At 46.7% G+C, this 72,089-nt stretch overlaps 2 protein-coding genes and 1 long non-coding RNA gene across 3 annotated transcripts; all 3 read right to left on the reverse strand.

Annotated features, from left to right (window-relative positions):
- Nucleotides 1-24,077: 24,077 nt before the first annotated feature.
- LOC140216590 (uncharacterized) lies at nt 24,078-25,644 on the reverse strand. The gene is made up of 4 exons (XM_072286962.1): nt 25,560-25,644; nt 25,396-25,473; nt 25,135-25,278; nt 24,078-25,012 (listed from the first exon to the last, which is right to left on the reverse strand). Exons 1-4 carry the CDS (start codon nt 25,642-25,644, stop codon nt 24,345-24,347), a joined length of 975 nt encoding a protein of 324 aa, XP_072143063.1. The 3' UTR covers nt 24,078-24,344.
- Nucleotides 25,645-25,721: 77 nt separating this feature from the next.
- On the reverse strand, nt 25,722-28,756 carry LOC140216483 (uncharacterized). The gene is made up of 3 exons (XR_011893169.1): nt 28,328-28,756; nt 27,404-27,564; nt 25,722-25,808 (listed from the first exon to the last, which is right to left on the reverse strand). It is a non-coding gene; the product is annotated as an uncharacterized lncRNA (long non-coding RNA).
- A 7,066-nt stretch (nt 28,757-35,822) lies between these two features.
- LOC126530255 (uncharacterized) lies at nt 35,823-39,709 on the reverse strand. The gene is made up of 3 exons (XM_050177579.2): nt 39,524-39,709; nt 37,084-37,265; nt 35,823-36,249 (listed from the first exon to the last, which is right to left on the reverse strand). The coding sequence occupies exons 1-3, from the start codon at nt 39,707-39,709 to the stop codon at nt 35,823-35,825; spliced, it is 795 nt and encodes a 264-aa protein (XP_050033536.2).
- Nucleotides 39,710-72,089: the final 32,380 nt, after the last annotated feature.

Consider the following 72,089-nt stretch of genomic DNA (forward strand, 5'->3'; position numbering starts at 1 on the left):
TACCTCCTATGAAACTCACGAGCTTCCCAAGTACAAGGTTGGTATAGAAGCACAAATGATCGAACTCATCCTGAAGAACAAAAAAGCAGCTAACGTGTATATAGCTAACGTTTATAGCTCTCCGCAAGATAGGAAAAGGGATTTTAAGACCCTCTTGGGCCGCATTTCCAGTAAGGCAGATACAGCCCCACTCGTAGTGGCTGGGGACTTCAACGCTCCCAACAAAGAATGGGGCTATGGTCATCAGAGCGTCAAGGGTACTAATTTAGCAACCACGGCAAGTGAATTAAAATTTGCTCTTATTACAGATTCTAACTTCCCCACGAGAACTGGTACCTCCACTACCAGAGATACAACCCCCGATCTTACATTCCTTCGGGGAATTGAAGGCTCATGGGACAATCTGCAGGAGAATTTAGGAAGTGATCACTACATAATTGAAGTCATCTTACAGACGCAACCACCACCACTAAGGAAATATGAATACGTGGACTGGGATCTCTTCCGTAAGCTGCGTAAGGAAACCAGCATAGATGACGAATCTTATGAGGAGCTTTTATATCAACTAAAGGCAACAGTTAAGAAAGCTACTAAAGTAGTCTCAACAGAAATCGAAGTCCCAAAAATGGACTCCAAGCTAGCTCACATGCTGGAAGCGAAAAATGCCCTTCTAACCAGATGGAAGAGTCACAGACTCAATAGAAGACTTAGAGGCAAGGTCGCCCAAGTTAATCGTGATATCGAAACATACGCAGCTCAACTTTCACGTCAACAATGGGACGAAACTTGCTTAGAAACAGACGGCAGATTGCGCAGAGGAGGCAAATGGAACCTATTGAAGAGCCTACTTAATGACAAGCTCTCCAGAGGTACTACAAACCTCGCCATAAACAGGCTCGTCAATAAACAGATAACTATAGGGCGGACAGCAACAGAGGTCGCAAACGACCTCGCACACATGTACCTGCCACTTAAAAATGAATATGAAAACGAAGAAGAAATAAGCGAACCTTACTCCGGAATATCGAAACCGGACTTGGACAGTGACTTCACTGCAGCTGAGATAAGGCATGTACTTTTTAATTTAAATGGGAGATCTGCCCCGGGTCCGGATGGCATCACAAATAAACTTTTGCGAAACCTGGACGATGATGCCATAGACATAATCAAGGTCAAAATTAATAGTCACTAGAGATCCGGCACTGTCCCACCGGAATGGAGGGAGGCCAAGGTGACGTTTATACCGAAACCCGGCAAACCACTAACAATGGAGAACCTCAGGCCCATATCACTTACATCCTGTATTGGCTAAGTAGCCGAACATGCTATTCATAATAGGATAATAGAACACATAGAAAACCAGGAGCTTTTCAGACACAATCTCATAGGCTTTCGGAAGGCATTATCCACACAGGACGCCATGCTAATGATCAAACGGGCTATTATTGACGACCCTAGCAGGGACGTAAAGGGCCTCCTGGGTCTGCATCTTAACAAAGCATTTGATACGGTTGCACATAAACATATCCTACATGAAATCTCAACCTTGAACCTGGGAAGCAATTTTTACAATTATGTGAGGTCCTTTCTAGCTAATCGGACAGCTCGGGTCAAACTCGGGATAGTCACAGGCGGTCCATACAATTTAGGCAACAACGGCACACCACAAGGTTCACTATTGTCCCCACTCCTCTTTAACATTGCCATGCACAGGCTCTCGGAGGAATTGTCCAAAATCCCGAGCTTGGGGCACGTCATATACGCTGACGATATCACAGTGTGGGTCCCAAGGGGGTCACTCACAGCACTAGAGCAGACACTACAGGCAGCGGTAGACACCACAGAATCCTTCCTTAAGGGCACCGGACTCAGGCTATCACCTAGTAAATCTGAGCTGCTGCTCTTCAGACAGGGGAGACAAGGTGTTAGAAACCTTGTGCCTTTAGAAACTCTGCCGATAAAAATCACAGACAACACAGGACGGGTCATACCCAGAGTAGAGCAAATAAAAATTCTGGGTCTTCTCATTGACGCAAGGAGCTGTAACGCTACGGCCCTAAACCGTCTCACAGGTCAGGCCAACAGTACTTTAAAGCTCCGGGGCAGGGTCTCAAACCGAAATGCAGGCCTCAAGGAGGACAATCTCATCAGAGCATATCATGCATTTTTCATCAGTCATGTGACGTACATTGCATCATACCTGAACTGGGGGAAGGGAGAGAAGGCTAAGCTAAACGCACTTAAACGCTCCGGACTCAAAAGGGTTCTGGGACTCCCGCACGGAACCAGTACCGAACTCCTCAACAAGTTAGGACTTCATAACACTATAGATGAGCTCATTGAGGCACATTCGATGTCACCAATTGCAAGACTCTCCAACACTAAGCTAGGGTGTAAAATTCTAGATGAAGTCGGAATACTGCCTCGAGGAGGAGACGTCTCTAAGTTCAAAATACCCAAGGAGGTGGAGACAATTAGTTGTAAACCCCATACCTAGAAATATTCATCCTGTGTACAACAAGGGCAGAAGGGACGCCAGGGCCAAATGCATTCTGGGTAAACTGCACCAACAACACACCTCAGCTCTTTTTGTCGATGCAACTAGTTATGGATCGGGCAACCGCTACGCTATTGCCGTGGTCGACGAGAGCGGTAAATTAATAAACGCGGCGTCACTAAGAACGACCTCCATTCATGCCGCCGAAGAAGGAAGCATAGCACTTGCAATTACAATGAGGAGAGGCTCCACGATTTTCTCTGATTCCCGTACAGCTATTAGGAATTACTCAGCCGGCTTCATCTCAGTGGAAGCACACAAGTTACTTATACACAGTATTAATACTCATAATTACGACCAACTGGATAGCTCACACATAGTCTGGTTTCCGGCTCATCAGGGCCACTCGGTCAGCCCCAGTGGCTGCAATCCTAACGAGCAAGCTCACTCTGCTGTGCGAGATCTCACATGCCGCGCATCAGATCAGGAACTGCTCCAGGATGACTGCGGCTCCTACAAAGACCCACTTACTACTTTTCACGAGATCACCTCACACTATAGGGAAGGCAGGAGGTTTTTTCCTCTTCCCCATCAGAAGCTCAACCGAGCTCAGGCACTCACATTAAGAATGATTCAAACTGAATCTTATCCCACACCTTTTGTGCTTAACAAGATTGACCGGGATTTTCCCGCGGAATGTAAAAGTTGTGGACACACTTCGTGTCTATTTGATCATATGTTCTGGCTGTGCCCCAACCAAAGGGCTTCGGATCTCAACAGTGAGGAGGACTGGAGTCGGCGCATATCCAGCGAAGTCCTCCAAGATCAATTCCTGGCCGTCCGGAGAGCTCACGACATCGGGGAAAGCCTTTGGCCTACCGGTGCCTACGTGGGCGGAGCCACCGACTTAGCCTGGGGGCTTGTGCCCTCGGACCCTAGTTTCTCTGGACGAAAATAAAGTTCTTGCCATGCCATGCCATGTCCTGCATGCGTCTGCGATGAAAACAAGAAGCAGGTATGCATGGAAAATCTAAGGTGACGACGGTAGGTGTAGCTCAGAAGTTAGCATGCCCAGCCCCTGCACGTACTTATATCTGCATTGACATGGGTTCGTGGTAGTGATCTTGTTGGGTAAGTATAGAAATGCTTACGTTATAAAGAAATCGTGGGGTTCGCGAATTTCGCGATAAAAACCAACACCAACCTACTCCCCCGCCCCCCACTGAGCGATGCCGTCTTGGTCGCCCCCTCCCCACCCCCGGGAAAAGGGACACTACGCCTCTATCTAAGTTGAAGTAACGATGATGAAACGTTAACAACGACAAGGACGCCGTATCCTTAAGCGTTCCCCCATGGCCTCCAAGATTTTCATGTGAAGCTGGCGCACGCGAATCTAGGAGGCCGTAATTGACCACTTAATCGCATAAAAAGACAAAAAATAATGCCAAGTGACACAGTAAAAAATGTAAACAAAGAACTGATCTCAGCCATACTGTTTGGGGAAAAGAAAAAAAAATTGGACAGCCGCAACCCACGCCACTAAAGCCACCACCGCCGGCATAACGTCGGCACCAACAGTTGGCAACATTGGTTCACCGCTACCGAACTGCTTCGTCTCCGCAACAGGAGCCGCCATCTTCTCGCGCCTAACGTTTTGTACGGTTTTGTTCTCTGCAAGTCCGCGCACGTAGCTCATCGGTGGATGCACGGCTGGACGGTGTCGCAATGCGGCCTGCGTCATCTTCTCGTGTTCGCATACCCGCCGTGTTTGCTCAGTGGCTATGGTGTTAGGCTGCTGAGCACGAGGTCGCGGGATCGAATCCCGGCCACGGCGGCCGCATTTCAATGGGGCGAAATGCGAAAACACCGGTGTACTTAGATTTAGGTGCACGTCAAAGAACCCCAGGTGGTCCAAATTTTCGGAGTCCTCCACTACGGCGTGCCTCATAATCAGAGAGTGGTTGTGGCACGTAAAACCCCATAATTCAATTCATTCGTGTTCGCATAATCGGTGTGAGACATGTCGCATGTGAAATGTTTGATAGAAATGCCTCCCGTCTAAGTGAAGCGGCCGTACGGGCTTCGGAAGCGTCGACGAGTTTCCGGCATGCGGATTTCAGGTACGTGCAAATGCGTTTCGCCCTCCTATTGAGTTCCGGAGCAAAGCGTGCAATATTTGACGTGAAAGATGCAGTGCCCGTCATCATGATGTGAATTTGGAGCGGCAAACGAGAACTGCGGCACTTAGCGCACACCGCGGCTGCTAAGTCAGCGTGGAAATTGTTTTTCGTTACCGTAATATGTTGCTGTCAGTCTAACCTGCCGCTTGTGGACAGCTAGCCCATTGACTTTTGCTTGTGGCTGCGATAGGTATGTAAATGGAAGCGGTGACAATTTTCGAAAGCAGACAGTTGTCTCGCTCGATGTTTGGTCGTGTTCATGGCGTTATGAAGGCTAGAAAACTGGCTTGATCGTGCTTAGTTCTAACTCCAAGAGGCGTAACGTTGGCGCTGTATGTGTTTGTTTTCCGTGCCGCGAGTACCACTTTCATGCTTTTGTTGCATGAGAGTGGTAGCTGCTACATGCCGCCTGGGCAGAATACCATAAAAGCAATTTTCTCACTTTCATACGTATGCAATGTGACGTAACAAAATGGCCAGCGTTTTATTCGGATCGTAAATATCCAGCATAGTTAAGTAGGAAACTAAAATTCTATCTTAGCTTAGTAGGGGTGAAACAAGCGAAACTCGGATTGCTTTTCGAATTGTTCGCCCAAACCGCACCGCCCGCAGATGCGTCATCGGGTATTTGACAGTAGCTTCGCTACGTGAGTTGTGTTATGCGCAAATATTACCCGGTTAAGTATCCTGTTAATATATACCGACGCTCGTTCATATTAATTTTAAGCGATTACTATCCCCGAGTACCGGACGATGCCAAACTTGTTGTGAGGTGTAGCAAACGCGGGAAATTCAAAGTGGCGGGGCTGCAAGTTCCTGTTTTTACGTTTCTTGTATTCAAAGCCAACAGACAGAGTACCACTGATTTATTTCCATTTCTGCTGTACTTGATCAATCTAATGTGACAGCTGTATTTGCTCTTTAATGCTCTCCATTTATTGTGTATTGAGCTCGGCTGCCAGATAATGCTTGAATTTTTTTTAGTACCCAAGTGACGGAATATTTCACTGACGGCCGTGTGTGAAACACACAAGATGACAAAACTGATAGCAAAATGATGAGATGCTTCTTTTATAGAGTTCGGCCTCGACTTTTGGTGAGGATGTCAATCGACCTTGGGCCTGGTGAGAGAGAGATTCTTGGTTTGGGAAGGAAAAACATGGGCTAAAGTGCAGCGCAGTAACTGTCTCTCAGATGAGGACACCTCAACCGCGCTGCACAGGTGGGAAGGGGGATAGATAGAAGAGTGAAAGAGGGGCGGCGGCGGCGGCTAGAACGCCGTGCGCGGGCAAGTCGGTGGCCTTCGCTTATGAGGCGCGATGACGCGCCTAGTCGTGACGGAGCAGTGCTTCCTGCGCGGCGAGAGCCGCGTCACACATTTGACGAACGTTGCCGTCGATGGCTGGGCACTGGACGAGCAGGGCCCGCAGTGCAGCAGCGAGAGCGGCTATTAGCGCGTCTCTGGGGTCGCTGTTCGCAGCGGTTGGAGGGCCGCATGACGGCTCAGCTGCGGCCGTCTGGTTGTTGCGGCCGCGCAGGGCGTCACTGTACGATCGGCCCTGCGGGGAGCGAGCAGACGTAGACGGAGCGGCCGTACGCGGCTCGGTCGGTGCGGTTCCGGCTAACTCAAGCGCTTTTTTGCGCGAAAGGGGCCGCTGAGACGAAGACAGCAACACGGCCGCCTTTCTCTCGCGCTGCCACTCGGGACAGCTCGGTTCCGTTGAGGGGTGACAGCCACCACAATTAACGCAGCGTGGTTTCTCGGCGGGGCAGTCTCCTGTGGCGTGCGACTCACCGCAGCGAAGACAGCGGGCGTCGCGGAAGCAGGTGGCGCCGGCGTGGCCGAAAACGCCGCAGCGGTCACACTGAAGTGGTCGGGGCAGACGGGCACGAACGGCGCGGAGCTGTTTGAAGAGCCGGACGTTCGTGGGTACGACGCTCCCGACAAAGGTAACAGTGACGCTAGCGCCACTCCTTGAGCATGACAGCACCGCGACGGGGGCTTCAATGTTTTCTTTCACTGTGCGGGCGTCGAAGGATGGGTCGACCCCATAAATGACACCCACACAGGAATTGTTGTGCAGTGCCTTCGAGCGCACCGCCACGCCACTGATGTCGCACACAGCGAGGAGGGGCGCCAAGTCGGCACCGCGGGTGAGATCAGCAGCAACAACATTGCGGCGGAAATTCACGCGAACGCGTCTCACTCCTGGAACACTGGAGAGTTGCGCCGCGATACTATCGCGCGAGAGTGCCAGGAAGGTTGCCTTGCTTCCCGAGGGACGGTATAGAACCGTGACGGAGGTATCGTGAGCGACACCGTCGTCAGCGGGTGGGGAGTGCGGCTCGAAGTCGACGAACCGTCGGAAACGGCGTCTCCTTCTTGCGGGCTTCTCCGACTGTAACGCTGCGGGCTGGCAGGGTTGGGCGTCGTCGGCTGCCTCGAGCAGCAGCGGGGGGTTGAGCTCTCCTATTGCCTCGGGTACTGCGGCAGGGGTAGGTGCTCTCGGCTGGCTCGCGTTGGACGAGGGGCCGTCAGTTGGGTCGTCATGATCGACGGAAGCGGCCACCGCCGCCGAGTGCTCGGTGTTGTTGAGCGGGGGTGACGAGCAGGCCGTCGGCGACGACAACGACGGATAGTCCGGCCGGACAGGACTTGCCTCGGGCGAGGTGGTCGCGTCCGTGCGGGAGGGCGTAGTGTCGGCACCAATCATGCTTGCGGTTGGCAAGAAGAAAGTGCCGGCACTCTCGTCGGTGCCGCCGGTCGACGGGCAGCTGGTATCGTCGTCGGTGGAGACAGCCGGTGTGGGAGCCTCTGAGGTGGTGTCCGTTGAGGTGGACGTGGCGGCGTGGTAGCCGCTTGGAGTAGTCTTCGGCGCATCAAAAGGAAACGCGCGGAACGTAGTGTCCAAGGCAGATGTAGCGCACGCGGATGGTGTCGCACTCCCCTGCGAAGGTGCGGATGACGGCGTGGAGTTTGCCGAGTCTGCCGAGAGTGCACGCAGCGTACGTGCCTTCAGCCCGCGCTTCCACCGCAAGGCAGGAGGCGATCTGCCGGTGCGCGGCTGCCGTCCACGTGGGTGGAGCTGCCGGGCACGTCGGGGCGCCGAGTCATCGAAGTCCGGAGATGGCTTCTTCGGCCCCTTTCTCTGCTGCTTCCTCGGAGGGTCACCCATGAGAAATGGGGCCTCCGTGCGGTGGCGTGGCTCAGTAGGTCGTGCCAGCTGCCATGCGAGCCCTAAAAAGGGCTGCGCTCATGAGCGCGGTCGATGGCGGAGACGTACGCGCGCGAGTAGTGGCGGGCGAGCCGTAGTCGTCGGAGCGAGGGGCGATGCGACCGCTCGCTTCGAAAGTCCGGGAGCGTCTCGGCCTGGTGACAGCATACCGGACGTGGCCTAAGTGCAGCCTGTCAGTTGAGTGCCCCCGAATGGACCATCAACATCGGAAAATGAAGCAGAGCCAGGTAGGGGCAATTTTCACTTTGTAACAGAATACTTACAGCTGCTTTTTTAAAAAGAACTAAATACCATATTCACAAAATAATCCTCTCTCTTTGTGCAGCCTACATAGAATTGTTTTTGCTTGTTATACAGATCTTCAGAAAGCAGTTCATCTGAACCCTTTTTGCATCCACAAATAAATAAAGAGTGCACTTTCTGAAAAAATTGATGCACTGCAATGTTCATTGGTAACACACAGAGATGCAAAATAACCAACAACCTTAAAGCGGCAAAAAAAAAAAAAAACAGGTTTGAAAGTTGTTCTAACATCCTAACCCAACTTGGCATACGGAACTAAATATAACAGCAACAGAGGTGCATGCAGAGAAGTGTTTGTAAATGCTTGCAAGAGATGGAGATTGTCTAAGGAATTGTTTTTATTTACTCGGAGCTTTTTGGTACCATGGCAGTGAAGGAAAAGCTAAAGACGATGTCCTGCTCCTAATGAAGCACCTTTAGATTTTAAAATTAAATTAGGGGCCTTTACATATCAAAGTCACAACCTAAAGTTTTGGGAACCTGGCCTTCTTTAATGTACACCTGAATCTAAGTCCATAAGCGTTATTGCATTTTTCCCCCATTGGAGGGTAGCTGCCATGGCCTAGATTGAAGCTGTGACCAACATGACTGAGCAGCATCGCGTCATAATAACTGGGCTATAACACCAGGTCAGAATGAGAAATACTGCTTAGAACTACCAACGTCTTGGTTCACAAGCACTTTGCACTAAGTTAAAGGAGTATGGACTACTGACAGCGACCGTTTATGTACCAATTTCTTTTTATGCTGTAGACTCCATTATTACGGTGCAAAGCTTCAATCAGTCAAAACCAGCCTAAATTACAAAACTAGCTCAAAACACGCACCACTTATAGCTGGACTTGGACATGAAAAGGGAGTCAATTCATGTCGCAGAAAATGGAGGTGGCCGTCACACTATTTCATGCATTTTGCCTAAAACATAGTCAATAATAAGTAATTAATTTCTAAAATATTCTTCTCAAAAAGTGTTTTTGTCTAGCATGAGAGAAGGAGCCAAATGGTGTTCAGGTGCACGAGTGGTTAGCTGCACAGCACTTCTTGCATGTATTCACAGGCTTCTTTCAAGCTTGAAAAAAAAATTCTATTGCACCTATTGAGCAGTAGAAATCTGGATTGGGAATTTTTCAGGATGCTCTACAATTTTCGCGCTGACACTTTTACTTTGAATATAATATTTGAGCAGGTAAATAATCGTTAATAACTAATCAATAATTAGGAAAAATGCAAGAATTTGTTTCACTTGCTCAAAACGATGGCAAACGACATTACCTTGGTTCTGTCCAGCTACGTGGCACTTGTACATATTTAAAGCTTGCACAAGTCACACAGACCACCCGGTACTTACAAGGCATATATAGAAGCGGCTAAGTTGTGTGAGCCAGCCATGTTTAGCGAATCATGGGAAAGCCATGTTTCTTTGACTTCAGGGCACGATGAGATTTACATGCTCGACACCTTGTATCAGTGTGTTCTAGGCCTGTTCGTAGTTTAGCTGCTACATAGACAATAGTTCTCCACATGTAAGCTCATATGCATTTTTCAAGTCTATTGCCTCGTGTTTCTAAAATAAACTATCCTCGCCCTTCCTTCATTATGTAATCTGTTGCTGTGCTAAATTTTTAACATGCGACTGCACCAATTTTCATCTAGTTTTCATACTTCCTCGTTGCTTGGTGGCTTTATTTCTGAACAAGTTTTCTTTAAACCCTGTTACACACGGCAGTACACATCATTGCTGTCTAGTGTGTGAATTTGTTTTTCATATTTACATTAATACACCTTGCCTGGGCAACGTAAGGCTTTCTACGTAACACGGCCCAGTAATAATGTTTTATATTGCATTCCAGCATCGTGCAAAAGCTGTTTACTTACCAGATGAGAAAATGTATAAGTGTTGGAAGTAACAGAACTGGAAGAAGCCAGCAGATAATAAGGCCAAGGAAAGCATACAGGAACATGTTCCAAGTTCCTTATATGAAGTATAGAAATGATAAATTCAAGGGAAATGAAAGTGGATGAAACGACATCCACCCGTGGGTGGGGAACGGACCCATAACCTTCACATTATGCATGGGATATACTAACCACTGTGGTACTACGGCCGCGTTCGAGCGTCGACGACAATTTGAGGGGCCATTGTGGACGGTTGAATGCTGCCTTGATAGCGCAGTGGTTAGTGCATCGCGTGCCTAATGCAAAGGTTGTAGGTTCGTTCTCCACTCATGGCTGGTTGTTTTTTTCACCATTTTCATTTGTACATTCAAATAGAATATTACAAATAGGTTTCCACGTGCCTTCCCTGGCATCTCCCAGCTGTGACTAAAAAAAATGTTGACCCTCAGTTCCCTTTCTTCTCCTTTGGAAGAAGAGGAGCTTCATTTTAAAAATGACGAATTCACCTTGTACAGCATCTCAATGAAATCTTATCACAGCATGTGTAGTACTAAGTGAATTTTTTGTTAAGATGATGATATAGCATGGGACCTAATTAGTAGCATTTGTGTACAGAGATATGACTAGTCTAATAAATAGGAGGATTTTAAGAAGCACTTCTAACATGGTCTGATCATGTGTTTAAAAAAAACTGTAATCTAACATGATTTCAGGCATAACTGTTGCCCCTGAAAAATATTTGGATCATCTGCGTTGGCATTGTTTTTAGAGAGCACCAATACTGCGTTGATTGAAGTAGCCTCGTGGAACATGAAGCATCGCTTCTTGCTGGGTCAAGGGAATATCTGCATATCTGAGGTGCATGTGTCATATGCTCGAATGCTGTTTAAAGGCTGCTAATAAGAAAATTACTTCACTAGCCTTCCAGAGATTGCTGAGATTGCTTCAGTAGTCTATGCTACTCGATCATAACCAATTTACCAAAGTGAACTTTCATCACAGTTGGCTTTGCAATGCTTATGCAAAATACCACAATTGCCTACTAGACATGTGACTGCACTAAAACTTGGAATTAATGACCAGTAAGATTTATGGCACAGCAAAATTAGTTTATTATTCCAGAACAATATGCCGGACACTTCGGTTATTTCTGCCATACAGTTTTTTACAGTAATTACTATAGGGAACTCTGGCGCTGCAGTCGTACCACCGTGGGAATGATGGGAAGCACATGGATTTGTCTGATCTTCGTGCTTGTGAATTCAGACGTTCTTGTGGCTTTGTATATTATACGCTATATAAACCTTATTTTCGTAAATTTCAGCACAGTCTATACTCTTCGTGCAGAAGACGCCGCCAACACTCATAATTGCTATTAATTGCAATGATTGAGCTTGTCCAGGTGACCAAATCGAAATGCGCCAAGCGTCTCAATGCACTGGTATGCCCGCGATAAATTCATCAGGGTGTTGCACTCGCCTGTCGTTACATGCCTCTGCGTCTTAATGGTTTCAATATCAGACTTCTGTGCTAGAGTTCCTGTGTTCGAATCCTGTCGTCGGACGATTTTAATAATGTTTATTTATTTATTACACAGTATATTGTTGAAAATGGCTAGTTTACAAAGTCACAAAGCCGTTTTGAGCCAAACAGACGATGTTTAGGCAAATCCATGTACTTCCCATAAATCCCATGCTGGTACAACCGTTCTTGTTTCATCTCCTGTAGACACTAGCGTCAGAGTTCCCTCTAGTAATTATTGTATGAAACTCTATGATTTCTGCACCTCGCTCGTGCAGAAGCGGCACCACACCTGCTGCTTAATCATGCACTACCTTTCCGCCAAGTGCAGGGAATGCTGTGAACTCGCCCTCTACAAGGCCTGCACTAAGTAAAACAAATCACAACGTGCAGTTGCTGCCATGTTGAACTGGTGGAACGAGTAGTGAAATGCAGCACCTCCTGGACTAGTTCAGAAAGGGCAGGTTAATCGAGTGGAGATATTAAAGCAACACAAGTTGAGTGATTCTGCATTACATTGACGAAATATACTTCATGAGACCTTTCCATTCATTTCTTTAGTTATTAAGAATCCCTTTTGCATTGTTGGACAAAACTACAGAAATCCAACATATTTTCTAGGATTCACTGGTAGCAAACATGTCAAAACATGTTCTAGTTTCTCGATTGCCGCTTTACCCGTTAACCCCCAAGTTAATTCCGGAAAAATGTACCAAATTTTCCGAACTTCTTTATGTACACATTATTTCGGTGTCATTCTCATTTTAAAAATATATTACTTCATTGGTCTCTGGTTAGAAATAACACAAAAATAAAAGCTGCTCTTGAGGGCAGCTTTCCCTCAATACCTACTGTAACTCATATTTAACAGTCAGAGCAGCATAACATCGGGCAGAAAGAGTGCGACTCGTCATTGGCGATATTGGTACTACCTCCAGTCACTAGTACAGCTCGGGATCAAGGGTTAAAGGTTGCGACTTCATTGCTGCCCAATTTTAGTTCTGCAGGTGTTACACTTGTGTTTAGCGTGCGTATCTAAGCGTGCATGCGTTAAAATGACTTCATGCTAGAGCAAAGCAACTGTAGCTCAGAGAGGCATCAGTCATCTTTATATATTTGCTTTATAAGATGCGCTAAGGTTATTTTTTGCAGTATAGACTTGGCGCTTTTTGACCAATGATGCCCTTGTGCTATTAAAACCTATCAATTAATCAGCATTTTGCAGTAGCAGGTGCTTATTCTTTTTTCAGGATCGGTGCGCCAGTTTTAATTTGTTTTTCTTGAACTGTGCAATTCCTACTCAATGGAATGCATGTCATCTGAGGTGTTCCTTTTTCAATAAAGAATGTTGAGTTTGTCTTTGTGAAACTGGATTTCTTGCCTCAAACGAGCTTGTACAAACTGACCAAGCTGATAATTCTACCTGCTTATATATGAAATATGTTGCGGTTATGAACACTCATAATGAATGACCCATAGTACAAAAATATTATATATTAAAACAATTTTATGAGTTTTTTTGTTTTTTGCGTTCGTGTTGTCCACTTCTTTACTCTTGTGTTCTGTCTGAACGCCTCACCTCTTTTTATGCATATTAAATATCGTCTAAATTTACCCATGCTTTCTTTACCACAACGCAGGGAGAAAAAGTTCCAGTAACGCCATGCATTCAGTATGGTGGCCCAGACGTGCATGCAAGCAACCTCCTTCATGTGGACCAAGAACTACTCTTCAGTGTCTCAGACTTCCATGCGAAGCCCTCAACATTCTCGTCTCAGTGGAATGGCTGCTCATCTGTCAGCGTGTCCATCATCAAGACTGCCAGTTGTAAAGGTTCTGAACCGCTTTAAGAAAGCTTAATGATGTTTTTATTTAATTTTCACAGTTGGCCGTGGGATCTGAACATTTTTTATGTTTCTAACATTTTTACCTGGTACAAAGCGGTGCAATAACTTTAAGCGAGTGTAATGTATTTATGTGATGCTCACTGTAATGCCTATCTGGTTTTGTTAGTGTTAAAGAAATTTGAATGTCTGATGAGGTAACAGCATTCCAATTTGTCATCGTGGCTCGTTTCAATGAGCTGCTTGGAAATAAGACGCAAAACTTACCACACGCCAGTTGTAGCATTTTTTTTCTTGACTACAGTATACACATTTCAAAAAATGAAAAGTGGGGAAAAAAGTCTAAAGAACATAATCATCCTAGGATTGTCATGTCCTTACAGCTCTGCAATAACGAATGCCTCATACATTTTGGGAGCACATTGGTTGCAATGCCTACAGATATATTTGATAAGAGAATAGCTTGCACCCAGATTTGCCACACAGTTGATGGCTGATGGCTTTATTTTTGTCCTCTTCATGTTATTACTATGTATTCAATATTCATTCAGATGTAAAGGACTCTCCAGGCACTGAAGTACCAAGTGGCACTTGCGTTTCAGGGGACAAAGTGTGCTGCACGCCTGTCACAAAACGTGTTCTAGGGGCTACCTTGCCTCTATAGGTAAATGGACACCAGATGCTCTGTGTACAATGTAATCGGTGTACTTGTCTGGAGTGCTTCAAAGATGTGCTACGGGTTGTACTGGCACTGTCTGAAGATAATGCATGGTTCTAGAAAGCCTGCAGCTGAGCATCTGCCACCGTACTGGAGGAAGTGTCTTAATTTATTTTGTTGATGTGGTTGAAATTTATGAGCTGAAATGAGTAGTTCTGACTTGTAATGCTGCCGAACTAGAGCACAAATTACACACCTCGACTCACACAATGTACTCTGAAAGTTTTGCTAGGTGGTATCTGTTTGCTGCCTGACTTTATGGCACCTTTACGAGTAGTCTCAGGTGATTGCAGCTGCTTAGGCTTTATCAACTGGCAAGGTGAAAAAAGAATGCTGTGCCACCAGTGTGGCTGCACACTCCGAGATGCAAGCTGTCTTGAACGAGGTGTTCGGTAGACGGTACCTGTGCAGCCAAAACATTGTTTGAGCCCTATAGGCAACTGCCTTCAGAACTACACACAAGTGTGCTGTCACAGCAGAAAGTTGAGAAAAAGCAGCATTTTTACCGGCGTTTCTTCGAAACATTAGTGCAAGTCATTTTTTCACCAAGGCTGGTAATCATGTATAGGTAATGAGAACAGGGCATTTGTGGCACACGAGAGGTCATGTGTGTAAAGTTTAATTTGATCAGTAATTTATGAGATGGAATTATAAAAGTATACCTTTTGTTCCTCAGTGGTCTCTTGGAGAGACATGACCATTTCCGGCAGTTTACTTTTTAATTTTTATGTCTAGATTTGGTGTGCATATTGCAACTGTAACTAACAGTCAGTGCTCTGTCCTGCCCAGTTTTTATGATATCTTTGTGATATTTGCAATATTTTGCAGTTCAGCCGAGCGAAGTATCTGTCTTTACTATTACTAGTTTTCATGTTCAACTTTTGTGCAGTGCTCACTAGTTATTACTAGCCATGTTTTGTTCACATATAATTGTAGCGCGAAGTGACACGGACACAGGCTAGAAGCAGGCAGGACGCACGCTAACTCCCAACTAAATTTTTATTGAAACGGAGAGCATATATATATATAGGTGATTGCAAAAAACCGCAGCATAAGAACATGACAAGGTATGAGGACATCAGTTAAACATATCAGGAAGTAGGGAAGTCAAGGAAGGACACAACTAGAAGACTACTTCAGATTAACACACCTGTTGTGAAGATACTGAAATTCGCATTTTAACAGTGACAGAGATGCATGGCTAACGCGAGTCTCTCCTAATCTTTTCATGTTGAATGCCTCATTATTTCCCGTGTGGTTTGGCATTTGCGTCTTGAAATAATTTTTGTGTCTTCAAACAGGTTTACAACCACAATTGAAGCAATGTGACGCTAGATATGAAGCATTAGGGTTGTTAAGTGAATGTCTGTGTTCTTTTAGTCAAATATTAATGCACCTGCCGCTCTGTCCAATGTAAGTCTTCCCGCACTTGAGAGGAATCTGATAAACTATACCAGTGTTACAAGGCACAAAAGGGGACACATGTCTAACGCTGCAATCATCTTTTCTTTTTTTGCCACCCCGTTCAAGTTTCCTATTTATCATAGGGCACATGACAGACAACTCGCGGGGGGCCAAGAAAACTGTATCGACGTCATATCCATTGGCCACGTTCCCGAAACCATGGAATAATCTATGTACATAGGGCACCACAGCAAACCTTTTTTTTTGTTTTTCTTGTTTCTTAGCGGGGCTCTTTATCCATTTTAAAAGCTTTTCGCGGGTTAGTGATAATAAATGCACAGAATAACTAGCCTTCTCGAGCCTATGTATTTGTTGTGAAAAACTTTGTTTCATATTGTGTGCACATGACTTAGTAATGGCAGACTTAAGAGCTGAGTAAGCTAGTCATGTCTACACAATATGAAACAGTTTTTCACCACAAATAGATAGGCTCGAGAAGGCTAGTTATCCTGTGGATTTATTATCACTAACCTGCGAAAAGCTTTTAAAATGGGTTGAAAGCCCCGCTAAGAAACAAGAACAAAAAAGAAAAAAGGTTAACTGTGGTGCCCTATGTACATAGATTATCCCGTGGTTTACGGAACGTAGCCAATAGATATTACGTCCATACAGTTTTCTCGGCCCCCCACAATTTGATAATCGTGCCCTATGATAAATAGGAAACCTGAGCAGAGTGGCAAAAAAGAAAAGATGATTGCGGCGTTAGACACGTGTCTCCTTTTGTGCCTTGAAACACTGGTATAGCTTATTAAATAATTCTCAAGTGCGGGAAGACTTACATTGGACAGAGCGGCAGGTGTATTAATATAAGACTAAAAGAAGACAAACATTCACTTAACAACCCTAATGCTTCACATCTAGCCTCACATATTATCAATTGCGGTTGTAAACCTTTGTTTGAAGACACAAAAATTATTTCAAGACACAAATGCCAAACCACACGGGAAATCTTCGAGGCATTCCACATTAAAGATAAGGAGAGACTTGCGTTAGCCATGCATATTTGTCTCTGTTAAAATGCGAATTTCAGTATTTTCACAACACGTGTATTAACCTGAAGTAGTCTTTTCGTTGTTTCCTTTTTGACTTCCCTACTTCCTGATATCTTTAACTGACGTCTTCATACCTTGTCATGTTCTTATGCTGTGGTTTTTTGCAATCACCTATATATATATATAGATATGTACTTCGTCTCAATAAAAATTTCGTTGAGAGTTAGCGCTCGTCTTCTCTGCTTCTAGTCTGTGTCTGTCACTTTGCGCTACAATTCAAGATCATGTTACCGTACCAACTCGCCCAACTTTCTACCCTTTTGTTCACATAGACACACTCAGACTTGTTCTTTCTTATGTGGCCGGTTATTTTAGTACTTTGTGATAAGATGCAGTGCTTTTCGAATGAAAACATGTCATAGTTCGTGGTGAGGTTACTTAAAAAAAAGCTTTTCTGCTTAAAATTTCATTGAACAAGCCTGTGCTATTATTCAGTGCTTATTTCTTTGTATTGGTATGGTTTTACTCCTTATTTTACTTTTTACTTTTAAAATGTGCAAACATTTTTATGTAACTATTTCTCGTTAATGAAATAATAAATACTTTTCTTCTGACATTTCGTCCCAAATTTTACGATGATTTTGTTCAATTAGGTAACCTTAGACTAGGTGATTATTATTCTGGTAGTTTAACTTACAATGCCTGTGGGATATTCAGTGCAAGCATATGGTGAAAAATAAACTAAATTATTGGGTATAAGCAGGTCACTGGAGCATGCATAAATTTCAGGAAATAGTGCATGCTTACATATTAAAGAGCACACACAGCTACCCATGCATTTTTGTTTGCAAATGATGAAGCATTATTCTAAGTGGAAGCGCTTTGTTGCACTTTGTTCTTTGGCTTTCAGTGCTACCTTTAGGTCAATATATATGTGAAGGTACTAGTAGATTAATCCCGTAGAGATAAATGACAACTTTGCTGAATAGAGGTATCAAATATGTGCTTAAAACAGCAAAAAACTGCTTGACAGGCAAACGTATGCTTCTGTAGTACTGCAGTGGTTACCGTCGCCAATCCATGCATTGCTTGCGCTCTATTGTATTCAGTATGAGCTGCAAGAACGAGCTGTGGTGGCTTTCCCCCCTCGTCAAGCTGGTGTTGCTGCGAAAATTTTTGACAAAGAAAAGTAGAGGTTTTTAATTATATCAGAAATGCATGTAACATCATGCTTTTGGTTGTGTGCTGTTTCCATGGAGTGATAAGTACTGGTGCACCAAGGTGCGGGAGATCCTGTGTCCGTTGTGCAGCATGCGTTGCTATTGCGCTCTGCAACCTACCGGCAGTGTACTACCACTGCAGAGGAAGATGACGAAAAGCATAGGGTGTGTGCGTTGCTGCGATCGTGAAACCTAATTTTCTTTCCTGAAAGGGTCACACGTTATATATGCTACCACATGACAGTCCAGAACCGCGATATGACGACGCCTCAAACATTCTGGCTCATACTGAACAAGGTAGTATCATAGCTAAGGCTAGGCAGCATTCACAACAGCCAGTCTGTCCATTAACTACATGGCTGTAGTGAACGCTAAATTGCAGGGATAACACCCTTTTGGAAGGGTGTTGTCCATGCTACACTCATATTGAAAGGGTGGTGTCTGTGTTACACCCACATAGGAAGGGTGTTTGTTTTACACCCATAGGCAAGGTGACGTCATATTAACACCTTTTCCTTGGTGGGGTGTTAATTTACACCCCTCTGCTTGGGGTGTAGCAATACACCCAAAAAGGGTGGCACCCATGGGACAAGTCATTTACGCTCTTAAGGGTGTTAAAATGTTTAGAGTGTAGGGCCCAAATACGGTCGCCCCTTGCGCCATCTCTTACGTAGGAACGCTAGCGACCGCTGAGTCTGTTGTTCCGCGTATGGGCGCAGCGTGTAGGCCTCGTCACACTAAAGCTATGGCGTGATTAGTGTGCCTAAATTTTTTAACGCGGTAGCGGTAGAGCGCACGCTCGTAGTAAAACCCTTGCGCGTCGTAAGAAATACTGCTTTCTTCACCAATTTGTTTCAGAAAAAGCTTCGTTAAATCGGGTTTAATCTATGCTAGTTTTGTAAATTCGGGTTGATAAAAACATGGAACCTGATTGGATAAATTCGGGTTTCGTTTGATTTAATTTTAACTTACGCGTAGATAAATACACATATCTGCTTATTTTATCGAAGGCGATAAATGTGCTACATCATGCCCCATTCAGTTTGAAAGGGATGAAATTATGGTGAGACTATTCAAAAGTTTTCCTTGCCTGAATCGGGTTAGCACATTTTTACAGGCTGCCCTCTAACGGGGCCTTTATATTTATGGACGGCTAGCGATGTGTTACGCAGAAGTTATCACACCCCATCCATTATTTCGCCAAGAAACTGTTGAGCTCTGGGCAACAGCCGTGAATCGTCAGCAGCAGTATGACTGCGGAGAGTCCTCACTTTCATCGGACACACCCTCTAGAACTAAAAGTGCAGTTATGCCTTATATTCGAACAGAAACGAGTACTCGATCATGTATAATAGTGAATTCAGGCATCGCCTACGATCTGAAAATCAAATGTCTTTCGATAAGAGTTGTGTGATTCTATTTAATTTTCTATTCTAGCAGATTGATGAAGGTTGCCAGACGAGCCATGGAGATAACATTTGTCTTTACTTCCCAGTTGCTCCGATTCAGTCCAAGTATGCGTAGGGAGTACCGTTTGTCTTAAACTGTTGTTCATATCAGCATCTAATGATTGCCTTTATTCCTTCAGTTGTAAAGCCATGGATGAACTTGGGGTTGGTTCCATCTAGAGTGCACTAGAATTGTTCTGCGCTTTAGTTCCAACCGTGATAACGCTCCAGCCACCGACCTACGGTCTAAGATAGCGTGCACCTTCCAGTAAACAGCGCACAACCGTAAAGAAACGTACGGTGGTGCAGAGATTGTCATTGCAAACCCCCTTACTGAGTGTAGTTATTGGATTTAGAGTATCCGATAACTTTTCTATTCTCCATATCTCGTGAATATGTCTATGCACCATTTGCTTTGCCGAGAGGCTAGTCATCCGCTTCATTTCTTCGCGCCACGCACGGAACATCCTAGTTTATTTATTATAATATTGTTTCCTTGCATTATTATCTGTGCTCTTTAACACGTCACCAACAAGACGAGAGCCTCAAACAACACAGCGCAAGCTGAAATTTAAAAAAATTGAAAAAAATGAAAAACAGCACCATAGACACCGATGAGATCGGTGGCTGTTGTGCCGAAATTATGTCCTACTTTAGAAATATTAGTTCACCGGGCTCAGATTACACTGTTAACACCCGAAAAGAGCCATGGGAGCACCAAGGCAAATAAAGACATGTAAATAAAGTGCTGCGCTTGTAATGACAGCTACATTGAAAGCGTCTAGTTTTATAATTCATGCCTCAAATATCTAAGTTTGGCTAAATGAAATAAAATAATGTTTACGGCTAAAATAAAGCGTCACTTTAAGAGGAAGCTTTAGCTCGGGCCCAACTCCGACGCGGCCTATTCAAATACATGTAAAACGCAAAAACGTTTTTATGAGATAAGCCCTGGACCGATTTTGATGAAATTTGTTGCATTTGAAAGAGAAAGTTAAATTCTAGTGACTGTTGGAAGCGGAATTTCGATTTAGGGCTTGAATTTTCTTAAAACGATTTTCAAATATTTGACCGTTTGAAAAGAATAGAAGCACGAAGTTTACAAATTCATAGCTCTGCATCAAAAACTGATATCGCGGTTCTGTAAACGGCATCCATTCGATCATTCAAAGCGGACAAAATCAATGTGTCATTTTGCATCTTACGTGAATTTGTTACGTTGGTTACAACGGTTTTGCAAAAGTTGTATTTCCCTAAGATTAAATTTTTTTATTTTCATGTGTCACATATCAATTTTGTCCGCTTTAGATGTACTATTAGATGCAATTCACAGAATTGTATTATCATTTTTAGTTGTTTAGTTACGGAGTTGTAAACTTGATAGTTTCGTTTTTTGAAAATTTTCGATTTTTGCCAATTTTTAATAAAAAATTGACGACCTAACTAAAAAATTCGAAACCAACAGTCACTAGATTTTAAGTTTGTCTTTTAAATGCAACAAACATTGTCAAATTTGGTGCAGTGGTTGCCGAGAAAAACGAATTCTCCTTTTACATGTATTTAGATAGGGGCACTCGAGCTAAAGCTTCCTCTTAAGAGCGTGCGATTTGGAGTGGGCCTCGGTGCCTGCAGCTAAAGTGCTGTGAATGTGCCGCTCAGCGGGTCTGCGCGTTAATCCAGGGCCGCTATCTTGTACACGCTCGAAAAGCCGATGCTCGATTTCGCCTCGCGCGATTGTCCAGGTGGCGCCGATATCGCGGCCTAGGCCAATCTAGTCCAATCGTGGCAGGCAATATCGAACGTTGGCTTCTTGAGCGTGTACAAGATAGCGGCCAACTTCGATCGCGGTGCCCTCGCACAATTTTAAAGCGAAAGCTTTACTGGCTGCCAACTCGCCGTTTCACCAAGGTAGATGTACTGGTAGCGAAGGCTCCATAGACGCCCATTGATCCAAAAAATGGCGGCCCGTGGGCACTCCAGCGTCCCCTGGATTTTGGGGGGCAAACTACGCAAACGTGACGTAGAATGACGTCACGCATACGTATGCTTTTGGCGCGAATTATAAAGCGGTCTTTCTGTAGAATCCGCGTTTTCGAGCCCGTACCTCTCGAAGGTTGCTGCCTTTCAGCGCGCCCCAACCTTTGCCAGTCAAATGTGCTCGAGTTCCTGCTAGTTATGGCCTTGTTATTGTGCTATTGGGAACGCAATGAAAGTGACTGGTAAAGGAGGGGCAGCATAGAAAGGCAGCAACACTTCCAGACACTGGCGAAGCATGCACGATTCGTAGTGCAAATACTGGTGCTAGTACTTTTGAGAGCTTTTGAGTACAGCAAGGTATGATGCACAAAGCACTGGCTCAAGTGCACAGTTCGCAATAGAGTGTACGGCAAGTATGGTTTTCATAGTTTCATATTCATTGTTTATTGCAGCAACCAAACAAATACAGTCACAAAGCACACCCTTGGCGCACAAACAAAAAATACATGTCACAGGCAGCACAAGCAGTATTGTTTAAGTTGGCTAATCATCTGAATAGTCACAGTGCAGATAGGAAAAAGCCCTGAAGTGCCACGAACGTTGTCAGTTAGGAAATTGAAAAGTATAGAAAACAATGCTACGACAGCTTCAATTGAAGCAAACATAACATGACATAAGTAGGCGGATCAACACAGACTATAGAGGACACTGGGATTATTCTTCACATTTAATTTCTTCAGCTGAAAGAATATAGCAGGTGCGTTTACATCTGCAAGGCAATGTTAAAGCCAGCTTTAGCACCCTCAAACGTGCTCAACGTAGGAGCAAATACCATACATTGAGCCGGCGTACCATCTCCAGAGTACTTCTAGTCGTTAGCTGGATCAATTTGAAGTAATTTTACGTCAACAAAAGTACACATGAAGTACAGCGTACAGTGAAATGCAAGGACATTCGCGGGGCAGTAAAGCATGTAATCTGTGTACTGTACGCTACAATATAGCCAGATAAAAGTCCAGCGCTGTTCTGTTTGTTGCGCTGACAAAGATCCTACTAAAAACTCTGAGATGCAACTAGCCTGCTAAAAGGTGGCCTGGTAGCCAGTGGTGCCGAGTGGTAGTTATGATGACAATGGTTGATTTCATTATACCTGCCAGCACGGAACTGCAGGGGGGGCGAGCAGGTGGAAAAATTAATCCCAGCACCAGGGAAACTAGGTTAATCCATTGCCTAGAAAGTCTCCTTTCAGAGGCATTCGCTTTATCGGTATGGCGTTTTATCTGACAATATTGCACAAGTACATAGGTGACACTTGAACAGGCTGTACATGGCATAAAAGTACCCTAAAAGAGTGACATAGTGGAATGAACGATGAAAGATGCTACATTGTTAAACCATTGCCCCTGTGAGCAACCACGTCACATCCTAGCAAATCAAAATACACAAGTAAAAAATAAAAGAATAAAACCAGGCTGTGAACCAGAAAAAAAACCCTTTGCAACCGTTAAACCAGACTAAGCTGATTTGTTGAACAGGCTGCATAATAGCCTGCAACTTCACAAAATATTCAGCCAACAGCTCGGGAATTGCATCCTTTTCATTTGCTTAGCCTCAGTGCTTGCTTCGTGGCTTTCCGTTTAGTAGTTTGACTGTGCAGTTCAAGATTTTTTCTGCGTGCAAGCCAATGCAGCCTCACCCTGACGAACAGGGCAAACAAACCATCATAAACGTCATCACCACACACAGTCAGCGATTTTTCTAGCTTGGCATGAAGCAACATGCACAGATGATGCCCTACTTGTTCTTTTCCCACAATATTGGAACTAGATGCGACGAAAACCTGCTCGCAAGCATTGATGAAAGCTACAAACGAGGGTGTAGGAACTGACAGGCTCCCAAAGTCACCTTCTCCAGGATTTTTGACACTTAAGTACAAGAGAACTTGGCTCTGATCGGCAAAGGCGGTATTTTCTAGCCTCACCTCGCAAGTATGTGGCCCTGTAACACACCTGTGATCATTCATAAACTTGTAGGCAAGCCAGCCAGCAAAATAGACAATGTTGTTCTCTAGTATTGGAGACTGATAATCATATGGCAAAACTTCTACTGCAACTGGTAAAGATGTGGCAGCTGTACAGAGAGAAGGAGCAGACTTAGATAAACAAACTGGGAGAGTGGCTAGAAGGCTAGACATGTCTTCAGCACAGTTGCTGCTTTCCGACAGTTTGAAAAGGTTGCTAACTAAAAGATGCCTAAATGCTGCTTGAAACTGCCGGCAAGACGAGTTGCTGTTCGATCCAGATTTCGACCTAACAATAGCAAAGTTGTTTTCAAGTGCATCCTGGTTCAGGTGCTGGTAAGGAGGTATGTCAAACCATAGCGAGAGGCCAGGTGGTTCCATAACAGCAGCACAGCCCTCATAGTTTGGCAGAAGCCACGGATGCAAAGAGGCTGCCGCGCACAGCCTAGAACTTCGATGTTTTCGAAAACTGCAATACACTCTTCCAAAAACTCTTCATGCACAGATCCTGCACAAATTGCAGATGCATACGGAGACTTTCCCCGCTTCTGTGAAGTATTTAGACTGTCAAAGAGTCTATCGATCCTCTCAACAAATCTGGCTGTGTGGATAGCCTCTGATGGCAACTGTTGGAATGTTACCAATGTGCACAATGCAGCAGCGCAATGATTGCTGAATACCTGTGCTGCGAGTTTCACACACATCTTCGAAGCAAAAGTTAAATTAAAGTGCCGTGCACTCAACTTTGGGATGGACCGAATTTGCATTTCTCGATCCTTCTCATAAGCCTGTCGTATGTACGAGCTTTTAATTGTGTCACTGCCTACCCTGAAGTCATACTTGAAGAGCATATTGCGCAAGCACTTGAGCAAATGCGGTGGATCAAAAATAAAGAAAAGCGGTTCACCATTCACACTTAAGTACGGCTTTTCAGGGGTCACAAGTTTCGAAAACAGAGAAACATTTTGGTTCCCCTGATCACAAACCACAGCCACAGGCTGCAATTCAGCTCCAACCAACATTTTGTGTCATTTGAAGAGAAGGTCATGCAGAACAGTTGCAGGCGCTGCCTTATCTGCAAAGAAGTAGCCAAGAGGCTGCTTCCACGGCGTACATATTCCTTTGGCCATGAACACAAGCGCCTTGTTTGCAAGATTTGGACCTTGTGCTGCACTGTACTCTTCAAGGCCTTCAAATCTGTCCGACACTGGATTGTACGACAGCTCCTTTGAAACATGCATTTCGTCAAAAATTATGGTGCAAGCCCTGCCTTGCCGTGGAAAAGACGCTGCCCGTTTCTCGATCAAATCAAAAACTTCAGGATAAAAGCCAACCCTCAATGGTACGCGTGCAAGCCACAGCTGCAGTGACCTAACAGATGGAAGTTTCAGGAGTTTGCTGCAATATCTGTAACCTTTTGGGCTGTGGAAGTATAAACCTAAAGCAAAGGTTTTGTTTTGGCTGCACCATCGACGGCCAAACCTGCTGACATTGTGCATCTTTAACTGAGCTTCAACAAAAGCAACAGCTGGTGTTAAATGCTCACGCAGACTATCTACCAATTCGGCAGTGGTCTTCATGCGACGGCGCTGAAGCAGCAGTCCTTGCAGCCTCTTTTTGCGGTTACGCAGCTGCCTGAGCTTGGCTCGAAATTTCTGCAGTGGCCGCCTTTCATTGATGGGGCTGGTGAAAGATCCTGCAACGTACAGAGTCGACGGAAGAGCAATAAGTTGCTACGTCGGGTTTAGTCGTAGCTGCATGTAGTCCTGTAGCACCAAAAAGTGCGCAATATTGCGAAAGCGTTGTAAAATTGCTAACCTTCATAAGAAAGAGGCGAACTGCTGAACGGAGCTCCTGGTGACAGATCAGCACTCGCTGACAGTGTTGCGGCCACCCCTGCCGTGCCAGGTTCCAGAGATGAAGCACTTGCTTCAGTGCTTGGTCCTGCATATGTGTGGTCAGCTGCGCCCACAGAATATAAAGAACAAAATATAGTGACAGCACAGTTCCGACAGCGAAGCCAGCAACCCAACAATGCACAAATAATAACTAAGCACCACAGGCGGAATTAACACTTACACTGAACCATTATGAAGCCACTGGCGTGGGAACAAGCTTGGTTCAGCGTAGAACCAGTAGGGCTGGCACCATCTGCATCTGCACAGCGCACAGACAAGGAATCGTAGCATATTTCTGAGCCATACCTCCTCAGGCTGTTCGAGCAGATACGAAATGACAATCACCTTCTTGGAAGAGTAGCAGCGACTGGGACGGCCGACTCTGGACGTACCCCTTGGAAACAGGTTCACCGGAGACAGCAGCTATCATAGGAAGCAGTCCAATGAGCTTTCAGTCGTCACCATTTTCAAAAGATTTATGTCAGTTATGCATACAACCCTGCTCACCTGGTTCTCCAGCCCGGCTCACTGATGCCGAAGTTTCGCTCAGAGATTGTGAACAGTCCATGTCGCTGCTGCATTCGCTTGAGGTGTCTGAAATGGCAACATTATTGCGGAGAGAAAAGAGAATTCAGTACCTTTATAGTAAATAATTTCCAAAGAACTATAGCTTCCACAGCATGCGGTTCACATTGTCATCACTCTAGAAAGAAAAATGCTTATCCAATGAAATAAAAATCTGTTTACCACCCTTAATCGTTAGGCACATTAGTTTGATGTCATCAGCAGCTGTGGAGCACCAGTAAATCATTTGCAACTTTCATATGCTATGTTTTACTTTGAAGAGTGCGAAATTCGCCTATCACACAAACAACGATAGCTCGCAAATCAAGTAACGTGCCCCATGTTGTTTACAGATTTATGCAGGTCAGCCTATGGCCTACGCAATGAGATGCAACAAGAATGAATTCGTAAGCAATTATCGCAAAAAATAAAAACCTGTACAAACATTGGCTTTCGCTAGCATGAATATTGAGGTAAAAGGCAACAACACAAACAATTATTAGTGCATTTCTATAATCGTTCAGTGCGTGCTTTGATACATAACACATGAGCACACAATATCTCGAGAAGCTTTTCACCAAGCGTACCTTGCCCAAGTCGGCATAAGATTGCATCCTGATAAGACTGAAGGTGAAAAAAGAAGCTCTGCATACAAGAAAGCAAAGTTCTGGAGTACTAAAATTCATCAAATATTTAGGAAGGCTCACCCCTTTTTTCCCCCTCACTTCTTTTGAGCTATCAAAGGAAGGACGAGAATGCCCTCTGGACACGACAGGGACCGTTCATGAGACAAGGTTTCACGGTGAATATGAAAGATTCAACTCCCACTTGCTGCAAAACATGTAGAGTCGCCTGGTTTCCGTTGCTGAAGTGGCTAGCGGCATCAAACAGCCTGAACCGGAAGACTGACAGACTCACGTTAAGATCCTTTGGAGCCCTTTGCCATACCAGACTACGAAATATCCCACTTCCATTATCCTTTTTTTTACCGGAAATATCAGGCAAGAGTATTCACACCGTCAGTGTACTTTTTCCGCACCCGTGCCTAGAAATTCGCTTGAGCACCCTTCGCCTACTAAGCTTGTGCCATTAGCTTACCACAAGCACAAACCTAATTCTATGCTATGTTGGACATTTGTCACGAACCTCACATACAGTGTACAATGCATACCGGGAGAAAAGAAGTTTCGATCCCAACAGCGGAAAAATACGCCTTGTACAATGTCGCATGGCATACAGAAAGTACACAAATAAAAGGGCTGGAGCACCCCCTTGTGTGAGCGTCTAGTTGATTCAAATACTGACAACTGTTGAATCGCTAAACTTGCATGCAAGAGACGTAAAACGAATATATATATATATATATACACACACACACACACACACGACATGTATATAATTACATGTGCTCACGTGAAAGCGATACTTCCATTTTCGTTATCGCTTAGCAGGGTGCAGGTAAAAATTTACTGTAATTTTTAAAGCCACAAGACAGATACATAATTTATTTTGCAAAAGACGCTAGACTGTTTACGGTTACGACAAAAAGGAAAAATTTCATTTTTTCACAAAACCTGACATTTCAAGAGTGGCGAATGCCTTAAAAGTTTGATAACAAAAATTACCGGCAATGCTTGCTCGAGTAGGCAAAGCATCGTGTCGCAGCCTTCCTGACGGCAGATACACAGATGGTTCGAAGTGCCTCGAGCAAATCCTGAGTTCTCGTAGCTGCGACGGCGCCTTCTCCAGGCTGACGTTGCGGCAGAACTGCGCCCACGCTCGGCACCTGGACGTGATGAAACATGCGCGTTAGATACAACTGCGCCAAAAGGAATACGCATACTCGAAACGCCAATGCGTCATTATTCCTGTCACTGCTAACTGCAGTAAATTATACTTGCATTAAATCTGAACTATGGTAGTAAATGCTCGCGCCAAGCTCTCTGCGCCCCAGAGTGCGGTAACGCTAATCCTCATGCCACGCGGCTAGCTGCTTTTCTAAGCTCAACGAGTGACGAGAGTGAAGTGCGTTTAAAATTACCCGGACAGTCATGTATATGTAGGACAGCAATACCAAGGCAGGCAATAACTCCTGCTGAGCGAATCCAGTTAACGCCTCCTCAAAGCCGCGCACATACACGAGGCTGAGTTTCGATACTCCCAGTTGCGAGGGGATCCTCAAATTGGCTTCACGGTTTTGCAAAACTAAAAAATGTCGTACTCAGAGCTGTCAGGTAGCAAACTTTGTTCTAAATGGGCCTCCCGGTCAGTAGCGTGCACGTGGTTGCTTCTGAGAGCCCGGTGTGAAGTTCACGTTGGTGATAGTCAGCTGCATGAAACTCACTATAACTTAGAAAAATGTGGGCCTCTTTCGCACACCTCAGCACTGAAAGTGTGTGCCCTGCAGTGTAGTACATAAATATCCCCGAAAACATGAAGCCAAGTACGCACGAACGGGTTACAGCTATGAAACACGAGCGAACAGCCCGGCGAAACCATATCGAAGCTATCGCGCATACCTAGAGCAGACGACACTGTCAAGAGCTCACCTGTGAAAGTCCAGCGGGAATCGGTGTAGCGTGACACCAATGGTACTATCCACGCTGTCGCAGTGTACCACGGAGCATCGTTTCTTCACATGCCGCAAGCTCATCTTGAAATGAAGCGCTAAGCGCTTCAAAAGAAGAGCGCGAAGCGTGCAAAGACAGAAAAAGACTTCGCACTGGCCGCACTCCGAAGGAAACGACAAAACCGAGAAAACTGCCGCAGCGGTGCAGCGGGCTGCAAATCTTACCGAACGGTGACAAAGAAGCGACGTGCAAGGACGACGAAAACTTCGCAAAAGGAGCATTGTGAGACCGGCGAGCTAAATTTATACGCTTTACCAGGCGCGCCATCGCAGACAGCTGGCGATAAGAAATCGCTTCGTAAGCTCCCGCCACTGTGGCCGGGTTAGCCGGGTATCGAAACAAGGCCTGCAAAGACGCGCTGTAATGCGCCGCACACTCAGGAATAGGGGGCAGGTCGAGAGTGTTGCAAAAATACAAAATTTGCCAGGTTTTAATAAAATGACTTACCTCTTTCATAAAACAAGGTGCTAATATATTTTTTTTTTCTATTGGCAGATTACATTCCAATTTTGTAGCTTTATCATTTCTTTATATGAGTGTTTTGCCCCCCATCCTCCGGTTGTGCTGCAGTCGCGCTAAACCACTTTTCGGCCCAGCCTTCGCCACCACTTTAAATCCTCCTTGGTTTCACCGTGGCGGTCCTGTGAGGTAGCGCCTCACCGCGGATTTTTTTCTCTCTCTCGCTCCCTAGTCACTGCTGGCGTGCGCCACAAGTAGCACCGAGCCACAGGTGTTCCGCCGCTGCGCAGCGCCGCGCCTATCGGCCGCCACCGGTTGGTATGACGTCACACCGTGTTCCTCGTCATTGGGCTCGCCTTCGTTCGCTTCACAAGCTGCGGTGCATTTCTGACAAGATGTGTGAGGATTGAAAAGGTGAGCTTGCGTGCGCCGCAACCACGGTTGAGGCGGCAGTATGGATGGCGACAGTTATGATAAGCATGAGGAGGCCTAGAATCGACATCGGAACGAAATCAAGAGGAAACGAATCGCCCAGGAAACAGACGAACAGCGCGCCGAACGACTGGCTAAACGCCACAACATATCTAGACAACCAGACTAACCGAGACTTGCAATCAAGATTAATCAAGGTTAACCATGCTATGCCTTAGCTTTCGCCACATAAATCCTGGCATAGCCGAACTCAGCCACTGCTAACCTCAGCGGGACAGCGCCATCCTTACGGCAAATTTGCTGGCTCGATTCGCCAAGCAAAAGATTTTCTCGACACTCTCACTATACCTGCAATCCATTAAGGTGGTACCACACTTATTTTCTTCAACACAGCAGCATGCCGTTCCTTTATTACCTTCATTATTGTCTTTATGATTGCTCACCGCATAAATGAAACCAGTCCTTTATAAAGTAGAAGCAGCTTATATATGGTTGAGCGGACCTACAGTTGTGAATGGCATGCCATTTAGGTAACTAATATAAAATAAGCTTAACGCGTTTTTCTCGGAAATCTGACTCGAGAATAATTTAGTTTGTTTACACCCCTACAAAGTGCGGAAGGAGGCGGTAACTTTTTTTTAGTTAAACGAATTCTGCCCTTTTATTTCTGGTAATGTGATTATGAGGCACCCTGTTCAGTCCTCACCACCTGAGGTTCTGTATCGTGCACCTAAACACAAGTACAAGAGTGGTTTTTCCATTTCACTCCCATCGTATTCCGTGACCTGATTTGAACCCGTGAGCTCGTCATCGGCAGCGGAATGCCATATCCACAATGTAGCCACTAATTAGGCACTAATTGGACTGGGCAAAAAATGTCACATGACTTACGGGCCACAAATTAGGATATACAATGGCTACGTAAATCTCTTCTGGGTGCCCGAGGTCCGACTGAAATAACAGAACTGATAGCAATTGGTCCGCCTTCTAATATACGAGGAAGAAGAAACGGGAATAGAATGTTGCGCAGCAGTTTTTGTTTTCTTTGAGAATACTCACCGAAAACCTGAGGACAGGGCAGCGGATGGGCCACGTATATTTTATTTGTTTGAAGCCGCAAGCAGAAAGCTTACATATGCCTTTCCGTCTGTGTTTCGCTAGACATACTGGTGAAAAGCTATATGCACAAAAATACAACACGAGAGATGACATGCTGCTTTGAAAACAAGAAAATTATCTCTTCTTCAAAGGGAACAGTAGAGTACTATAGTTCTCTAGAAGCCAACACTACAGTCGCAATCTACACGCAATGGCCGCGCGGAAATAAAACAAAATAAAGAAGAAAAAGAAAGGCATATTATTCGTAAGGCATAAATACATGTCATATCTAATTATAAATACCGTTTCATGGGCCTGAACGCATATACGAGCGCGCGAAGTAGTATGAATGACACTTCCGATATGTATCGCAAGCAGTTTTCAAAGGCGCGACCTTGATTTGGCTTTATCCACTTCGACCGCAGCGCCGCCACATCATTTTTCTACAACGCGCGTCTCACTGGAAAGCATATCCTGCCCCTGCCGCTCGTCCCACTCAACCGCATTATAAAACAATCTACTAAGCACAAGATAGTGGGATCAAATCTTGGCCGCGAAGGCCGCATTTCGATGGAGGCGAAATGCAAAAAGGCTCGTGGGCCTTTCATTCTGAGCGCGGTAAATATTCCCTGGTGTTCCAAATAATGCGCAGTCCCCCACTAAGGCTTTCCGCATTATGAAATAATAGTTTTCGCTCGTAAGACCCCTGAATTAGATTCACTCTTCTTCTATCTAGGCACCCGCCGTGGTTGCTCAGTGGCTATGGTGTTGGGCTGCTGAGCACGAGGTCGCGGGATCGAATCCCGGCCACGGCGGCCGCATTTCGATGGGGGCGAAATGCGAAAACACCCGTGTACTTAGATTTAGGTGCACGTTAAAGAACCCCAGGTGGTCGAAATTTCCGGAGTCCCCCACTACGCCGTGCCTCATAATCAGAAATGGTTTTGGCACGTAAAACCCCATAATTTAATTTTTTTTTCTATCCAGGCAGTACAGTGCGCTCTATCTGCCTGGCTTCTTAAGCTGTTTCTTGTGCAGCCTTCAGCCGGTTTTCTTCTTCAAGCTCCACAGCGCCCATATGGACCATTGCACAGTGTGGCGTTGTGCGGTCTGGTGCAGGGTGGTGCGGGGGTAACCAATCTACATTGCCGGTTGCCATGTCATGCTTATGTATACTCTTCATTGCGGGAGAGGCAGCAGTTCTTTTTGAATTTCTTTAGAAGCAATCGACACCTCCCAAGTACTGTTGAAATGTAGATTAGCGTGAAGATTTAGTGCAGACATTTCCACTCAATTGCGCATTGACGGCGTACAAATACGCTCTTCGTAAGGGAGATCGTGGCTTACCTATTGGCTTATTTCTCGCATATAGAAAATGACTTGCCATCGGTATCGCACAAATAAAAGCTGATCCTATTATCTTGTATCAACCGCTTCGAGTGTCCGCAATGATTATTTACGCCACAGTTACTGCATATCCATCTTGTTTCTGTTATTTGGAAGGACATTTGAATAGTGGGCCATTGCACATAAGTTACTCACTGAACTGTCAAGCACTTACGTATCCGACAGAGACCATTTCGACTTGCTGCCCCTTCAACCCTGCATTCGAAGGGGAAGCTTTTGCTTGATCGATCCTATGCCACATTTGCACATGTACATCCATCTTTATGGCTGTCATTGTTTCCTTAGTAACACTGTGGAACAAAGCGAATACCCGAATGTAACAGCCTTCTTCACAATTGGCTACTAAGGCAAGGTAATTGTTCGCTACCTCATTACTAGTGCTTCCACGGCTATGGCATTCTTAGCAGCAGATGAGTTGGCTCGTAAGGGCCATACCCACAGAAGTAAACGAAAGTCATTTTTAAAAAGAAATAAACAAACCTGGAGCATCGCCATTGCGAAGCCTAGTTCTTCATGGGCCTAAAGAATACTGTCTTCTTCCTTCCTCGAGCGGTATGAACATATCTACATTACTGACCGGATCTTCAACCAAGCTTTCCAGACCGACTACCGTGGGAATTAGAGACACTTAACTATATGCTACGACGCAACGTGGCTAGTTTCGTCAAACAATACGCGCCTTTTGAGACAACCGTGACTGTCTGGAAGCAATTGGACACATATTATTCGACTTAGATCGTACAGGGTTGCAAGGGACATATTGAAAACAAATATGGCTTCTACGTAAATGTTAATGTATATGTGACGCTACGGCTTACAACTGGTCCCTGGAAAACTCCAAAAATGCGGTCTCAAGCCCTCGACTTCTTATTTGGTCACCTTTAATATAATCGTTTTAATATGGTGGTTAACCAATGGCCCTCCGCCCCCAGCTGCTGTGGAGCATCTGACCAAGGCGGTGGTTATATTTGCAACGCATCAGATGGTGCTAAGAACACCTGGGTCCGGAAAGGCCGCCAATGGAAACCGACCCTTGCAACGTTCAACACCCGAACACTCTCGAGTAAGGCTAGCTTAACATGATCTTGGCTTGTAGCGCGAAGTGAAAACAGACACAGAAAGCAGCAGACAGGACGAGCGCTAACTCTGAACTAAATTTTTATTAAACCGAAGAACATATATATAGGTGATTGCAAAAACTGCAGCATAAGGACATGACAAGGTAAAAAACATAAGTTAAACATATCAGGCGGTATGGAAGTAAAAGAAGGAAACAAAAAAAGATTACTTCAGATTAGTACACGTATTGCGAAGGTACTGAAATTCGCAATCTAACAGAGACAACGATGCATGGCTAACGCAAGTGTCTCCTAAACTTTTGATGTGGAATGCCTCGATAATTTCCTGTGTGGTTTGGCATTTATGTCTGGAAAAAATGTTTGTGTCTTCAAAGAAAGGTTTACAACCACAATTGAAACAATGTGACGCCAAATGTGCTGCATTAGGGTTGTTTAGTGAAAGTTTGTGCTCTTTTAGTCTAATGTTAATGCACCTGCCACTCTGTCCAATGTAAGCTTTCCCGCACTCGAGTGGAATCTGATAAACTATACCGGTGTTGTAAGGCACTAAAGAGGACACATGTTTAACGCCGCAGTCACCTTTTCCTTTTCTTGCCACCCTGTTCAAGCTTCCTATTTATCATAGGGCACAAGTTAGACAACTTGCGAGGGGCCGAGAACACTGTAGTGACGTCATACCTATTGGCCACGTTCCTTAAACCATCGGATAATTTATGTATATAGGGTACCACAGCAAACTTTGTTTCTATTTTTCTGTTTTTGTTGTTCCTTACCGGGGCTTTTTATCCATTTGAAATGTTTTTGCAGGTTAGTTATAATAAATGCACGGGATAGCTAGCCTTTCCAAGCCGTTGTATCTGTTGTGAAAAACTTTGTTGCATATTGTGCAGACATGACTTAGTAATGGCAGACCTAAGAGTTGAATAAGCGATCCCCTGTTTAACAAGTTTAGAATGACAAGAAGAAAAATCAAGCAGTGGCTTGTTAGCCCTAGGCGAATAATGCCAACAGACATGCTCATCCTGGAACGTTAAGCACAGATCTAAAGACTAATTTGTTGCGCTGGATAAGAGCAAGCGTGAAACCTAGGCCCCCACCACCTTCCCTAAAAACTTTAAAATATCCGTAGTTATCTTGGTATAGTTATCGCGAGAACAAAATACCAGGTAGTCACTACGTATCTAAATGCATGCACCGCCAATTCCTTAAGATTGTTTTGTAGTTTTCTAATTAGATAACTATTACTCAAAACTGGCGCAACTTTTGTACCAATGCAAACTCCCGATTTTTGTACATACATAGAACTACCCCATTTTACAACGGTATTCCCTATTTAAAACAACAATAGTTCGAAAAAAGATTCCACGGGCATCCCACAGTCCTGAGTACACCGGGACTCATCACTGTTGAGCGTCACTGCTACTTTAACACTACGCAGTAGTTACGATTCCGGAAGCGAATAAAAATGATCTTTTACATCAACACTGATCGCGGAGCATTTACCTGGATTATTTTCTGTTAGGAAGGCTACAATTTCTTCCGAATGTCTTATCAGGAAGGGGTCATTAAGACGAACTAAAGAGAGTACATTATGCAAAAAAGTTGAGACGGTGTACGGCCACGTTCCTTTTTCAGAAATAATGGCTCGAAAAGGAACTTCCGGCTTATGTGTCTCAGCACTAAAAAATATGTCGAGGTGCAGACCCTTGGAATATTTAACTCCCGACGCGAGGCCCTCCAGATCCAATTTCTCAAGCAAATCAATTTGCAGTTTTCTTCGCTTTATTAAATTGGTAATTTTTGGAACAAAGTGTTTGTCAATAGCGGTTTTAGCTCTTTGTGCGTACAATTCTTCAGGAACAACAACAACGAAACCTTTGCCCGCAGTAACCAACCTAAGCTCATGCTTGACGAAAAAACGCGACACACCAGTTAGGCTGTCTGACTTACTGGGCTGAGGTACAGGCCTCGCGATCACATCAATGCACTCAGTCACACACCTTGGTCAAAAGTCTTCAGTGACCCAACGAGAAATGGATCTAGACAAGCTGACCTTTTCCGGAGGTCACAAATCAGGTTCACAGGCAAACTTTGGTCCCTTTAGCAGAGTGCTTTCGATGTTTGATGGGAGTTGTTGACCGCCGAGCAGAAGCACTTTTCCTTGGTCCCGCGTAGTCTTATCCTTCTTCGGTAACGAAAGACGAGCACGGGCCCATAGGAATTCCGTGGCCTGCTCTGCGATCCTAATCCATTCCCGAAAACATCGTCGTTTGCCTTCCGCAGATGGGGCTCTCACGCACATAACCAGAAGCCTGTCCTTGAAGAAACAGACCTGCCGCCAGAGTTCCGAGTTCAGAGTCCGGGCCATCCTTCGGGAGTGTTCTGTTGAAGGTTTCATGCTTCCAAAGATTGCTTGAATATCCGGAGGGCAAATGCCGGTTCTGCTGTACCATGCCACAGTTCTGGCTTTGCAAACTGTCAGTGCAATAAAAGAAGCAACATTGGCTTCACTAGAAAGGTTAAAGCGTTCACATCGAAAAGAGCCCTGTGTACAAGAAATGTAATGCAAAATGATAAACAGTTGGGCGAGTTTGTACAGTAACATGATCTTGGCTTGTATCGAGAAGTGAGCACGGACACAGAAAGGAGCAGACAGGACGAGCGCTAACTCTGAACTAAATTTTTATTAAAACGAAGAGCATATATATAGGTGATTGCAAAAACCGCAGCATAGGGACATAACTGAAGAAACCACGTACTCCCAAGAAGATCAACCGATCAAAGAACGTTTATTACGGGTTTCGCGTGCAATATATAGCACACAGTAAGAAAGAGGGGGAGGAACAAATAGAGACTAAGGGAAGAAAGTGATTACAGCAGGTGCGCTCAGCTTCATAGGCACGTGCGGAGCCATGACGATACAACAGTCTCCTCTTCTCTTAGGGAGAGAACCTGTCAGGAGGACGTCTCGAACGGGTTGACCTTCGTAGTTCCAGGGTTGTGGTCTCATCCGTCGTATTCGCACTAGCGGTCTTGTCGACGGCTGTGTCGCCTCTGGCTGAGAGACACGGCTGCACTTGCTCCGAGTCCTGCACCACCACACGCGGTGGCACTTGGTCCAAGTGTCGTCGCATTAGTTCACCCTCCGGTCCCGCGGGAGTTACCATTCGAGACCCCTCTGTTGTTTGGACACGTGCTTGAGTCCATGGGTCTCTGAGGCAAATGTAGTTTCGCACCCAAATTGGTTTATCCTTCTGCAAGAAATCATTGGCAAAAGGGTAACTGTAACGCTCTGTTTCTAACGGCAACAAGTTATCTAATCGGGAGCGTAGCTCACGCCCCATCAGCAGCATAGCCGGCGTTTTCCTACCCGACAGCGGCGTTCGTCGGTAGTTGTGCAAGATCCTGGCCAGCCGCGTTTGCATTGATCCTTGCCTGTTTTTCTGCAGGCTTTGTTTTATTGTATGCAGCGCTCGTTCCGCCAACCCATTCGATTGAGGGTGATATGGTGCCGTGGGCATGTGCTTTATTCCATTCACCGTAGTGAAAGTCTGGAATTCCCGGCTAGCAAACGGAGGCCCATTTTCTGTGATGATTGTGCGCGGCAATTCAAAAGTGTTAAAGAGGGTGCGCAGGGAATCTACGGTCGTCCCACCTGTGGAAGTTCGCAAAGGCACAGCTTCTATCCACTTACTGTGGGAATCGACCTCAATTAATAGCATGTAGCCATCAACCGCACCCGCAAAATCAATGTGCAGACGAGACCACGGCTGCCTGGTTTCCGGCCATGGGACTGGTACCTTGCGTGGAGGCATCGGTGCAGCTTGAACACATAAGTGGCACGTCTTACCAAGCTGCTCAATCTGTTTATCAATGCCGGGATGCCAAAGCAGCGTTCGAGCTAGTCTCTTCATGGCGGTGATTCTTTGATGTGTCTCATGAACCAGCTGCAACACTGCGTTCCTGGCTGGTTTAGGCACGACGACTCGGTGGCCCCAGAACACCAGGCCTTCTCTCACAGTTAGCTCGTCCCTCCGGACTAGGTACGGCTTTAGAGTGACTTGCTTCAAGTCTAAATGCCGAGGCCAGCTTTCCGGCACCTACTTCCGCACCACAAGTAACTCCTCATCTTCGGCCCTATAGCGGGCCAGTTTGGCTGACAGCACTCTACTGTCCGAACAGGCGGTGAGAAGTACGTACTCACAGTCAACAGCGCGGTCCTCTTCTCCAGACACTTCCTTGGAAGGCGCCGCCCGTGGCACGCGGCTGAGTGCATCAGCCAGAACATTCGCCTTGCCGTCCTTGAGCTTGACGATGTAGGAGTAGGTGCTCAACTGGAGGGCCCACCGTTGTATGCGGGCGGCCGCCATGGCTGGAACCGGCTTATCTGGATTGAAAATACTGACTAATGGCTTGTGATCAGTCAGAAGTGTGAATTTCCTACCCAACAAATATGCCCGGAATTTCGCCACTCCAAACACTAATGCCAGGGCTTCCTTTCAAGCTCCGAATACTTCCGGTCTGCGTCTGAGTATGCGGGAGTGGAAGCCAATGGGTTGCCTCATCGCCTCAGCTGTGCCGTGACAGCTGAGGACAGCTCCAATGCCGACTGATGAAGCGTCACATTCTAGTACCAACGGTTGTTCCGGGTCGTAAAGGGCAAGAAATTCTGCTTTACTTATCAGTGCTTTGACCTCTTGGAACGCCTGCTGCTGAGCAATGCCCCACTTCCACTCAGTCTTGGCGCGCAATAGTTCGTACAGAGGTGCAAGGATCGTGGCTGCCTGCGGTAGAAACTTTTGGTAATAGCTGACCAGACCCAAAAATGATCTTAACTCGGGCGCTCCCGTGGGTGTGCCGACGTCCAGAATAACCTCAAGGTTTTCCCTTTTGGCATGCACGCCCTTATCGTCGAATTTGTAACCCAAAAAATCAACTTCATTCTCACGCAAATCTTCACTTCTCCCGATTCAGCGGCACCCCGAACTCGCGGAATCTTCACAGAACTCGGCATACGGTGGCGCCGTCATTTCGCTTTTCTGCAATGATTACGTCGTCCAAATAGACCTGTACTCCGGGCAGTCCTTGCAAAATTGTTTCCATGCGTTGCTGAAATAGCGCTGGCGCAGAGGCTACTCCGAACGGAAGGCGTGCGAAGCAAAAAAGGCCCTTCTGTGTATTCACCGTCGTGAGCTGGTGCGATTCTTCGTCTAACGCAATTTGATTGTAGGCGTCCCGGAGATCGATAGTTGTAAAAGCTTCCCCGACGTTTAACGTCGCCATGATGTCCTCTATGCGCGGGAGAGGATACTGGATCGTATGGCAGGCTTGGTTGACAGTATTTTTGAAATCGCCGCATAAGCGAATGTTTCCGTTACGCTTTGCCACCACCACCACGGGTGCCGCCCAGTCGGAGTGTGCGACCGGGGCAAGAATTCCATTTTCAACTAACCGATCAATTTCGGCCTCCACTTATGAGCGCAACGCGTACGGCACCGGCCGCGCCTTACAGAACTGAGGAACAGCATCATCTCGCAATGGCAACCGGGCGGGCGGTCCCTTTATGAGCCCTAACTCGGGTCGAAACACGTCGTAACATTCTTGTAAGAAGACTTGAACGCCATTGTCAACTTCACGAATGGCTGGACTCTCACTTTCCGGCGTTGCGCTGAGCACCGGCTCCCCAAGAAGGTACAGCGCTGTCATGACGTCCTGGCCACACAGGTTCGGCCCGGAACTACTCGGCACCGCTAATGTGGCTTTCGTAGTCTTCGAACACAAGGAAACGTCGAGCTGTAACTGGCCACGCACCGGCAGTGGTCCAAGGAAGCATGACAACTTGAGTGGAGATTCTTGCAGTTTCGGCCAGGCATCTTGATGGTGTACGTAGGTGGACCAAGTGATGATAGAAACCGGGGACCCTGTGTCCAGCTGCATCTTGATCGTTATTCCATTCCAAAGTAGAGTGCACATGATTGCCTTTACGGTGTGAATGTTTCCAACGAAATTATCTGCCGTTTCAACGAGGAACAGAGCTTCTGATCGCGGATTGTTGCAGTTTCCTGCTAACGAATGCACGCAATAATTTGCTGGTGTGGCCACGTGAACGGTTCTCTCGTTCTGCTGTCTGCTTGTCCGGGACACATCTTGCTAACATGACCGCGCTGCTGGCAGCGGTAGCACTTCGCCGAGCGGAACCGGCAGGTTCTGGGGTCGTGCCCTGTTTTTCCCCACCTGAAGCATTGTGGCCGAACTTTACGTCGTGCATACATGTTTCTTAACATGTGTACGCCTTCGTCTTCAGGCGCAGTCTTCAACGTCTTCACGTTTTCTTCCACCATTTCCACTGCTAAGGCGATTTCCTCTGCTTCGCTTCTTGTTAAGGATGCCTTCGAAAGCAGTCGACGTACCGAGTTGTCTTGCAAGCCACAATCTATACGGTCCCGGAGCATCCTGTCAAGTGAAGTGCCGAAGTTGCAGGTATCCACCAATTGCCGAATGGCTACGAAAAATATCTGACTGGCTCTCCTGGCATCTGGTTCCGTGAGAAAAATTTGTAGGATTGGGCTATTTCATTCGGGCTCGGCGAAAAATGCTTCTGCAGTATGTCGAGTGCTTCCGTGTACGACAGCTCGTTCACCTTTGTTGGCGCGCAGCGTCCACTAACGACGGCCACCGTGAGAGTGCTCAGCCCTGCTACGAGCAATGCTCGCTTCTTTTCTTCCGTGATGCCGTTGCCTTCGAAGAAAGCTTCTAGTCGCACTAGATATGCCGGCCAGTGGTGCGTAGTTTCCTCGAACTGCGGTGGGCTTGCGTATCCGGCCATGGCTACCGGGGTGTTGCTGGTGGGCGGCAGGCTCATCCCATCCTCGTCGCCACTGAAGTAACCACGCACTCCCAAGAAGATCAACCGAGCAAAGAACGTTTATTACGGATATCGCGTGCAATATATAGCACACAGCAAGAAATACTGGAAGGGACAAATAGAGACTAAGGGAAGAAGGTGATTACAGCAGGTGTGCCCAGCTTCATAGGCACGTGCGGTGCCATGACGATACAACAATGACAAGGTAAAAAAACATCAGTTAAACATATCAGGAGGTATGGAAGTCAACGAAGGAAACAAAACAATATCGCTTCAGATAAGTACACGTATTGCGAAGGTACTGAAATTCGTAATCTAACAGAGACAACGATGCATGGCTAACGCAAGTGTCTCCTTATCTTTTGATGTGGAATGCCTCGATAATTTCCCGTGTGGTTTGGCATTTATGTCTGAAAAGAATTTTTGTGGCTTCAAAGAAAGGTTTACAACCACAATTGAAACAATGTCACGCCACATGTGATGCATTAGGGTGGTTTAGTGAATGTTTGTGTTCTTTTAGTCTAATGTTAATGCACCTGCCGCTCTGTCCAATGTAAGCTTTCCCGTGCTCTCGCGATAACTACACCAAGAAACTTACGGATATTTTGAAAGTTTTTAGGGAATGTGGTGGGGGCCTAGGTTTCACGCTTGCTCTTATCCAGCGCAACAAATTAGTCTTTAGATCTGTGCTTAACGTTCCAGGATGAGCATGTCTGTTGGCATTATTCGCCTAGGGCTAACAAGCCACTGCTTGATTTTTCTTCTTGTCATTCTAAACTTGTTAAACAGGGGATCGCTTATTCAACTCTTAGGTCTGCCATTACTAAGTCATGTCTGCACAATATGCAACAAAGTTTTTCACAACAGATACAACGGCTTGGAAAGGCTAGCTATCCCGTGCATTTATTATAACTAACCTGCAAAAACATTTCAAATGGATAAAAAGCCCCGGTAAGGAACAACAAAAACAGAAAAATAGAAACAAAGTTTGCTGTGGTACCCTATATACATAAATTATCCGATGGTTTAAGGAACGTGGCCAATAGGTATGACGTCACTACAGTGTTCTCGGCCCCTCGCAAGTTGTCTAACTTGTGCCCTATGATAAATAGGAAGCTTGAACAGGGTGGCAAGAAAAGGAAAAGGTGACTGCGGCGTTAAACATGTTTCCGTTTTAATGCCTTGAAACACCGGTATAGTTTATCAGATTCCACTCGAGTGCGGGAAAGCTTACATTGGACAGAGCGGCAGGTGCTTTAACATTAGACTAAAAGAACAAAAACATTCAGATGATGTGTGGAGTTTTATGGCGCAAGGGCCAGGTGTGGCCAAAGAGCGCCATGTCTGTGGTAATGAGTTTGCGGTGTAATTATGATTGCTATGAAGTTGGTGTGAGGTGGCTGTAAAGAGGCCTTAAAATATACGCTCTAAAGTGCGTAAAATCTGTATGATAAAATTATGGCGATGACGTATGACTTGTACTATGAAAATTTAGATGCATGTAAAAAGAATGATACGATAGGTAAAATATATCACGATTATAAGAAATGCCAGAGCACTACTGCCTCCTTAGAGCCCTTGAAGCACAAGGGCCTGGAGGCATGTGCTATGCAAAACAGTTATCGCAGTGCCATGCTCTCGAGAGAATAGGCACTACGAATTCATGGGGCTAATAACATTTAAGACCACATCTCTAAGAAAACCTAGCACTGAATCTGTACTAAAAAGCGGTTCTGGACCAAGAAGCATTGCGGGATGAAGAGGAATGTGCTGTCGGTATGCTAATGAAAAATGTCGCTTTCTCTCAGATTCGGCTTCCCGACACTCCAGGAGGACGTGGAGTACGGTCAGCCTCTCCCCGCATCTACCACAGGCTGGAGGCTCACTTCCGGTCAGTAGAAAGTTATGGGTGCCATATGTGTGTCCTATTCTTAAACGACAGAATAGGACATCTGTTCGGCGCGATTTTGTAGTAGAGGGCCAGAATCCTAACTGTGGTTTTATCAGGTGGAGCTTATTATCTGTTTCCGCGTCCCACATGCGTTGCCAGTGGTCTCGCAATCTCCTTCGCAAGAAAGGCCTCAGATCTGTGACAGGCACCTCAGCGGTAGGGTTAACGGCTTGCGATGCTATAGACGTGGCCATCTCGTCCGCCAGAACGTTGCCTTCAATTCCCCTGTGGCCAGGTACCCAGCATATTATGATATGCTGCTTAGATGAGTACGCTTTACACAAGACGGAATAGAGCTCATTAAATACGGAATTTTTATGTTTGCTGATTGTGGTTAAGGCCTTCACGACGCTTAGGGAGTCTGTATAGATCGCTGCTTTTGGAAGTTTCGATTTTCTTATATGCTTCACAGCAGAGAGTAATGCGTAGGCCTCGGCCGTAAATATGCTTGTTTCCGGATGCAGTACGTCGGATTCCGAGAAGGATGGGCCGACGGCTGCATAGGATACCCCGGCATTTGATTTCGAAGCGTCTGTGTAGAACTCTGCACAGGAATGCTTGTGCTGGAGTTCCAGGAAGTGCATTTTGATTTCGGCCTCAGGAGCGTGCTTTGTAACTTGAATAAAAGATGTGTCGCATTGTACCAGCTGCCACTCCCAAGCAGGTAGCAGCTTGGCTGGATGCAATAGGCGAAGCTCGAGGAGTGGAACATGCATTTCTTCACTAAGCTCCCTCACTCGAAGCGAGAAAGGCTTTCTTACAGAAGGACGATTATGGAATAGTGTAGTGCAGGTCATATCGTTAACAGTGTTAAAACATGGATGTTGATGATTGGAGTGTATTTTTAGGAAATATGTAAAGCTGATGTAAGTTCTCTGTAGATGGAGCGACCATTCATTTGATTCCGCGTATAAGCTTTCAATCGGGCTTGTTCTGAAAGCACCAGTGGCTAAGCGGATACCTAGATGGTGGACAGGATCTAGGATCTTTAGTGCGCTCGGAGCGGCTGAGTTATATACGATGGCGCCATAGTCCAATCGTGATCGAATTAGGCTCCTATAAACGTTCATCAGACACTTCCTGTCGCTACCCCATGTTGAGTGGGATAGAATTTTAAGTAGGTTCATTGTCCTTAGACATTTTTCTTTAAGATATTTAATGTGCTGTATAAAAGTAAGCTTGGAGTCTAGTATAATACGTAGAAATTTGTGTTCTTTGTTGATAGGTATTTGACGTCCACAGACTTGAACACAAGGATCTGGAACCAGGCCTCTCTTTCTAGTAAAAAGAACACAGGAACTTTTGTGGGGGTTGATTTTGAATCCGTTTTCATCTGCCCACTTGGAAACCTTGTTCAAGCCCTGCTGTACCTGTCTCTCGCATACTGTGAGGTTGCAGGATCTGAAGCCTATTTGTATATCGTCTACGTATACGGAATAAAAGATGGCCGGTGGCAGTGAAGCACGTAGTGTGTTCATCTTTACGATAAAGAGAGTGCAACTCAGCACGCCTCCCTGGGGTACACCAGTTTCCTGCGTAAAAGGACGTGAGAGTGCATTACCAACTTTTACTCGGAAGGTACGACTTGACAAGTAGCTTTCGATAGTGTTCAGCATATTTCCACGGATGCCCATTCCCGACAAGTCTCGCAAGATCCCGTAACGCCATGCTGTGTCATACGCCTTCTCCATGTCGAGGAATATTGATAGGAAAAACTGTTTATGAACAAATGCATCGCGGATATTTCCTTCAATGCGCACAAAGTGATCGGCAGTCGATCGTCCTTCTCTGAATCCACACTGATTGGGATCGAGCATATTGGCGAGTTCTAGGAAGTGTATAAGTCTGCGATTAATCATTTTTTCGAAAAGCTTACAGAGACAATTTGTAAGAGCTATCGGTCGGTAACTTGCCGCCAAGGAAGGGTCTTTACCCTGCTTAAGAACAGGGACCACAATCGCTTCTTTCCATGAGGGTGGGAGGTATCCCGCAGCCCACATAGTGTTGAAAAGTGTGAGAAGTGTAAGTTGTGTGTCAGCATGTAAGTTTCTGATCATGTCATACATGACTCGGTCAGGTCCCGGTGCAGTGCTTTTGCATGTGTTCAATGCAGCTCTCAACTCGGCGACACTGAAGGGCTGGTTATACGGTTCATTCTCTCTGGATTTTTGTAAGAATGGCTTGCGTTCTTCTATTTCTTTAAGTTTCAAAAAGGATTGGGAATAGTGAATTGAGCTCGACACGTGCTCAAAGTGCTCCCCAAGTGAGTTCGCCTGGTCTTGTAGGGTATCGCCTTCTGTGTTTACCAAAGGGAGTGCATGTGCTTGTCGCCCTCTTATCCTATTGACCCTGTTCCAGGCTTTCGCCTCATCTCTGAACGAGTTTATACTCGATAGAAACTTCTGCCAACTTTCTCGTCTGGCCTGTCGGCGGGTTCGCCTGCCTTCGGATTTTACTTTTTTAAAGTTGACTAGATTCTCTGCAGTGGGAGAAGCGCGTAGCAACCCCCACGCCCTGTTCTGTTTTTTACGAGCGATCCTACAATCGTCGTTCCACCATGCGACACGTCGTTTGCAGGCCAAGCCTTTTACTTCTGATATGCATTTAAATGCGACACCTATTATGAATGCTGTAAAAAACTCGACTGCAGCGTCAATTCTTAACGAAGACAGGTCAGCCCATGAGATACTAGTTAGAGATCGAAATTTCTCCCAATCAGCTGTCTCAATCTTCCACCTAGGAGCGTATGGTGGATATTCGTTTTCTTTATATGATCTTAGCAGTATAGGGAAGTGGTCGCTACCGTAAGGGTTGTCGGTAACTTCCCATTCAAGTTCAGGCAGTACAGACGGGGAGACTATACTAAGATCTATTGACGAAAAGGATCGGTTTGCAAGAGAGTAATATGTGGGTTCTTTCTTATTGAGAAGGCACGCTCCAGAAGAAAAAAGGAACTGTTCAACAAGGCGACCTCGCGCATCTATACGAGAGTCGCCCCACTGGGAGCTGTGCGCATTGAAATCGCCAAGAACAGCATAAGGTTCTGGCAATTGATCGATCAAGGAGTGAAATTCATATTTGTTCAGTTGGTAATGCGGGGGTATGTAAATTGAGCAAATGGTGATGAGTTTGTTTAGTAGGACAACTCGAACCGCCACTGCTTCAAGGGGCGTTTGTAGCTGTAAAGGTTGACACGCAATACTTCTATGAATAAGAATCGCAACACCACCCGATGATGCGACGGCATCATCGCGATCTTTGCGAAACGTAACATACGTACGGAGAAAGTTTGTGTGTTTAGATTTTAAGTGTGTTTCCTGTAAACACAGCACTTTTGGATTATGTTTGTGGATGAGTTCTTGCAAATCATCAAGGTTTCTAAGGAGACCTCTGATGTTCCACTGAATGATTTGTGTATCCATGTTTAAGGTAAATTGGTGCCGTGTTTACGGAAACTGAGTGGATGCCTTATATTGCAGAGCCCTTACGAGGCCCTGTAATAGGTGTTTTGTTCTTTCTGAAGCGTTCGAGCGATTCTCGACGCTCCTTAGGCGTTTGGTGCGCCTTGGGGACAGGTGTAGTGTCCATTGCCTCGTGTGAGACGCCGGACAAGTGCTCTTGCGAGCGAGAGGTTTTCAGAGGGAGTCCCGCCTTGGAGGGCAAGACCCCTGCGCCCACCAGCCCGGAGGTCGATGGGGCTCCCAGAGGGATTTGGCTGCGCTGGCCGTTGCCAGCGCTGGAAGGGGCCTCGGAGGCAGGGGCAGCCTCGGCTGCGCCCACCTTCGGGGTCGATGATCCCTCATTTTGGGTTGACGGAGCAGCACTAGCTGCATCCGCCAGGGGGGCGGATGGCGTCACTGCCGGCTCACTGGGTGTGGGACGGACAGCCGCCGGAGACCGTTGTGGCGCTGCCCCCTGACGCGCCACTTCGGCAAAAGTGTTCTTTGGCAGGAAAGATACCCGCCTGCGTGCCTCTTTGAAACTTATGTTTTCTTTTACTTTAATCGTAACTATTTCCTTCTCTTTCTTCCAAGATGGGCACGACCGCGAGTATGCAGCGTGCTCGCCTTCACAGTTTACGCAGCGGAGAGAGTTTTCACAAGATTCAGAAGTGTGCTCATTAGCACTGCATTTAGCGCAGGTTTGGCGGCCTCGGCAGCTCTGAGAGCTGTGACCGAAACGCTGACATTTGAAGCAACGCAGGGGATTAGGGATATATGGCCGAACACGGAGCTTGATATACCCGGCCTCGATGGACTCGGGCAGGACACTTGTGCCAAAAGTTAGTATCAGATATTTGGTCTGTATTTCCTTGTTGTCACGCCTCATCTTAATTCGCTTAACGTTGACGACGTTCTGCTCACTGAAGCCCTCCAAGAGCTCAGCCTCAGTCAGCTCCAAGAGATCATCATCGGAGACTACGCCACGGGTGGTATTCATAGTACGATGCGGAGTTACTGTCACTTTGGCGTCGCCAAATGATACTAGGTTCGGTAGGTTCTCATATTGCTTCTTGTTTCGGAGCTCCAAGAGGAGATCACCGCTTGCCATTCTGGATGCTTTGTAACCTGTACCGAAAACTTGGGTGAGAGACTTAGACACGAGAAATGGTGAGATTGTTCGTACGGGTTTGTTTGGTGTTTCGGAGTGGACTACGTGGAAGCGTGGAAAAGTTTCTTTTTGACGGGCGAAAAATTCTAAGACATCATCGGTGCGCCCCCTCTTCAGGGAGCGATCAGGTAGTAGGGGAAAGGAAGTAGCCATAGGAGATTGTAATTTCGGCAGTAACGTCAGCCACCCACCGTGGAGTCCTACAAGGGGGCGCTGCAGGGCGTGTGAGACACTGCCTGCAAGCGCCAGCTGTACATTACCACTATAACCAAATATGAAATAACCTAGGTTGGCTATTCACACAAGGTTAACCCTTGCTGCCTGGAAAAATTGGAAGTAAGCGGAAGCTAGGAGAAGACAGGAAAGATGAAAAGTAAGAGAAAGACGAAGATTGGAGGGAGAGAGAGACAGGAAAAGGCAACTACCGATTTCCCCCGGGTGGGTCAGTCCGGGGGTGCCGTCTACGTGAAGCCGAGGCCAAAGGGGTGTGTTGCCGCCGCCGAGGGGCCGTAAAGGTCCAAACACCCGGCATTGGCTCAACCCCCAGGATCCCCTTTTCCCCGGACACGGCTAAGCCGCGCACGGCTACACGCGGGAGGGTCCAACCCTCGTGTGCTCGGGTCCGTGGTGTCGCAACACACCAAACGCCTGCTGACGCAGACGCCCCTGCGGGGCAAAAACATTCACTAAACAGCCCTAATGCATCACATGTGCCGTGACATTGTTTCAATTGTGGTTGTAAACCTTTCTTTGAAGCCACAAAAATTCTTTTCAGACATAAATGCCAAACCACACGGGAAATTATCGAGGCATTCCACATCAAAAGATAAGGAGACACTTGCGTTAGCCATGCATCGTTGTCTCTGTTAGATTACGAATTTCAGTACCTTCGCAATACGTGTACTTATCTGAAGCAATATTGTTTTGTTTCCTTCGTTGACTTCCATACCTCCTGATATGTTTAACTGATGTTTTTTACCTTGTCATGTTCTTATGCTGCGGTTTTTGCAATCACCTATATATATGTTCTTCGTTTTAATAAAAATTTAATTCAGAGTTAGCACTCGTCCTGTCTGTTCCTTTCATGTCCTTGTTCATTTCGCGCTACAAGCCAAGATCATGTTACCGTACCAACTCGCCCAACTGTCTATCCTTTGCAAGGCTAGCTTAGCAGGACTCTTCGAAGAACTATCAGACATTGCTTGGGATATTATAGGCCTTAGTGAAATTAGAAGAGCGGTTGAGGCTTACACAAATCTGCATAAGGGCCATGTCCACTGCTACAGTGGTCTCCCGGATAAGAAGTAATACGGGGAGGGATTCCTAATCCATGAAGACATAGCGGGCAACATTGGCGAATTCTACAGCATCAACAAGAGGGTAGCAGTAGTCGTAATCGAACTCAATAAGAGGTATAGATTAAAGGTATTACAAACCTACGCTCCAAAGTACAGTCACGACGATGAGGAAGTAGATCAGTTTTAGAAAACCACGCTCCAACGTCCAGTCCCGATTATTAGGAAGTAGATCAGTTTTATAAGATGTTGAATTAGCAATGAGAAAAGTGCGAACGCGGTATACAGTAGTAATGGGAGACTTCATTGCAAAAGTGAGGAAAAAGCAGGCGGAAGAACAGGCAATTGGCAACTACGGTGTCGATTCTAGAAATGCTAGAGGTTAGATGCTGGTAGAATTCGCAGAAAGGAATAAGCCGAGAATAATGAATACCTTTTATAGGAAACGTAGCAACAGAAAGTGGACCTGGAAAAGCCCTAATGGGGAAACAAGAAATGAAATGAATTTCATACTTTCTGCCGATGCCAGCATAGTGCAGGATGTAGAAGTGATAGGTAGGGTAAAGTGCAGCAATCCTAGATTATTAAGTGCTAGGATTCGTTCCAATTTGAACAGTGAAACAGTAAAATTTGTGAAGAAGAAACAGGTCAACTTAGAGGCAGTAAGCATAAAAGCAGACAAATTTAGGCTGGTACTTGCAAACAAATATGCTGCCTTAGAACAGAGCGTTCATGATGATGATGGCATAGAGGTAATGAATGAAACCGTAACGAGGCTGGCTTCAGAGGCAGCAAGTGAAGTGGTATGCAAGGCACCAAGGCAACCAGTAGGCGAGCTTTCCCAAGTAATAAAGGACGTAATTAAGAAGCGACAATGAATGAAAGTGTCCAACTCATAAGATAAGATAGAAATCGCGGAACTGTCAAAACTGATCAGCAAAGCGAAAATAAGTCATATTAGTAATTATAACAAGAGAAAGACAGAAGAAGCCGTTAAAAATGGACGAAGCCTGAAATCAGTGAGAAAGAAACTTGGCATAGGACAAACCAAGATATATGCACTGAAAGATAAGCCGGGCATTATCATCAGCAATCTCGAATGTATAATAAAAGCAGCGGAAGAACTCTATGCTGACCTTTACAGTACACAGTGGATTCAGGAGCACTCTATTCGATACAATAATTAACAGTATAAAGAAATTCCCACTATAACTAGAGATGACTGTCAGAAAGTCCTTGCACGGCATGAAACGGGGAAAAGCGACAGGAAAGGATGGATAACAGTCGATAGCAATCAAACATGGAGGAGACATATTGCTAGGAAAACTGGTACCTCTCTATACGAAGTGTCTTTCGATTACAAGAGTCCCAGAAAACTGGAAGAAAGCAAACAATATACTAATCCACAAGAAGGGCGACGATAAAGAACTGAAAAATTATAGGCCCACTATAGCTTACTCCCAGTGTTATATACAATATTTACCAAAATAATCTCCAATAGATTAAGGACAACACTGGACTTTAGTTAACAGGGAAGGTTACCCTACAATGGATCACATCTATGTCATTAACCAGGTTATTGAGAAATGCTCAGAGTACAATGAGCCTCTCTATATGGCTTTCATAGATTACGAAAACGTATTTGATTCTGTAGAGATACTAGCAGTCATAGAGGCATTGCGTAATCAAGGAGTACTGATCGCTTACGTAAATATGGTGGAAAATATCTACAGAGACTCCACAGCCACGCTAATTGTACACAAGAAAAGTAGGAAGTTACCTATAAAGAAAGGCAGTGCTCGCGGACTTGGCAGTGCCCGCGGACTCGGCAGTGCCCGGGGCGGCTGCCTCCAGGAAGCGCAACGGCGCTGAGAGCGACACTGACAGTGACGATACTATGGTGGTAGAATGGATAGAAGGGAAGGGATGTACTATGTCAGCAGTGAAGATTCTTGTGACGACACATTTGAGCTGGTGCGGAGACGTAAAGCAAAGCGAAGGTTTCTCAGCGGATCCTCGAATTCTAGAGAGTCCACCGTGAGATCTTCGCCGAATACCGAGGAGCTCACCATCCTGTTCACGCCAGTTCTCACTACTGGCAACCTGAGACGCCTCAACACGCAAGCTGTGTCTTCACATCTAGAGGCACTGGTTCCGAATGAAATAAAAGACATCAAGGTGAACACCCATAAGAACGTCCTAGCGATTGACGTAGAACACGCGGCTGCGTTGTATTCTTTGCGCAGTGTCACGCAACTTGACGGGATGAAAGTCCGCCCTTATATTCCGCTGGGCAAACAAGTCAGTATTGGCGCGACTTACGATGTTGTTGAGACCATTGTCGACTCCGATCTGTCGATCTTAACCAAGCCAGCTACAGAAAACACCATCATCACAAACGCATTTCGTCTCGGCACGTCACGGTGTGTCAAAATCATATTTAAAGGCGAATCCCTACCATCGCACGAAAACGTGGGCCACTTCCGACACGCAGTTCGCCCCCTTCATACCAAAACCACTGCAGTGCTGGAATTGCATGAAGTTTGGGCATTTGAGTAGTGTGTGCAAGAACACTACCGTCTTTTCTCGCAGCACTGGGCCCCGCACCACTAACACGTGTGATGCCAGTGTGCTGAAGTGCACAAACTGCAGCGGTCCTCACGATGCAACCTCGAAGGAATGCCCTTTAATTCGCAAGGAAATGGCAATATTGAAGAAAATGGTTAGAGACCACTCGTCTCACCGAGAAGCAGCAACATCTATAAGGCGGCAGCGATCGCGCCGCCGACGTCGATTACGAACCTCCAAAGCCTCTGCAGAGCGCCAGCCACGTACATTGCCACCCACTCTTCCACCCAGGCCAAATGCAGCCAGCTCAAAGGACAAAAATGCAACAAATAGCCCGGCTGCGGACGCTTGGCCTGCACTCGCGAGTCTACATGCTCCTACTGAGCGAAATCAGACTTCTACAGCAAGGGACACTTCGACTATTCCTGATAAACTGACGGATCAAGATCAACAAATTGTTGTCATGATCAGCTCTCTGGTGAGTGCTATTCCTGTTCTTCTGGACAAGCTACAGACACCAACAGCTCGACGTGTGTCACAAGTGCTGCATGCCATCAATCCAGTTCTAGCGAGCCTTCAGAAGTCCAGTGCTTGAGAACTTCTACAGCAGAACCATGGCACATCGACAGCAACAGCGATCGTTCCGGGATAATCTCAGAAGTACCTCCATATTCCGATGGAAGGTGAGACGCCTGAGGCCATGTATTTCGGATTTTCGACAGTTCGTGTTTGACTACCACTTTCCTATACTGGTGATCTGTGAACTGAACTGATCAGCCTCCATAAGACTATCAGGATATGAACCTTTTGTTTCAACCACGTGTGTCCGTAGTAGTACGGATCTAGTTTACATTCGCAAAGACCTAACGTATTTTTCGCAACCCGTAGCGCCAAACGACAGTAACCAATACGTCGGTGTTAGTGTGAAAAAAAAAGAGGCTGTCTTTTATTATTATTGGCGTCTACCTATCCCCAACAAGTCCGTTTGACAGCAAAAGACTAGAAGATGTTATGGCTGCTACTCCAGGATCTTGGATAATAACAGGGGACTTCAACGCTCACCGCCATATATGGGGAAGCTCCACGATAAATTTGAGGGCAGGTCATTAATATTGTTTGCATCAGGCCGCAACCTGAGTCTTCTAAATGACGGAAGTCCGGCATTTCTGCGAGGAACTACGTACAGTAGCTGCCTTGACTTGACTTTCGTGTCACGTTACCTGAGTTCGAGCGTGCAGTGGTTCACTAATATTGAAACCCATGGAAGTGATCATATTCCGACTTAGGTCAGAATCGATGGACTTGACGCCGCATTACCAGATGTATTTCGCGAAATCGACTGGTCAGTCTTTTAAGATCGAGTAGAAGACACCTGCAAGAAACATATCATACGCAAATTAGAAGACATTATTGCAGATGCAATGCAAGATTGCACGCGTTGCTTCACACATTCTCCAAAGCGTACAGAGAGTGACATTGAATCGGAAAGGCTTCGTACAATACGTCACCGTGATGAAAGGAGGTACAGGCGCACAAAGTCAATTCTTGACCTCAGAGAAGCTCGGCGCATGCAAAAGAAGATAAAAAGCCGAATGAATAAGCTAGCGGATCAAACATCGAAATGCTTTCGCGAGCCACTAGACCCCGCAAGCCATTGTCCCGTGTGTGGCGTGCCCTACGGGATCTTTGCTCAAGACTCCAGCAACGACACCCTTTTAACGCCCTTGCTCTCTATCAAAACCGCCGTGAGATAGATGTTGCAGAGGAAATTTGCGCGAAAATCGCCGGCGCCAGAGCTTTAGTCCCTGACATGGCTTTAAGCGACATTCCCGGTCCACGAGATACAAGTATGGAGGCTCCATTCTCAATGTAAGAGTTTTCTATGGTCAAAATCTTGGAAACGATTACCAGTAGCGCTCTTTCCGGACGTGAAAGGCGCATACGACAACGTTTCCCATCAAGCGATTCCAGCCGCACTTTTACAATTGAACTAGGAGGGCGAGTATATCGATGGATCAGAAACTACTTGACACAAAGACCTTTGTTCGTACGTATGGAAGATGGTCAACTACCTATCCCTACTGTTGCATCTGGGTCGCAAGCACCAAGGGTAGCGTTGGCCTGGCGGCCTGTGGCACAACTGGAAGCATCCGAAGGTCCTGGCAAAGGATGAGTCGACTGCTAACAGAACAACTTGTTTATTATAGCATCGCAGAAGAGCGGTCGGTCAGGTCGACCGAAGTGGAGAGACGGGAGAGTAGGTTACTCGACGGAAGAAATCGGAGCCTCTCTCGGCGTCCGTGGGCTGCTGCTTTTATACTCTCGGAGTCGAGGGCAAGGAGGAACGGCTCGGGAGCACGTGACGGCGCCGCACGGACACGTTGAGACTAGAAGGTGACGCATCCGCCGGGCCGGCGCCGGTCAGACCTCCTCGCTTCACAGTTGGGGAGCTCCTCTCCCCGGCTGCCGCGCTTTGACAAGCGTGGGCACCAACATGCACACAGACATACACGCACACACGAAGACACGTGGCATTGAAACATGCCTGGACGCGCATGGCAGGAGGCGTTGCGGCAGTGCTGAACGGGCCAAATTGTCCACCGCTTTGAACGAAGCCCCGGCGTCCGTTGCATCTGCGCCGGCTATACCGCGCGTCGTAGGCGAAACGTAACAGACCGCCCCGCCGGGAGAAGGAGATCCCGATGGTCAGGGGACTGCATCCGCTGCCCGGAGGGATGTCGCTCGATGATGCTCGTAAACGAAGTCGGTCGTCCCTCGGCGTTTCTTGAGCGCAGCGCACAGACGATGATATGCAGTGTTTATCGGCGCAAGAGCCAAGTGTGGCCAAAGAGCGCCAAGGCAGTGGTGATGAGCACTGAACTGACTAATGGCTGATGTGACGTGGCTGTAGAGAGGCCTAAAACTGAGAGCTATAAATTGCTCAAAATACATAGGGAATAAAAAATATGAAAATGACTGAAGTAGGGTATGATGTATGGGATGTACAACAATGATGTTATAGCGTTACATGAATATAAATCGACAGGTAATTGTTGACGAGTAGCACAAGAGCCTCAGCGGGTACCTTGAGCACAAGGGCCCGGAGGCATGTGCTATACCAAAGGTTGACATCGCAACCGTGGCCTCTCGCAAGAGGCCGTGTTACGAATTTCTCGGACAGAAAACGTGGATTGTGTCAACGTCGCTTAAAAAGGCCAAGGTAGATTGCATGTCAAATAGCGGTTCTCTGCCTAGAAGCAGTGCCAGGTGAAGTGGTATACACTGACTATGTGCTAAAGGGAAGTGTTTTTTCCTTTCGGCTTGTGCTTCGCGGCATTATAGGAAGACATGCTGAACACTGAGTGCCTCCCCACATCTACTACACATTGGACGTTCACCGCCACTCAACAAAAAGCTATGTGTACCGTAAGTGTGCCCTATTCTTAGACGACAGAATATGACATCACTTCGTCTGGACTTGGTCAGTGATGGCCAGTATCTTAAATGTGGCTTAACTATGTGGAGTTTATTAAGGGTTTCAGAGTCCCATTTATGATGCCAGTAGGTTCTGAGTTGTCTCCGTAAGTATGGCTTTAGGTCTGAGACGGGAACGGCTGCGGACATGTTGCAAGCTTTTGTGTCTAAGGAGGTAGCAATTCGGTCTGCCAGGACGTTACCTTCAATACCTCTGTGTCCAGGCACCCAGCATATCGTTACATGTTGGCCAGAGGCAGAAATAGTGCAGAGGAGAGAGAAAAGATCTGCAATTACTGGATTTGTGTGGTTGAAGCATGACATCAATGTTTTCACAACGCTTAATTAGTCTGTGTATATGACCGCCTTACGTAGTTTTAACTGTTTGATGTGTTTTGCTGCAGACCATACTGCATACGTCTCTGCTGCAAAGATGCTTGTTTGAGGGTGCAGAACATCGGAGTCGGAAAAAGATGGGCCGACGGCTGCGTATGACACGCCAGCATGTGATTTAGACGCATCTGTGTAATACTCTGGACAAGGGTATTTAAATCGTAATTCCAGAAAATGCATATGAATGTGCGCCTCTGGCGCGTGCTTCGTTACCTCCACAAATGACGTGTCACAGTCAATGGTTCGCCACAACCACGGTGGAAACTGCTTGGCAGAAGCCATTAGTCTATTTTCATGAATATGAACATCCATCTCCTCGCTCAGCTTTGTCACACGGATCGAGAATGGCTCTCTGGCTGTAGGCTTGTTGTGAAAGAGTGTTGCAGAGGTCATAACGTTTATGGTGGGATAACAAGGATGGTTTTTGTTCGCATGTACTTTCAGAAAAGAATTAAGTGTAGAATATGACCGCTGCAGATCGAGCGACCATTCATTCGATTCGACATAGAGGCTTTGAATCGGACTCGTCCTAAAGGCGCCGGTGGCGAGGCGGATACCAAGATGATGCACAGGGTCCAGCATCTTGAGAGCACTGGGTGTAGCTGAGTGATACACAACGGCACCGTAGTCTAAGCGCGATCGTACAAGGCTCCTGTAGAGGTTCATGAGGCATTTCCTGTCGCTTCCCCATGTTGTATGTGACAGTATTTTCAGGATGTTCATTGCTTTAAGGCATTTAGCTTTCAAATACTTGATATAAGGAATGAAGGTTAGTTTTGAGTCGAGTTTTATGCCTAAAAATTTATGTTCAGTGTTGAGTGGTATGTGTTGTCCATGCAGCATAATATCAGGGTCTTGTATCAAGCCTCTCTTTCTAGAAAAAAGTACACAGGAGCTTTTGGAGGGGTTTAGCTTGAAGCCATTTTCGTTTGCCCATTTTGAGACCTTGTTCAGTCCGAGTTGGACTTGGCGCTCGCAGACAGCAAGGTTACAAGACATAAATCCTAGTTGCACATCGTCTACATATATTGAATAAAACATTGAGGATGGAATGACTTTGCGGATGGAATTCATTTTCACAATGAAGAGGGTGCAACTAAGCACGCCCCCTTGTGGCACACCAGTCTCTTGAGTGAATAGCCTGGACAGGACATTGCCCACTCTAACACGGAATGTGCGGTTAGTCAAGTAGTTTTCCATTATATTTAGCATATTGCCGCGTACGCCCATCGCAGATAGGTCTCGGAGGATTCCGAATCGCCATGTTGTATCATAGGCTTTCTCCAAGTCCAGAATTACAGAGAGAAAAAATTGTTTGTCTATATAAGCCTCTCTAATATTTGCCTCAATGCGAACAAGGTGGTCTATTCTTGACCTACCCTCCCTGAAACCACATTGAAGGGGATCAAGTAGACGGTTGCTTTCCAGGAAATATATTAGACGCCGATTTACCATTTTTTCATATAATTTACACATGCAGCTTGTTAGTGCTTTTGGCCTGTAACTACTGGCTAATGCGGGGTCTTTGCCTTGCTTATGAATTGGGATGACAATCGCTTCTTTCCATGAGGATGGAATATGCCCAGATACGCACATGGTGTTGTACAGAGACAGAAGTGTGTTCAATGTTTCTGGATGCAGATTCTGGATCATTGCATACATTATGCGGTCACCACCTGGTGCTGAGTTGCCGCAGGAACTGAGAGCAGCCTTCAGTCCAGCGAGACTAAACGGACGGTTGTAAGGTTCATCTGCTGCGCATTTTCGTTCAAGGCGCTCTCGCTCTATGCGTTCCTTGAACTTTAGGAAAGCTGGCGCATAGTGTGATGCACTAGAAATATTTTCAAAATGCTTACCCAGGAAGTCTGCCTGATCTTTCATGGTGTCGCCTTGAGCGTTTACTAAAGGAAGCGGTTGTGTTTCCCTGCCCTTTAATCTGTTCACCCTGCTCCATACCTTACCCTCATCCTTGTACGAATTGATACTAGAGATGTACCTTTCCCAGCTTTCTCGCTTAGCACGTCGTCGTGTTCTCCAGTTCTGTGATTTTGCCTGCTTGAAATTAATGAGGTTCTCCGCAGCTGGAGAGTCACGAAGCAGGCTCCAAGCTTTATTTTGTTTTTTCCGTGCCTCTTTGCACTCGTCATTCCACCAAGGCAAACGACGCTTACTAGCAAGTCCGTTAGTTTGTTTTATGCATTCTTCAGCGGCGTCAATAATAAAAACTGTTAAATATGCCACAGCATCATCTATGTTTAGAGAGCTCAAATCATCGTAGTGTAGATATGTAGTCTCCTGAAACAGTTCCCAATCCGACGAGTAGATCTTCCATCGGGGAATCTGTGGAGGGCATTCAGCGCGTTTTGTTAAATTTAAGAGAATAGGAAAGTGGTCACTTCCGTACGGATTTTTCAGGACCTTCCAATCAATGTACGGCATTAGAGATGGAGATGATATGGTTAGGTCTATTGAAGAATATGATTTGTGTGTAGTGCTATAAAAGGTGGGTTCTTTTTTATTCAGAAGAACTGCAACGGTACATAAAAGAAAGTATTCTATAGTACGCCCTCTAGCATCACAGCGCGAGTCGCCCCATAGCGTATTATGGGCGTTCACGTCACCTGTTAAAATTAATGGTTCCGGAAGCTGATTGACTAGAGTTTCAAGATCCCTTAGTTGCAAGCGATGTTCGGGTGGTATGTAGAGGGAACAGACCGTAACCAACCTGTCGAATAGAATCGCCCTAACTGCTACTGCCTCAAAATTAGTTTGAAGGTGGAGGTGTTGGCAAACAACTGACCTCTTAGCTATAATAGCCACGCCACCAGACGCGGCATGGCCATCGTCGCGATCTTTGCGGAATAATGTGTATTGTGTTAAGAAGATTGCATTTGATGTTTTCAAGTGTGTTTCCTGAACGCAGAACAGCCTAGGATTAAACTCTTGTATTATTTCTTTTATGTCATCTAAGTTGTTTAGAATGCCACGGGCATTCCAATCAATAATTTGTACCGCCATTTTATTAGGATGAGAAATGTTCTGTGTTCAGGTGTGTTGTGGTGTACTTTAGGTAACAGGACCGTCGTCTGGCCCTGTTATGGGTTTTTTGTTTGTTTTGGCGAGCTCAAGAGAGCCACGCCGGTTTTTTGGCACCAAACGTGCCGGTGTTGTGTCCATTGCCTCCTGGGAAGCACTGGACGCCCGAACGTGCATGCTCCTAGTTTGTTTGTAAGACCTCGCCTGGCGAGGCGTGGTCTTGAGGCCCGACGTACCCGGGGTAACCGGCCTCTGTGTCTTGGTGGGTGGCGCAGGTTTAACTGCTTCCACCTCGGGGGCGGGGGATGCCACAGCCAACGACTCGCTGTGCGCGGGCCGGGCAGGTGGCGCAGGCCGGTGCGGCGCTGCCCCCTGACGCGTCGCATCGGCGTACGTTGTGGTGTGGAATGGGGAGCACCTGTTTTGTGCTTCCTTGAAAGAGATGTTTTCGTGTACTTTTAAGGTGATTATTTCCTTTTCTTTTTTCCAGTTGGGACAAGATCGGGAGTATGCTGGATGTTCACCATCACAGTTTACACAGTGAGGTGTCGCTTCACACTTGTCTGAGGCGTGACCTTGAACTCCACATTTCGCACATGTGAGTTTACCACGGTAGCTCTGCGATCCGTGGCCAAGTCGTTGACATTGGAAGCTTCTTCTTGGATTAGGGATGTATGGTCTGACAGCTATCTTCGTGTATCCAGTTTCTATTGTTTGTGGCAGATCGCAAGTGGCAAAGGTGAGGATCAGGTGCTTTGTAGGAATTTCTTTATTTTCTCTTCGGATAATGATTCTTTGTACGTTAGTTACATTTTCCTCTTTCCAGCCCTCTAACAGCTCCGTTTCGGACAAGTCAATGAGATCTGCATCAGATACTACACCGCGTGCTGTGTTCATAGACCGATGGGGTGAAACGATAACAGGTATATCTCCAAATGCCACAAGTTTGTTTAGTTTGCTGTGCTGTTCTTTATCATGGATTTCAAGGAGGAGGTCCCCGCTCGACATTTTGGTGACCTTATAGCCTGGACCAAGTGCATCAGTCAAGCCTTTAGCAACAAGGAAAGGAGGTACGGTTCTAGCTGGTTTTTCTGTTTTTTCGCTGTGAACAACTTGGAATCGGGGGAAAATTTCTTTTGGTTTGAAGAGGCTTAGAATTTCATCGGTGCGTCCCCTCTTTTGAGGGTGACGATCAAGCAGACGTGGAAAAGCAGGTGTTCCCATAATATTTCGGACATTTTCGGCGGCAATGGCGGCCACCCACCATGGAGCCCAACAGGGGGACGCTGTAGCACTTAACGTGTAAGGCTACAGACGCCAGCCGTGCATTGCTGCTATAACCTAATATAACATACCCAAGGGAGGGCACATACACAAGATTAACCCTAGCCGCCTAGAAAAATTAGGAAGTGATGGAAGAGAAGAGATGATAGGACAGTAAAAGAAAGAAGATAGGAAAGAAACAGATTGAAGAGGGGGAGAGGAAAAGGCGACTGCCGATTTCCCCTGGGTGGGTCAGTCCGGGGGTGCCATCTACGTGAAGCAGAGGCCAAAGAGGTGTGTTGCCTCCGCCGGGGGGCCTTGCAAGGTTAAAACACCCGGCATCGGCTCAACCTCCAGGATCCCCTTTTCCCCGGACACGGCTAAGCCGCGCATGGTCAGACGCGGGAGGGTCTAACCCTCGTGTGCTCGGGTACGTGGTGTCGCAACGCACCGAACGCCTGCTGACGCAGACGCCCCTGCGGGGGCAGCGCACAGAGAAGGCCTCGTTCTCACGTTCAGGTTCACACAGGACACTGCAAAGTGACTTTGGGAGAGTTGCCATTTTTGTTCTCGTTCCCAGCAAGCGTTAGAACTACGCCAAAACTCAACCGCTCAGTCAGCAAGCACGACACAACCCTCACTAAGCCATGCCAGGCTCTTTCCCCTTTTATACTACTGCCTAGTTCCTTACAGTAGTCTAGCAGCACTCAGAACGCGTCCACAAATTGGAAAATTGCACTAGAAAGCACGTCATGACTTTGAAACACTAAACAAAAGCAATATGTTAAAAATCCTGCCTCAGGAAGAAAACATCAGTAAAAAACAATTTTGAGGCTGATTCCTACGTTAGGGGCCTCGACTTAAGCAATCGGCGTTACCGTTGAGACTCCCCTTTTTGTAACGCACCTCAAAGGAATATTGTTGCAAAGCGAGGCTCCAGCGCAGGAGGCAGCCATTTTGGAAGAGATGGTCTGCAGCCATTGGAGGGGGCAGTGATCCATCTCGAAGCATGCGAAGCGGAGACCGCAGCGAGCGACCGTACACCAGCTCAGCTGGCGAAAACCCCGTAGCCGCATGCGACGCGGTCCTTAATGCAAACATCACCCCAGGCAGACACAGCTCCCAGTCAGTTTGTTGTTCAAACCATAATGCTCTCAACACGCGCTTCATGACGCAGTGGAGCTTCTCAACGGAATTCGACTGTGGTTGGTACACTGAGCTCTATAACAGCTTTACCCCGCACCTTTCGAGAAAGGATGTCGTCAAAGCGCTAGTAAACACTGTGCCCTGATCTGACTGGATTTCCGCAGGAAAACCAACTCGCGCAAATATGGACAGTAGTGCATTGACTATCTCAACTGAGCTGAGTTCTTTAAGCGGCACTACTTCAGGGAACTTTGTCGCTGGGCAGATCTCAGTCAAAATGTGTCTGCACCCCGTGGCTGTTACCGGCAGAGGTCCCACTGTATCAATAACGAGCCGCCTAATAGGCTCCGTAATGACAGGTACCAACTTCAACGGCGCCCTCGATTTGTCCCCTGGTTTGCCCACCCGCTGACAGGTGTCACATGTCCTCACAAACTGGTCTGCGTCCCGAAAACACCCTGGCCAATAGTGCTCTTGCAAGAGACGGTCCTTAGTCTTCTTAACTCCTAGGTGTCCGGACCACGAACCCCCATGCGACAAGCGCAACAGATCCTGACGGTAGCACTGAGGCACGATCAGCTGATCGAACTCCACTCCCCTGCGGTCTAGATATTTCCGGTACAGGCCCCCACTTCTTTCTACAAAACGAGCATTTTTCTTGGCGATACCTTCCTCGACATTGCAGCGCATGTTTTCTAGGCTGCCATCCTTTTTTTGCTCGGCTATCAAAGCCGACCGGCTGACTTTTAGCAACCTATTAAGTCCATCTGACGTAGGCGCGATGAGCAAATCTGCAGATAGCTCTTCTAACTTTCCCGTGTCGGGCATGTCCTCTCCAGTATCTGGTGCCTTCAACGCTACAGGCTCAATTTTATTCAGTTCGGACGTACTCTGAATATCAGCTTGCTGCGCCTCCGACCCTTTCTCATTGTTCGACAACATCGGCCCCGCAACTACCGCCTTTGCAGCGAGCTCCCGAACTCTCGATCTGGTTAAGGCCTGAACGCTAGCCTCACCAAACAAAAGCCCCTTCTCGCGCAGGAGGTGATCGGACCTGTTCGAAAATAGGTACGGGTACTGCGGGGGCAGCATAGATGACACTGCGGTCTCCGTCTCAAGTGCTCCGAAAGGTCCTTCAATAAGCACTTTTGCTACGGGCAGACACGCTATGAGCTTCCACGGCTTGCTTGATCCAGGCTCACTCGCCCGTGAACACATCGGGTTCTACGTAAGAGGGGTGAACTACATCCATTGTAGCTGCGGAATCACGAAGCACTCGGCACTCTTTCCCGTTCACGAGGAGGTCTCGCATGTAAGGCTCGAGAAGCTTCATGTTCTCGTCAGTGCTGCATAATGACAAAAACACGACATTTGTTTTTGTTTCTGGACACTGCGCCGAAAAGTGACCCGGCTTCTGGCACGTATAACAAACGCGCGCTTGCCTCGTCTCGAACCGCATTCTGCGTTCGGCTTCGGCTGCCGCCGTCTCCTTACGTTCGGTCGGACTGCTTTCACTCGCATCCGCACTACGTGTGTCGCCCCTTGCTCTCATGGGTGTGAACTTCGGCCTCTCAAACTTGGAACCAAATTCACCCTTTTGACCGTCCTTAGCTCCGCGAGCCCGACACGTCACAAACTCATCGGCTAGCTCGGCGGCTTTAGCCACCGTACTAACGTCTGGCCTATCCAAGACCCAGTACCGCACGTTCTCAGGTAACCGAATATAAAACTGACCCGGCCGGAAACATTGCAGAACTTTCTCGTGGTCACCAAACGCTTTCTCTTCTTTGAGCCACTCCTGCATGTTTGACATAAGCTTGTAGGCAAACTCTGTATATGACTCACTTCTACCTTTCTAATTTTCCCGAAACTTCCGACGGAACGCCTCCGCTGACAGCCTGTACTTTTTTAGCAGACTCGATTTCACTTTGTCGAAATCCTCTGCCTCCTCTCTCTTCAAGCGAGCGACTACGTCGGCCGCCTCGCCGGGTAACAAAGTGAGCAAGCGCTGTGGCCACGTTTCCCGAGAGAACCCCTGCTTCTCGCACGTTCGCTCAAAGTTAACCAGGAACAAACCAATGTCCTCTGCAATGTCCGCATCAGGTCAGTCATTTTGAACAATACTCGTTCTCCTGCACCGTGTGCCTGACTTCCATTACGAGCGCGTTCCATCTCTACCTCGAGACGCTTCATTTCCAAAGCGTGTTGACGGTCGCGCTCTTTTTCTTTTTGCTCTCGCTCTTTCTGTTCTTTAAGTTCGCGCTCCTGTCTTTTTGCCCTCTCCTCAATGGTCTCAAGGCATTCCGACAGCTCGTCATCCTCAGCTTCTAACTCAAGAATAGCCCTCAGCAGTTCTGGTATTCTGAGTTTGTCTGAGACATCCAGACCCAACTCTCTTGCAAGCTCCAGTAATTTCGGTTTGCGCAACGACTTCAAATCTATGGCTGCTCTGACTGCTGCTTTCTCTACTGCCTGCTATTGTCTTGCCGCAAACTAACCCGGCAGCTACGACAACCACAATTACCAGCTCTGTTTCTGACACTAACAAAAGCCTGGCAAAACTCAGAAGAAGAAAGTCCCACACTCACCAAACCTCGCAGCCAAGAATTCAGCGCAGTCGTTCCGCTGCAGGCAACCAGTCATCACACAGGGCTCGTTGCACTGCTCCCGGATGGTCGTTGTGCTGCTCAGCATACCGTCAACCGCATATCTTCGCTGCTGGCCCCCGTTGTCGCGATCTCACCGCTACCAGCCAGTTGTTGCATCTGGGTCGCAAGCCCCAAGGGTAGCGTTGGCCAGGCGGCCTGGGGCACAAGTGGAAGCATCCGAAGGTCCTGGCAAAGGATGAGTCGACTGCTAACAGAACAACTTGTTTATTATAGCATCGCAAAAGAGCGGCCGGTCAGGTTGACCGAAGTGGAGAGACGGGAGAGCACGTTACTCGACGGAAGAAATCGGAGCCTCTCTCGGCGTCCGTGGGCTGCTGCTTTTATACTCTCGGAGTCGAGGGCAAGGAGGAATGGCTCGGGATGAGGAGCACGTGACGGCGCCGCACGGACACGTTGAGACTAGAAGGTGACGCATCCGCCGGGCCGGCGCCGGTCAGACCTCCTCGCTTCACAGTTGGGGAGCTCCTCTCCCCGGCTGCCGCGCTTTGACAAGCGTGGGCACCAAGATGCAGACACACACACACGCACACACGAAGACACGTGGCATTGAAACATGCCTGGACGCGCATGGCAGGAGGCGTTGCGGCAGCGCTGAACGGGCCAAAATGTCCGCCGCTTGGAACGAAGCCCCGGCGTCCGTTGCATCCGCGCCGGCTATACCGCGCATCGTAGGCGAAACGTAACACTACATATGCCGAGGGGTGCCCCATGGTGGTGTTCTACGCTCTATTCTTTTCAACCGCTCGCTTCTTCGGCTGGCCGAATCCCTACCGGAAACAGTGGGTGTCTCAATCTACGCCGACGACATCTGCATCTGGTCATCAACGGTCACTCGCCTGCAGGTTCGCGCAAGGCTACAGAAAGCGGCAACACAGGTATCTCGCTATCTTCACACACAAGGCCTTACCATCTCAACAGAAAAATGTGCGTTTGTCGCTTTTACATGAAAAGCGATGTCTCGTTATCCAGTATTCATCAATGGCCAGCCTATCTCCTAGAAGAGAAATCATCGGTTTTGGGGTGCCATTGTGGACCGGGACCTCCCTTGGAGCCCTCACGTTGCCCACTTGAAGAAAAAGCTCACATCTATTGCTCATGTCTTCAAGTTTATCGCCGTAAAAACATGGGGATCGTCAATGGGCTCCATGCTACAGTTATATCGAGCACTTTGATCGGATTGCTACGTTATAGTTCTCCCGTCCGTGCTAAAACATGCAAGTCAAATATTTGAGAACTTCAGAGCGTGCAAGCGCAGGCACTACGTGCTTGCATAGGCCTTCCGCGGAGCGCCTCAACAGCAGGAACCATTCTAATGGCTCGAGACCATCCGATCACGACTTACATTAGCACCGACACGCGTAGGGCCCATGTTCGTCATGTTTCATCCATGTAATCAAGCTCTCTTGCCTGCCTGCCAGAACGATGACCACAGGCGTCCTTCTCATACAAGGTCAGCATCCATCGTGCCTGTCTACCATGGTAGTCTACCAAACATGCCGAGATAACAGAGCACAACACTTCGTCCCGCTGGCGTCAGTCCAAGGCGGTCTAGGCCACGCTGCGGATCGTTCGTGTTAAGCATGCTGACGGCTGTACCGCTTCCTTGAAGCTAGCTGCTCTGGCGTGGCTCCGATCCTTCCACGCGATTTGTGTGCAGAACGTCGCGTACACGACCTTGCGCGTTTTGATTTCTAGGCGTCATCACTGATAGCGACTTGTCCTGGAGCCCTCACATCTCGTACATGACAAAGCGATTGGCCGCCATTGTGGATCTTCTTGCGTTTCACGGCGGGAAGTGATGCGGCGCAACAGTAGCGTCTATGTTGCAACTATATAAAGCACCGTTGGTGGGCTTCCTGCGATACAGCTTACCTATACTAGGAAATACTTGCACTACGAATATCCGCAAACTCCAGAGCGTGCAAGCCCAAGCACTCAGGACTTGCCTCGGTCTCCCTGAAACTACGTCATCGATTGCGACAGTGGCCTTAGCCAGAGACGCTCCTTTGACAGTCTACATTTATGCAGATGTCCTGAGAGCACACAACCAACACTTGACTCGGATCCCCTTGCACCATCTTGCTTGCTTGCCAGCAAAAAAGCCACTTTACACTTTTGCCAAAACTATTGTAAGACATCAGTCCTACTTGCCATCAGAATTTATGCCTGCTACACGATTATCAGATCCATTGTGGCGTCTGCGCCGGCCGCAAGTGCAACAGACGATTCCAGGAATCAGAAAGAAACCTCGAGCGCCATTGCAAGCGTTGAAACAAGCAACTTTGGAGCACATTCACAACGTGCACAGATTCCGGCAACATGCATACACAGATGGTTTTGTAAAACTCAAGAGCTCTGCTGCTGCAGTCATCATCCTGGCAAAATCTGAGGAAATTAAATTAAGAACTTCATGTGTGACCACATCGACGGGTGAAGAACTCGCGGCGCTCCGTGCTGCACTTGATTTCATTAATCAGAAGCCAACGCAACAATGCACAGTCTTTAGTGACTCCAAGGCAGCCCTTCAGTGTATACGAAGCCCAATGCGCAACGGACCCAATGAACAACTGGCCTCAGAATTTCGGCACATATATCATGTTAGCCATGACATGGGACACAACATAATATTTCAGTGTCTTCCAGGACGTTGGAACATCAGCGGGAATGACCACGCCGTCGAAGCCGCCCGATCTGCACATGAAAGTGGTCAACGAGTCGTCATTCCGCTTTCGCGAACAGACGCTGCGGCTGAGCTGCGATTGATGTCCCGTGATTGTACTTTGCCCCTGTGGGACTCAAATGTTTTCACCATGTGTCGGTTGCGTTCGTTGTCTCCGGACATACGGATACGCCTCCCGCCTGGGTTACCACGACGTGAAGAGACCATGCTCTACCATCTGTGGCTAGGCGTTGTCTTTACGAACTCATATGCTTTCCTCATTAGAATGGCCAACAGCCCTACGTGCAACACATGCAGCATCGACGAGACGCTCGCACATATCTGTGTCTGCCCACGATATAGTGCTCAGAGACAAGTGATGTTTAGAGTACTAGACCAGTTGGACAATCGTCCACTTTCAGAACTAAAAGCTTTAGGCCAATGCTCCGAAAGAACATCCGCGTTGAAGGCCTTGCTCGCGTTATTGAGGTTCATGCGGTCTACGGGGCTTCAGGACCGACTCTAAGAATGCCGCCCCCTACCGCTTTATAGTGTACGCGCTTTGTTCGTGCTTGTCTCTCTTTTTTTCTATCTCCCCCTTGCGCTGTGTTTCTCTTTTTATCCCCATTAACCTTTCCCCCTGCGCAGGGAAGCGAACCGTAACTACCTCTGGTTAACCTCCCTTTTTTTCCCTGCATTATTTTCTCTCTCTTGCGCGGTAGCGTCTGCGCAGTGAGCTAGCTTCATGCACGCGTCATTCTTCGCCGCGCAAACGGTGCTCGAGTGCGACGCTTAGCTCGAGGTGACAACGCGCCGACTGGCGCTCCTTTTACTTCTGCAAGCAACGCACATTCGGATCGGTCCACCTCAAAGAGGCAGCAGAGAACGGTGGCATGTTTCGGTTATCGCCTTTTAATATTGTACAGTACGCCTTCAACGTGAACGCTCCGCTCTAGATAAAGATGCTTACTGCGGTAGTTTTGGTATTGATAGGCGATAAGGCGATCCCGTCGGCGGCTGTGTTCTTTGCCGCCGTCGTCACAACCCCTGTGTCCATTTGCGCTGTGTATCCGTGTACAGTCAGCGCGCGGAAGCTGCGGCTTATCGGTTGACCGTTCTCCGAAAATCCTGAAGAGGTGAAATATATATTGCGGTGCGCCGCATGAATAGCCGCAAATTAAATCGAGGGGCGCTGAACTGCTACGGCACGAAAGGTGATCGAACTAACAGTATGGTATACGATGAGCCACTACGCATTAAAAAAAAAAGAAATCTGATGTCCTACATGCCAAACCAACGATCTGATTATTAGGCAGGTCGTAGTTGGGGACTGCGTATTAATTTTGACTTCCTGGAAATTATTACGAGCATACAATGCACAATCCACGAGCGTTTTTTGCATTCCGCTCCTTTGGGATGCGGCTGCTGCAGGGATCGTATTCACGACCTCGAGCCCCATATCGCCTCGGCGGCAGCCATAGTTGCGAAATGTGCAAGCGTGAAGCGCAACACTGCCTTCCGGTGCGACTGTGCTAGAACCGTAGCACAGCTGCACACCTGCTGCACAATTATTTATCGCGGTTCTCCTAAGCTCGTAGTGTCTGCCTAAATACCTTGAAAGGCAGCGCACCGCTCACGTATCGGAACGCGATAACAAGCGCTTAGACGGCCCATGTGAGACCCTATGAAGAATGGCGTGGCCACTGTACAAAATTTTCACTGCGCAGAGAAGTTGAGCCTTATGTTCCGATTGTGTTCTCTCATAGAAATTAAGGAAACCTTATTAAACAGGAACAAATGAAGCAATGCAATTTTACGCACGTGTGGCGCCGCTGCCTCTTCGCCTACAATTGTTTCATACGAAGTGACCGCGGGAGCGAGCGTTAGTATCGCGCGCTTTTGCTCCGGGGATGCAGTTTGCCTGAAGAAAGTGAGCGGTGTGCATAACATCTCACGCTTGTCAATGCCAAAATAGAAAAAAAGGCTACGTGCTCAAGAAAACGAGATTACTTACCTATCTGCAGAAGTTCGGCTGCGACTGTTTCGGGGTGCCTTCTTTCCAACAGTCATCATGACCCCTGCCTCGCAACTCATCAAAACAGCCAGGCTCGCACAGCAGTCGAAGACTAGCAGCTGTGTCAGCCTGCTTCTTCAACGGATAAACGTCCCACTTATCGTCGTTAAAGCATTGAACTAACATTTGCGTCATGATGTCCAAAAACAAAAAAATACTCTCATCAAAAAGCGCGAGGCCTGAACCACCGCACAACTGCAACCATGTAACTGAGTCCGAAAGCCGTTCACAGCTTCACTATTGTATTGAGTTATAAAAACTTGCAAACACAAAATTACCGCACTGACAAACCACTAATTAATTAATAATAATTTTTCATCTACTACCCTTCATACATTTTTCAGAACAACCTAAATTGTAGCGTAAACAACAAATACTACGACCAAAAGATGAGACTACGAAACTAGCGGTGACCATGTGTACTGTTGCAAATGTGTGCGCAAAACGTAGCTACAATGGTTACAACCGCGTGCACACACACACACACACACACACACACACACACACACGAACGCTACCTTGACGTATGTAGCGTTACCTAGAAAGAAAATTATTACTAATTTCGTTACTTTTACAAAAGTAACGCTACTAAAATAGTTTATAGCACCTTTGCAGATCTCGAGGTGGCAAGTAGGTTATTATAAGAGTCTGTTACCTGTATTTCTTTCATTTCCCCTTGGTCTTCTTCTATTTAACTGAACATACGTGACCTGCAGGCTTGGGAGGCAAGGGGACGACAGTTAAGCGAGGCTCAAATAAATCGCATGCTTCTTGCAAGGTGAGAGTCGGGAGCAGCCGCAGATACCGCGATCAGCTGTGATACTGTTGGTGCTGTTGCTGAATTCGAAGCTCTTTGAAGTCAATGGTTATAGCAACTGCGCGCTGCGATCTCAAAGCGCGTTCGTTGTTTGGTCTATAGTATAATGGCCGTTGGATAAAAAAAAAACTATATTTGTTTTCCGGACAGAGGGCGTGTCGCAGGAAATTCGAAGATCTCTGACGTGTATCTTTGCAGCATGTGCGCGCTGGCATCATACGGTTCCCATAACGCGTCCGATGCGCGAAGGCAGCGTCGTCGCGTGTCGGCGCCTATCTTATCGCTGGCTGCGCTGCCACCGTGCCTACATTGGGGAACTGCACATGCGCTTAGTCACCGTGTTTGCAAGTAAATTTCGCATTCTTCTGTTCACCGAAACGTGATCATTTTGGATCGTATCAATGGCTATGCCATGTAGTGTATGTTGAAACGACGATGGCGTTTGTACACCAGCGAAGAAATGCTAAATTAAAATTATTAAATTATGGGGTTTAACGTGCCAAAACCACTTTCTGATTATGAGGCACGCCGTAGTGGAGGACTCCGGAAATTTCGACCACCTGGGGTTCTTTAACGTGCGCCTAAATCTAAGTACACGGGTGTTTTCGCATTTCGCCCCCATCGAAATGCGAAGAAATGCTAAATGGTTATGAACTTGGACGGTCATGAAGGTAGTCTAATGTTGCAGTTTTTACGTGGCGAAAACGGCTACGAAAGTGGGGCGGTCCCGGAGGTAGGCCCTTCAAAGCGCCAGCTGTAGCGACAGCACGACGAAGTGCCACGCGGTGCACGCGCCAAGCATTTCAGAGCTTGCTGGCTTTCGAACGAGAGGCGTATGCGCGCGCTCGTGGCCTAATGGTTAGAGCATCGGGCTCGACGGTCGACGTTGGATATCACTCCATAGGTCACACATTATGTTCTTTCAATGAAAGTTAGGCGAATGCAAAACCTACCTGCCGCAAAGTGACAAGAATGAGGTTGGAACGCTTCGCATTAAATATTTAGAATGTCATCATATGCACGTCCTAATTATTGTATATTGGACTCAACTGCTACACAACAAAAAACAACTACGAAAATTAACACAAACTACCTAATAAATTGTTTATTGAGAACACTCAACGGTAATGTTGTTGTGCAAGTGTTGAGCGAACACAACTCGTTTTCAAAATTTGTTGAAGTCTGTTGTTTGAGCAACTGGCCAACAATATATCGATGGTTAATCAGCACTCATTTTTGTACGGGTATATTGCCGTCCTGTACAAAGATTTGAGGCCAGTGACCGCATTTTCTGGAAAAGCCCCTCAGCAAGTCTTGACAATTTCAGCTGATAAGCGCAGGGCATACACTGCGCGATAACGATCGTGTCTGCGAAGTATTATTTTGCTATGTGCCGCGTAAATACCTGAGATTTCAAACCGAACGCCGTTTTCCCTTCCCCTCGCGGCCGCTGCACTCTAAGCGGAGGATGACGTACACGTGCCCGATTATTTCCCGTGTGGTTTGGCATTAGTGTCTTCAAGACAGAAATGCCAAACCACAGGAGAAATAATCGAGGCATTTCACTATAAAAGATTAGGGTAGACTAGCGTGAGCCACGCATCTTTACCTCTGTTAGAATGCGAATTTCAATATCTTCACAACACGTGTGTTAATCTCAAGTAGTGTCTTTCTGTTGCTTTCTTTTTCACTTCCGTACCTCTTGATATGTTTGACTGATGTCTTTAAAGCTTGTAGTGTTCATATGCTGTGGTATTTGCAATCACCTATATATATCTTGATAGTTTCAATAAAAGTTTAGTTGAAAGCTCGCGCTCTTCCTGTCTGCTTCTAGTCTCTGTCTGTGTCACTTCGAGCTACAATTCAAAATCATGCTAGAAATATTTGTTTAGTGATTTCTTGTATATAATGTAAATACTATGTTGTCATTCAAAAGAAGGATGAATAAGTCATTGTATTCTAGCTGTACGGAAGAAAGTTGAGAAAAGTACCATAGCGGCACTTGCGTGCAATTATGTTAACAGATTTCTTTTCACTGTAGACTTAAAAGGAATACAAAAGCCTATGCCAACGTACTAGTTAGATCGATAATTGTTTTCCCAATGTTTACCTCTAATTTATTTTGTCTGCTACGTGGTAGGGACTTATACCAGAATAAAAAAAGTACTATCTCCAAATTTATTGGAGATTGTAATGGAAAGGAATAAGCACCTCATCATGAATTTTAATTTTTTGAAAGCCATCGTCGGCCAGTTACAAGAAATACGCGTCACGGGTCATCTTTTACTCTTCATACATACGAGAAGAATGGGGATTAAACGATGGGCCCGATTTTTATTAGTCATAAAATAAGAAGCCAACAAACACTGACACCAAGGATAACATAAGGGAATTTATTTGTGCTTAACAAATGAAATAAGCGTTATTTCATTTAATAAGAACAAGTAATTTTCCCTGTGTTGCCCTTGGTGTCAGCATTTGTTGGTTTCTTATGATATGACTTCATGCATTTGTTTCTAAACGATTGCCGCATCACATTTCGTCTTGCCGACACCTTGAGCGATGAAATTGGTATGCATCGTGGCGTACCACGACGGAGTGCCTTATTACCCTTATTAATTACCAGCGCAATGGCGCTTCTCTCAGGAATACTAAACCATGCAACACCCGTGAAGGTGTCTGGAGCTTCGGCTACCAGCGTTGTCGCGTCGCACAAATACATCAGGTAGGAGTATATGTCATTCAGGGACGCTTCACAAGGCTTGATCTATCAGTTTCAGCAGCGAAATATTTATTCATACTGCTTTCTGGAATTCGAAAAAATCCATACTGTTGAACCTGAATTTCAGGGGCTGCCAGATTCGACAAGTCACCAAGGTCCTGTATCTTGGCTCTTCCTTGGACCACAAGATACTCTGACGCCCCACTGCTGACCATGTTTTGGCCTCATCATCCCAGAGGTTTTATGTCCTCATGCGAGTCCCTGACACACGCTAGGGCAACCAGCCTACGTCGATGCTACGACTACGTACAGCGTTGGTTACTATTTGAGTCCTTTACCAGCTACTTCTGAGGTTAACCTGAGATATTCAATACCTGTTCTTAGGAGCCCTACACAGAAGATGGTATTCGGCTCTGCTAGGGAGTCCCTCAGCCAGCTACGAATAAAATAAGGCTCTGCGATGCTGCGTGAGGCCCTCTGCTAATTAATGCTTCCGAGATTCTCACGACCCAGATGCCACGGTTGAGTGAGTCTTCGTCCGGCAAAGCCCTCTTAGGACGTGTACGTAAGAGGCTGCGCTCGTATTTTTCGGCTGTAATAAACGCGCTTCGAGTCTTTGGGTCGCGCTGTTCGAGGGAGAGAAAAGAGGTAAACCCACCCTGGCATACTATGTTAACAATTGCAACTTGAATGGACCACGATTGCAAATAGTTTCATTCCAAGATCTAAAGGGAAGTCACTAGTTCTGGAACATTTGAACACGTCCAACCAAAATCCACACCAAGTATGCACAGAAGGCTCTGTCAAAGTAGACGACGATGGCTGCCCAACTGCATTAATAATTCCATCTCTGAGATATGCGTGTTCTGGCATCTCGACTGCATAGCTTCGTCGACAGCCGTGCAAGGCGTGCTTATAGCTGCCACTCTGAGAAAACAAAAGATAATGCCTCCTCAGAATCTGGACCTAATCAAGAACTCAAACGCCGCACAACAAGTACCCTACCTTGGCATGCCGTTAAACAAATTCCAGCGCAGATCACTAGCTTTCGTGAGAGAACTCGCAACCAAGACTTCCCAGTAAAGCTTCAGTGGATTCCCTCCCATATTCCTGGCTACAAAAAACAGATGCTCTATCACACGCAGCGCTCGGTTATCATACCGGCGTAAAGGGCCGAAAGAGCAATCAAGTTAAAAAATCGTACAGTCGAAATAACTTTGGGTCATTTTAGGTTCCAGCAGATACGCCATGCGTAACCAAGAGATTTCGTCGAGGTGAAACCTCACTGCTTTATCGAATAAGGAGGGGATCTGCTACGACACCAGCATAGTTATGTAAGGCAGGTTGTACCAGTACGACAGGCGGCAAGACAGGACACATTGAACACTTTCTGTGGTTATGCCCGAAATTCCTAGATGACACGGAGGCCTTTGCTGGAAAATCATCAAGAAAAGGACCTTCTGCATGCTGGCGTGCAACACTATGTCTACCCCAAAGGATGAGTTACAGCCCGCAGAGAAAGTTCACATCTCCATATCTCATTCCTAAAAGAGACTCGTCTGACGAAGTTTCGCCGAAACTTGACAGTGACGCTATAAGAGACGTTCGGGCGGAGCAGGTACCGGCATTGATTAACAGGCTTCGCGTGCCTGTTGCGAAAACT

This window comes from Dermacentor andersoni, chromosome 3, assembly GCF_023375885.2.
Source record: "Dermacentor andersoni chromosome 3, qqDerAnde1_hic_scaffold, whole genome shotgun sequence".
Taxonomy (NCBI): domain Eukaryota; kingdom Metazoa; phylum Arthropoda; class Arachnida; order Ixodida; family Ixodidae; genus Dermacentor; species Dermacentor andersoni.

Excerpts from the sequence above, each read along its gene's own strand:
- LOC140216590 (XM_072286962.1), bottom strand. The coding sequence starts at position 25,644 with ATGATAGCTGCTGTCTCCGGTGAACCTGTTTCCAAGGGGTACGTCCAG. Across the intron at positions 25,279-25,395 it reads TGGCTTCATAATGGTTCAGT|CTGACCACACATATGCAGGA; the intron begins GTAAGTGTTAAT and ends CTGTGGGCGCAG. Across the intron at positions 25,013-25,134 it reads TTCGCCTCTTTCTTATGAAG|GATCTTTCACCAGCCCCATC; the intron begins GTTAGCAATTTT and ends TGTACGTTGCAG.
- LOC126530255 (XM_050177579.2), bottom strand. The coding sequence starts at position 39,709 with ATGGCCGGATACGCAAGCCCACCGCAGTTCGAGGAAACTACGCACCAC. Across the intron at positions 37,266-39,523 it reads GACGCTGCGCGCCAACAAAG|CCGGTTCCAGCCATGGCGGC; the intron begins GTGAACGAGCTG and ends AATCCAGATAAG. Across the intron at positions 36,250-37,083 it reads GACCGCGCTGTTGACTGTGA|GAAAACGCCGGCTATGCTGC; the intron begins GTACGTACTTCT and ends GCTGTCGGGTAG.